The 53,067-nt window shown below is 48.1% G+C and overlaps 3 protein-coding genes across 7 annotated transcripts; 2 read left to right on the forward strand and 1 right to left on the reverse strand.

Annotated features, from left to right (window-relative positions):
* Positions 1-1,069: 1,069 nt before the first annotated feature.
* On the reverse strand, positions 1,070-32,204 carry SH3BGRL (SH3 domain binding glutamate rich protein like). The gene is made up of 4 exons (XM_051786720.1): positions 32,053-32,204; positions 8,927-9,112; positions 6,010-6,090; positions 1,070-3,144 (listed from the first exon to the last, which is right to left on the reverse strand). Exons 1-4 carry the CDS (start codon positions 32,095-32,097, stop codon positions 3,112-3,114), a joined length of 345 nt encoding a protein of 114 aa, XP_051642680.1. The 5' UTR covers positions 32,098-32,204; the 3' UTR covers positions 1,070-3,111.
* A 113-nt stretch (positions 32,205-32,317) lies between these two features.
* LOC127470787 (uncharacterized) lies at positions 32,318-39,968 on the forward strand. 2 transcript variants are annotated; one of them, XM_051786660.1, is made up of 4 exons: positions 32,318-32,684; positions 32,829-32,886; positions 34,434-34,594; positions 38,092-39,968. In XM_051786660.1, exons 1-4 carry the CDS (start codon positions 32,505-32,507, stop codon positions 38,230-38,232), a joined length of 540 nt encoding a protein of 179 aa, XP_051642620.1. In that variant the 5' UTR covers positions 32,318-32,504; the 3' UTR covers positions 38,233-39,968. The 2 variants fall into 2 exon arrangements, with proteins under 2 accessions (XP_051642620.1, XP_051642609.1); XM_051786649.1 differs by having other exon boundaries at positions 32,318-32,886.
* Positions 39,969-40,083: 115 nt separating this feature from the next.
* On the forward strand, positions 40,084-48,832 carry HMGN5 (high mobility group nucleosome binding domain 5). 4 transcript variants are annotated; one of them, XM_051786732.1, is made up of 7 exons: positions 40,084-40,232; positions 40,760-40,864; positions 42,070-42,099; positions 43,044-43,073; positions 43,511-43,561; positions 46,782-46,925; positions 48,119-48,832. In XM_051786732.1, exons 2-7 carry the CDS (start codon positions 40,850-40,852, stop codon positions 48,164-48,166), a joined length of 318 nt encoding a protein of 105 aa, XP_051642692.1. In that variant the 5' UTR covers positions 40,084-40,232; positions 40,760-40,849; the 3' UTR covers positions 48,167-48,832. The 4 variants fall into 4 exon arrangements, with proteins under 4 accessions (XP_051642692.1, XP_051642723.1, XP_051642702.1 ...); XM_051786763.1 differs by having other exon boundaries at positions 40,180-40,232; positions 40,821-40,864; XM_051786742.1 differs by lacking the exon at positions 40,084-40,232 and adding an exon at positions 40,486-40,573.
* Positions 48,833-53,067: the final 4,235 nt, after the last annotated feature.

Raw genomic sequence — 53,067 nt, forward strand, 5'->3', positions numbered from 1 at the left:
TTGCAGCACACCCCACTGGAACCTGAACAGCAAGTGAAGGGCACATTGTATGCACACACAGAGCTGGGTTTCCAAACAGATTCTGGAAAACTATTTGTATTGAGCTTTACATTACTGAGCAACAATTGGGTTTTTAAGATGTTTTATAAACAAAGAAGAACACCAGTTTTTTTCTTTTGGTGGGTTGTACAAGACAAGTGGATACACAGGGGAAGGAAATGGGATTCAATGCAATTTAGAAATGGCATCCAAAGCCCTTTTCCCATCTTATGGACCATTTTTAAGACACTAAAGAAGAGCAAGTGTGAGAGACAAGCAATAATCACCTTGAAAAGGCATCAGTGTTGACTGAGAGTTCCTGGTTGGGCTGCTGCTGTTCACACAGAAAGAAGCTGATCCTGTAAAAATCACAAAACTCCTTAAAAAATCAGGTTATTGGTTTCCTCCAGAGGATGTGAATTGAAGTCTGGGATTTGGGCAAATCCCAGGGCTGTTTAGAGCTGAGAGTGGGATTCCTGTAGCTCTGCAGATCTTCCAGGTGGTGCAAAGCCGAGGGGGTACCTGCTGATGTACCAGGCAAACAGGGAAGGTAAAAATAACAGTTTTAGTTTAAAATTCTTCCTGCACTGCTCCGTGGCAACACAAATATTAAATACCACAGTTCCCTGCTGTGAGCAGCATAAAGCTAATTAATTATGGTTTGTAAAAGAGCAGGGAGAGGGTTGGGAGAGCTCTCTGGGCTTGGGATGCAGCTGCTGCCTCGGCTGCTTCCAACTTGTGCCCGCCTTGGGGAACGAGCGGGAAATGAGTTAATAAGGGAAAAACCTCAAACCTTACAGACAGTTTTGGGGAGATGTATCTGAAATTAAATCCCACTTAGCAATTAAAACCCATTAGTGGCAACAGGTGAGAGATCCAAGCCAGCAGATTCACCCACAGCAGCAGTGGATTAGTGATGTTCACCTTGTATGAATCCTGAACTTTTAAAAAGCACGATTTTCACCTGAAAACTCTTCTTCTTCCAACCTAAAACTTCAAACCGTGAACAAAACATGCAAACAGGCCGATGGTGTGAGAAAGCTTTCTAAAACAATTTTATTGGAATGATACAGGAACGGTTAATATACAGCTTAAATCCTCAATGCCTGCCCTCTACAGAGGAAAAAATAAGAAAGAAAGGAACAAATTCAGTTCTTGCACCCATGGAAACAGAAATACAGCACAGAGGTAACAGATTCCTGGCACTCCTGAAGTCATGCAAGAGATCTGCATCAAAAAACTCAAGTTTTACACACACCACAAAGAGATTTTCGGTATTTTCAGTTTGTGTTGGTGCCTTGTTCCCCAGACAAAGGAATAATTCAGCCTGGCTCCCAGAGCTGGCTTAGGAATGCTGATACAGTTTGAACGCTCCCATATGGCAGGGGGGGGACAGAGGAGGGGAGTGACTTTGCTTTCTTAAACTTGGCGATTTTCTTGACCGTTGAGACAGAGATTGACCTCGTTTCTGAATGTTTTGGGTCGCTGAACTGACAGAATTTGGCAGCGAGTTTTAATTACAGCTTCTCCAAAATAATGGCTGTAATTCACCAAACTTGCACGGGAAAACACAGCAAGCTGGTGTGGGTACAGAGACCTGTGTGTCAAATCCCACTTACTTAGTACTCCATAGTTCCCAAAAACCTGACCAGGAGTTTAGTCACAGAGAAAGTTTAAGCCAATATTAAGAAAGAAAAATCACCTCATTCAGAAAGATGAAATCATAGTAAACAAGAAAAATCTGATGCTGGATTTAAAATGTAACCAAACTTTTATTTCCAAGAGATCTTAAATTTCACAGGATTTCAGTAATTCCTGATAAAGCCTGTTAATAAAAAAGGACAATTGTGTGTGTTTTCTTTAAGGTAAGGCAAAATCCATCCGTCCCTCTGCCTTGTGATACTGTGGTGCTTTTGTAAGCACAAGCTTCAAACTGCCTCCCAGGCTCCCCAAAACATAAATCAGGAATTAAAATATGGCCAGGAATAACAGGCTCCCTCCTGAGCACTGGGAGAACACACAGGTTAATATTGCACGTGGTGAATTCACCAGTACAAGACACTTTGACAGATCTGCAACTCCTGTATTAGCTTTGTGATATGGCAATAACAATGGAGAAAAGAAGTTTTTAAACCTTAAAAAAAGAAGAAGTCTTCCTTAGTTATAATAGTTTTTCCTATTCAAACATTTATTTCCTCGTTTGAAAAAATACTATATGAACCTAATGGCTACTTGAACATGCAGTGAGATGTTTAATGCTCTAAGCAGTGTGAACTGGTATTTTTGTAGAGAAATACATTAAAGGCTTTCACCCTTACACAGGTAAGGAAATGCCATTTCTGGCCATTTTGGCTTGTTTGCAACATTGAGTCTTGCCCCCAGATGTGTCATCACTCGTGCTTAGGCAGCTGTGAGGGACTTGTGTCCATGGCCCACATCCCTTTTTGTCAAAGGAGCCCACACGGATGGTTTCAATGACAAATACACGGGTTTGTTGGGTTCTTATCAACTGTACAGTGTGTAACAATACAAACCTTAAATATCCATTCTACAAAAGAACAAACACAACTTTCCAAAGCAACTACAATGGTTATACTACACAGTACCACCTACAATTCAATCTGAAACCAGGAAAGACACTGAAAAATTACTGTGTAATTCAGTAACGGTTTTGAGGCAACTCAGGCACTGAATTAATATCTGGCAAGGTTTTAGATGCTGTTTAAATAGTTGGATCTCTGGGTAAAACCCACCTGCATTTTTAGTACTAAAATAGTTTCTTTTTAAGTTTCCACAAAATGCACAAATTGCCAGGACAGTTTAAACTAAGTGAAATCATTCCTGTCTGATTGCTTGGGCTTCCTCAGCCTCCAACCCATCCCAACCCACTCCTGCTCCCCACCTCGAGTTCCCACCTCCACTTGTGTTCAGTTTGGGTTATGTACAGTGAATGCTGCAAGCACCAATCAATGTTAGAAATCACATCTACATTTCTTGAAGCAGAGACAGTTGGACTATTTTATAAAAAGCTGTGGAAATTCCCTTTACAGACAAATTTAAGGCAGTTGAAATTCACGCTTGCTGCTTGGCCAGTGCTTCAGCTTCCTGAAACAGCAAAAGAGAATTACATGGATTATTAGGACTTTCTCAGCATGTTCAGAAGGAACATTATAAAACAATAACCTGCATTTTTCAGGTGTCTCTCAGCCTTTTTAAAGTGATCACAAATGGGAACAGAACGACAACAGGAGAAATACAAAAGGAATTTCCTTCTGGGTGGTTTCTCCAAGTGTACTTTTGACTGCAGATTAATTTAATGACCTGTTAGCAGCAACACAGCCTACAAAGAGAATTCCAGTCCCGGTGCCCTCAGTGCAGCACATCACTGGGGACAGCCTGGTTTATTTGCAAGGACAAAGTTCAACATCTGCCAAACTCAACCTTTATGTAATGGAGCTGTTTGCTTTTGTGACTGCATTGAACTAACAGACTCAACAATACCATTGTCACCATGAGCCAGCACTGCTGAACAACTTCCAAGAAGTCTGTAAGATTTTCAAGAGAGGGGACCCAGTGGGTGAGCCCAGCCTGCAGGAAGCCCCACACAGCTCTCCCTTATCCTGGAGGTGGGGGATCACTGTGGTTTTCCTGGCTGTCTGCCCTCACCCTGCCTTTGAACTGGGGCCGTGGGAGCGCTCCAGGAGCGTGCTCTGCTCCGCTGGCCGTGCTGCGGGATGGCATCGGGCACCCCCTGCTCCTGCAGGGACACCCTGTGCCTCTGGGGCACAAAAGGCAGGTGAAGAATAGGGGGAAGATCAAACAGAACTACACAGCCTGGAAAAAAGCAGGGTGTTTGATACTTTCTGAAAGACAAGTGGTTCTTTGAATGGTAAGAAGGAGGATCAGTTCCCTTGGCTTTGTAACAACTCCATTACCCATCCTGGGCACTGCAGTAGTGACACCTCACTTTTTTTTTTTTTTTGCAAGACAAAGGACTTCTCTTCAGAACAGGCAGTGGAGAGCTGGAGAGGATTCCTGGAGAGGTATTTCCCTCATTCCCAGGAACTTGAGTACAATTAACTCGAAGAACCTGCTGACCTATTTTTCTTGAAGGTCAAACTCCATTTCCTTGGGTGTGGTCCTGCAAGTTACCCGGGAGAGGCTCAGCTTTCCAGCTTTGACACTCTCTCTCTCTCTTTTCCTTATTTCTCCCTCTAGGCCCCTCACTGAGCATCTTCTCAGTCCTTAAATCCTTAATAAAGAAATAATTAAACACAGCTTTTGATTCACAAATTCCTCTCCCTATAAAATCAAAAAAGGGATATTTATGATCAATTCAATGCCAGCCTTTCCCAGGATTTGTAGATCCAATTGGACTCTCAGTGCCCAAAGCACAAACCAAATCATCAGGGCTCAGAAAATAGTTACTTGGATTTTTCATGCTTACTTCTGAGCCATTCCTGTTTAGCATTTATATGAAACCTTTGCGTTCAGAGTCAACTAACTTCCAAAATATCTCACAATGGCATTGAATGGAGGTTTCCTGCCAAGACCCTCCTTCCAATCGCACACAGGCTGATCCCAGACTCCTTCCATTTTATGCACATGCAGAGCCATTCCCTACAGTGCTGTATCCAAGCTTCGCCCAGCTACACTGTAAGTTCCAATTTCAGCACTTACACATCCTTGTCTCCTCTTCAGCAGCAGGAAATCTGTTTGACTGTACATCCTAATTGTGGGAGGGATTCCCAAAGTCAGCCCAAGAACAGGATGCAGGGGGGTAAAGGTCACTTCTGCAAAGGTTATTTATCATTCCAACGCTACATGGGAATTCAGCAGAGCACAAGCGTGTTCTATTCCTCCTGTTTCAAATTCACCTTTTCCTTAGGTGAGGGCAGAACTGGAGCATCCCTTAGGACAGAGTCAGAGCACTGCCACCCTGCTGTGTGCTCTGCCAGCCAACAGGGCCGGGGAGCAGCGATGCTCAGGCACCTTACAGAGACAGGTGACCTGATTTGTTATGGCAGCAGCTGCTCTCCGGTACCACTGCGCTTCCCAGGGGTAGGGCACGAGCTTCCCTGCATCCCACAGTCTGCTTCCTCCCTCCTTGGCTCCATCCTGCACACTCTGCTGTGCAGCTGTTCCAAGGAACTTCCCTGAGATTCCCAGGACTGTGTGCAGCAGGCGGTGTGTGACACTGGGGCACAGATCCCAGGCTTTGCTCTCTGCACGAGGCAGCTTTTCCTCCTCGCACCATTCCCATCAGTGGAGCTATTGCTGGAAATTAGTTTGGCTCCCTAAACTGCTTCAGTCTGGCCCACAACCTGCAGGTCTCACTGCTGATGGGTCACCATCCACCCTTAAAATTAGGTCTCTTGGTGATGTGCACAGCACGACCTTCGACTCGTACTTGAGTAAAGCTGAAAGGAAGCGGCGTGTTTATCCATTGGAACAAGAACGCTGGAAGTGACCTGGAGGATCCTGCTGCTGTCAAGTGAAACGTATAAAGCAGGCTTGTCCTATCCTATCAAAATCAAAAGGAGAATTCCAGCCCATTGCATCTGCAAAGCAGCAGCCCAGTTTGTAATTGGCAAAGGAAAACAAGCCTTGGATAACAAGCTGGAGGAAAAAATAACTCTGAAGCAAGACCATGTTATTTCAGAAACGGTGACTCTGGTTTCAAGGGATTTTCTAGTACAAAAATCTCATCAAAATTTCACATGAATTAAATTTTTTCACTGAACTGAAAACATTCTTTGGTTTTGTGACAGTTTTTTTCATCCAGATTTCTTATGCATTCCTCAGTGCAAATATTAACTCGTCTTTTGAAGCTGAAGCCTGAAAGCCTCTGGAGACTGAGTATCTCACAGGTTGATTGGGGCAACCACAGCACAGGTAACACACCCTACTATGAGCAGAGAAGAACAAGATCTAAGACACAGACTGGGGTTCACTCTGAGGTTCACCTACCTTTGAACCAGGGGGTGCAGTCAAGCCTAAAAACGCGTAAACCGCGTTGTTCTCCCGCGCCTCGAAGAAAGCCTCGTAGTCCTGCACGGGGGGAGTCAGGGAGGGGGACAAAGACACAAGAATGAATTGTCAGAAATGATCTCAGATCAGCTTGGGGTGTCACCCAACTCTCACCAAAGCAAACTGCCTCACGTGGCCGAATGCCAAAGGCGGTGTCACCTCAGGTATGTGTCACTGGCACCGACACCACACCCACTGCTCCGGCGGAAAGGGACAAGCTGAGAATTTCCCTCTCTGTCCCCACAAGATGTGGCTGTGAGGTGCTCCAGCCTTTCCCAGAGGCACAGGCTCCATACCAAGGCAGTTGTGACTGGGTCTGGTGTGGATGTCCCTCCTGCAGGAGAGGCTGAGCCTGGACCTTGTCATCACAACCACTGCTGTCCCCAGATGTCATTGCTAATTCCTGCTTAGCGATGGCGACAGTGCAACTGGGAACTCCAGCTCTTAAACCTGTCAAAAGTTCAACTGAAACCTTTACACTAAGAGTACACCTTTCCCACCATGTTTTCCACTCAGGATTGGTCTGTGCAAGTGAAGGCAAAGGGGTGGCACTGTTCCTTGTGCTCACAGGGCACTACAGGTGCCCCAAACACACACACAGGGAAATTATGGTAAAAGCAATTAAATAAAAGAAGGAACACCAAACCCCAACCAAGGGAACCCAGGAGGTTTGTGCAAACCCACTGCTGTCTGAGTTACCACGGAATTCCCTCACTCTGACTCCTGCACTCAGCACACATCTGCCCTGTGACCTTCCTGCTCTCCCTTTTAACTGTGGCACAGCACCAGCCTCCTCCAGCTTTCCTGAGGAATGTTTGGATGCAGGAGTCCTGGCTGGGGAGCCCCAGCAGTCTCAGGCTGGAGTCTGGGAGAGCTGCAGTTTAGCACACACTGCTCTGGATTCCTGGCTGGCTGGTGGGGGGAATAGCCTAAGGAACAGCAACTGCTGTTTGCAGACTGCAGAGAGGGGCAGCTCCGAGGAGAGGCTGCTGCAGCTGGAACAGAACAAAGTACAGGGAGCAGAGAATTCCAGCTGCCTGGAGATCAGGGATGGCAAATTATTGCTGCATTTGCACACGCAGCATTTGGGTACCAGTTTGATAAAAATGTGGATGATTATGGTAAATCCTCCCTGAAGTCCTTCTGTTGACAGGACTGGGGCTGCTTGATAACAAAGGGCTTGTTTATCTTGCTGGTGCACAGTCCTTCAGCCTGTTCCACTGCATCTCCCAGGAAAGGAATTCCTGGGAGTGAGGAGCAGGGCTCCTGCCAACCTGCACAGCATCCCCAATTCCAGCCTCTCTGCTGTGCATGGGCCAGGAAAGTCAATTTGCTCTTTCCTCTGCCAGTTGTGCTGCATCAGATGGAACAAATAGGGAAGTTCATGCTTGAGAGGCATCAGATAAAGACAGAAAGAGGTTCAAATTCTGGGCACAGAATTAACTTTTACCTTCCTGGAAGCTGAACTGGAGCAACTTGAATCCAGCAGCACAGACTGACTGAACTTGAAACATTCAAAGTGACATCAAGCAAAATTTTGTGGATGAAATAAGAAGAACTGGAAGAACTGGTGTGAAGTACCTGTACCCCTCCCCAAAATTCCTGTATTCAGAACTCTCTTGGGGTGCAGTGGGGGTGCATGAGAAGCATCTGTGCTAACATTTGTCCTCACATTTGTCATTCCAAACCAACCTTTTTCCATGTCATAACCACAGTCAGTAAATTCTGAGAGCTGAGGGGTACAATAGCTCACTGTGAATATTGTTTCAAGTTCTATTTCTATTACAAGCAAGAAAAATTCCTGGCACAATTGTGAGTAATTGCTTTTAGTAGCCACAGAATCTCCTCACAAAGGTCCAGCACTGGCAGGTTCTGACTTCACAGACTTTGCAGGTCAGAACCAGACTTCAAAAGGACCAGAGGAATGCACACTGTAAGCTCTGTTCAGAGCATATTAAGTTTTAAAAATAAATCTAACAGTTAATCTAATAATCATTCAAGCATGGCCTGCTGAGTACAAGTACTGCAGGGCAACTTACTTTTGATCAAGCATTAAAATAATTACCAGTAGGATTTGTGTTTGCAACATGAGTTTTAATCTGTCCAAGGCACTGCAGTAAATGGACCACAGCAGCCTTCCTTTTGCCAGCAGCACACAAAGTTGATCCCAAGAAGAAAACTGATTTATTATCATGGCAGACATGACTTTATATGATCTGGAATCCACACCTGGCAGAACAGATCTCTGAACTTGCTACAGAACGCAAGGTTGGTGCAACAGGGCCTGCTTCTGTGAGGTGTTAGTTCACAATCATGAGAATTAAAAAAACCTCTGAACTTTCAGAGCTGTAGGAGGGGGAAAAAAAACACAAGGAAAAAAAATTATATATACACTGCAAGGTGGGATCTGAATAGGGGATCCAAATTTTAACCTCTCTTATAGTGGAACTGGAATATTCAAGAATCAATTATTATTAAAAGCCTGAGAGGAGGGGCAATGTCTGACACCTTCCACACCCTTCACAGGGGTACAGCTGGCCAAGCCCTGCCTTGCTGGTCACGGCAGCGAAGCACAGGCTGTGGCAGTGAGGAAGAGTGGGATGGGGCAGGGAGACAGTGAGGAAGAGGGGTGGGATGGGGCAGGGAGCCAGTGAGGAGGAGGGCTGGGATGGGGCAGGGAGACAGTGAGGAAGAGGGGTGGGATGGGGCAGGGAGGCAGTGAGGAGGAGGGGTGGGATGGGGCAGGGAGGCAGTGAGGAGGAGGGCTGGGATGGGGCAGGGAGGCAGTGAGGAGGAGGGGTGGGATGGGGCAGGGAGGCAGTGAGGAGGAGGGGTGGGATGGGGCAGGGAGCCTCACCCCGAGGTAGCGGCTGTCGTTGAAGAGCCGGGGGGGCAGGGGGTTCCCGCTCGCGGGCCGACTGTCCTCGGGGACGTTCTCGCGCATCCATTTCCGATTCTCCTCGTTGGCGGCGATATCCTTTTCCTCAAATTCGATTTTGTTGGCCTCCAAGAAGCCTAACACATCTTGCTGCTGCTTTTTGATCTGTCAGGAAAGAGGGAGGGGAGGAGAGAAGGCAAACAAAATCAGTCAAACCATCTTTCCTGCAGTTGCAGGGTTCGATACGGGAACCAGGGAGCGCGAAACAGGCTGAGAATGGAAGTGGTAAGAGAGTTCTTAGAATCAAAAAGTATCTCTTAAGAGTCAGATCTGAGCTTTGACTTGGCTCCTACACAACTGAACAGGCTGAAGCCTATGACACTGTCCCTTTGTGAACCTGGAAGGTGCCCCCTGAAAGCAGAGGGGTGAGCAGGGCCCTGCAGAGGCTGTGCTGGCCGGGCTTTACAGTTAACTCGGGGCAATGTTGTTCTTACAGATGCAGTGGAGTTTGCTGAGGCACATTTGAGGCATAACCTGTTTCCTTCAGCATAGGCCGAATCCCCCTTCTCAGAGTCCAAGTTTTTGTCCACCTTGGTGCCAGGACAGAGATCTCACACAGTCCATTAACTGTAAGATCCCAAAGCAACTTTGGCTCATGTTTCTTTGCAAAAAAAAATCCCTCTTCCGCTGTGTTCTGGGTGTCAGCAGAGGCAGGTACAGTCTCTGGACAGCTGTGATCCCTCATCCCCCATTCCCACTGGTGTCAGGGAGGCTGGCTGAGGCCCCACACCTGATGCTGCCTGTCCTTGTGCACTCACACAGAATCCAAAGGAAAAGCATGATCTGCGCAGCAAACACTGCGCTGGCTTTGCACAGGGAAGGTGGTTTTTGTTACTGTCATTCTGAATTACTGACTTCCCCGCTCAGAGATGTTCTGCTTATGCTCTACTTTCCCTCTGCATGACTTTACCACCATAAAGGAAATTATAACCACGCACATCCTGCCAAACAATAAAAAAACGGGATTTCACGGGAAATTCGTTCTCTTCAAATTACTCCCTTCACTCCAAAGCCAGTCCAAGGCCTGGCTTTAACCTAAGGAGCTCAGAGCCGCAAGAGCAGCCTTTCATACAGATGTTGCACTGGTGCTAATTCAGGTCAGCCCCTGCTCCCGGAGCAGCCGCTCCATATACGGCCACGGGAAAACACGGAGCAGCGCCGGGGTCGGGGCACAGCCAGCCCGGAGCCAAATATGGAGCCTGAGCCCCGGCTCCACAGCCCCGCACCCACGGCACCCATCCGGACCCAGGGCACCCATCCGGACCCAGGGCACCCATCCGGACCCAGGGCACCCATCCGGACCGGGAACAGGAGGCTGAGGTGGGAGAGGGGGGAAAGCGCTGCCCTGGAAGGGGGTGGGTTTGGGAGCAGCGCCCGGCAAATCCGAAGAGGGAATCTTCACGCACACCCTGAAGTCTTTCGCTGCTCTATCCATGGCCAGGCTCAACCAAACCTTGCTGTAGCACAAAGGGGCCGATCCTGCTCTCTCACGGAGGAAAACGTGCCCCCAGCTCCGGCAGGGAACTGCCTGCCCAGGGCTGCAAAGCCAACATCATTCCTCCTCCCGTGTCGGCACAGCAGCCGCTGGACTCCGTGTGCGAGCACCCTCAGACACGAGGATGTTGCTAATTTTCATCGTGGCTAAAAATAAATAAAGCTGGAAGAGTTAATACCGCCCTAGGAAATAATTCATGGAGAGGCTGCAGAGAAAAACGTTTCTGAGCAGACTCAGCCCGCAGGGTAAGAGGTTTCTCCCCCTGCCTTTATCGGCAGCAGGAAGGAGGAGCAGGGGAAGCTTTTCTCCCGCAGCTCGGAGGGAAAAAAAGAGTGAGCGGTTCCTTCAGGAACTGTTCTGTGGGGATAAAATAAGGGAAAGGTCTTTGGAATTGTAAACTCCTCTACCAGTGTGACTTGGCAGCAAATGGTATTTTTTTTTCCTTGAACCCATCAGATTTTAATTAAGCATTTCCTACAATGTCTAAATTACAAATCCAATTAATTTTCTAGAGTCTTCGGTCCCTTAACTTGTCCAAAATCTGATGTTTTAATGAGAACACATTTTGAGATGTCCCGAGATTATGAAGAAATAAAACAAAACCAACTTTTTACCTAATTTACCATTAAACTATACAATCTGCAACAAAAAAACAAGAGCTCTAAGTTGGACAGTAATCAGCATTTTGATCTCCTGAGAAGTGCCTTTATTTTTTTAATCATTTTGACTCTTGGATCGTCTCCCAGCCACCCACACCTCCTCACACAGCATCTCACACTGGGACAGTCTCTGCATTGTTTTTTCAGCTCCAAGAAGCAGCACCACATCCCAGATTCAGGACTGTGGCTCCGAAGGGCCACCACAACCCCTTCTGCTTGCTTTTGGAGAGCTGGCAAAGCTGGAAATGTATTTTTTTCTGCTAGAAGAGGCACCACTGGAAGGCAAACAGGAGGTAATTCCCCAAAGAGCTCTACAGGAAACCAAGGAGCTGGTGTTGATGCATGAGGGGTATTAGTCTGAATCTTAGTTTCTGGCCAGAGGGAAAAAAAAGCTGGGATATTAAGCAGCAATGTCCTCCCAGTTCCTCAGACAAGGTGACAAGCACTTACACAAGAGCTCCAGCTGCTCCAGAGAAACACAGCCCCAACCGCTGGGCAGAGCGGACACCGAGCTGCCAGATCGGGTTATTTTATGGGATTTTATTTAGACAACTTCCATTAATCCCAGGCAGTGGAATACCACGGGGAGGGAAAGGCTGAAAATAGAGCAAGAGACGTCTGCTGCTGCTTCAGGGTGTTTTGTCTTACTGGAAAGGGCACACGTTCTCCTCAGGACAGCCTGGAGGATGGTTCCTGCTGCCCATGTTTGGGAAGGAGCGAGGAGCCCTCCTTCAGGATGTGCCTGTCAACGCACAGCCCTCGCTTCCCAGAAATCCTCTCTCGGTTGCCTGACCAGGCCTGGACACGGGCCAGCGCCTCTCCAGATCCCACACCTCGTCCTACGTAAACAACTGTCATGTCTGAAGGGATGTTGGCCTTTCAACTGCAGCTCCCTGCAGTTGGCAAACACAAAAATCCTTGTTTATTCCGAGTGCTCCTGACACGTCGCGCGGGGCCCAGAGCACCAGAGGAGAGCTGGGAATGTGCACGGAGTCAGCCCAGGAACTGCAGAGCCCAGCAAGGTCTGGAGGGTCGGGACCAGCACTGAGGGGGGGCAGGAGGACTCTGGAGACACAAGAGCACCAGAACAGAGAAGACAAGGGTAGGGATGGGCACAGAGCTGTAAGGAAGGGAAGAGCCTGCAGGCAGGAGCGGATGAGAATGAGCAAAGTGGATGGATGGAGATGGGAGGAATCCCAGGGTGGAGCTGGGATGGAGACAGAGGGATGGAAGGAGAAGGGGTGGGAGAAGAAGTCAGTCCTGCTGTGCTGGATCTCCCCACTGCCCTGCCTGGGAAACAAGGATACCCTTGGGAAAGCCAGTTTTGCTCACAGGTGCCTTTACCCCCATCCCAGGAACAGAAACACACTCCTGGATTCTGGGCCTGAACACGCCTGGGAGAAAAACAGCTACAATGGCTCTGCCAATGGAAACCTTATACTTTTTGCTGCTGTTCCCAAGGTAATATTGAAAGAAGCATTTAACCAAATAAATCTATTTTCTCTTTCTTTGGGCTTTCATTGTCTATTCCAGAGACAGAAATAGTTTTATGATAAGTTACTGTGGTTAAGTGAAGTCTCAGCACCACACTGTGGTCTTCTGTACAAAACCCATTGGGTATCAAGATCCTCCTCCTTTCCAGTTAGAAGCCAAACAAGAAACATTAAGCTTTCAACAGAGCATGGGCACGAAGAACATTCTAAAAGTGAGTATAAAATTATGAACAAGTTCTGTTCCTCACTTGAATACACATCAAAAATGTAATTTATTGTTCTTAGATCTAAATCTCACCAGTGACAAGAGGAACTACGTCAGAGCTGCCAGGAGTACAAACAGGTGATATTTTCCAACAAATCAGTCCATCAAAGAGGGAGTTTTAACCCCAAAATGGGAATAAGATAACAAAAAAGGAGGCAGGGATGATGCTGCAGGACACTCCATCCTCAGCTCCAGCCAGGATTGTGCTGCCTGTCCAACAACCAACCTCTCCTACCACCAGCCAACTGCAGGGAAACACTTATTTTAAACACTTCACTGAACTGAACTTCACTTCTGTTTCCATCTCCTTGCTGTACACAGGCACACACACACAGAGCAGTCTTGTCTGCACAGCTGGCCAAGAAGGGGTTTGGGTTGTTTTTTTTAAAGTCTTGTTATTTTTTCAGTTTATAAATAAATCCCTTGTTGGACAATAGACATGTTTTGGAAATCTATTTAAGGACTACTGGAAGCCGAAGCGAGTTAACAGTCTGAGTGCTGCTGTTTTGGTCACAAAACAAATTTGCTGGCTGTGGCTCTGCTGTCCTGGCACCAGGGGAGGTTTAGATTGGATATTGGGAAAAATTTATGCATGGAAAGGGTTGGAACAGGCTGCCCAGGGAAGTGATGGAGTCACCATCCCTGGAAGCGTTCAAAAAATGTGTGGATGTGGCACTTGGGACATGGGTTAGTGGTGAACACGGTGGGGCTGGGCTGATGGTTGGACTTGATGATCCCAAAGGTCTTTTCCAACCTTAACAATTCCATGATTCTCTCCAGCTCCCACTGAACGTGTGTCCTGAGATGCCTCTCCCAACCTCACAGCTGGGATCCAGCACCGGCACAGCAGCAAAGCCACACCTTCCAGCAGATCTGCATCTCACACACTTCTCAATTCAGTTTCAAGACAAAAACAGCTTTAAAAGGGGTTTTTTTGCCATTTCCAATTCCAGCTTTTTGAGTTCTAGATTAGGAAAAGCAACTACAGCTTTAAAACAGTTTTATTTTATGCCACTGATGATTTTAAAGAAGCTGCTTCATCATTTGTGCAAGAGGTAAAGTCTGAACTTTGATGTTACTGTTTGTGGCCAGACTGGTGCTCATCCGTTCTTCAAACACTTCAGAGCCTTTGCAAGATTGATAAGGTGCAATTTAACAGCAAATGGAAGAAGTGCAGCATAAAAAATGTTCAGCCAACTCCATGGGCAGCCAGGAGCAAGGGGAGAACCCCCAGGAAGTGGTTTTCTTTGGAAGGATGGGGCAGGACGAGGAATGTGGAGCTGCTGCCAAGACAAGTAACTTGGGCTGAGCTCTGGCCTTGCCTTTGGGACTTGCCTGCCTGTGCTGCTGGGCCTGGCCAGCACTGCTGCCATCCACTGCCGCTGCCTGGAATGAGGAGGGAAAAATACTGTGGGTTTTCCTTTGGTTTTTACATTTTTTGTCTGATTTCTACAATGATCTTGCCTTCCCCACCCAGGTTGGTAATGCAGCAGCTCAGACTTGCAAATGAGCTGCAAAACGCTTAGAATTTCACCTCCCAGTACAACATAATTTGTAGGAGTTAGAGCCTGGCAGCTCAGCCATGGATTTAAATGTCAGGGAATCCTGACAGCCCCCTAAGCTTATTCTCCACCCCAGCACTGCAGGAGGCCCCCCCTTCCAAGTCAAAACACCCCTGAGCAGCCTCAGCCCTGGCTTCCATCAGAGGTTTCCCTGGTTTTTCAGAAGCTATTTTGTTGTCTAAGTGGTTTTGTTGGTTTTATTTGTATGAACAAGCCAGATTTCCCCCCCCTCCCATATTAGCTTAAAATTCCAATGTGCCAGTTCTGGTGGTGCCACTGTGAATGGTGATCAGAGGGTGGGAAACCCGGAGGTGCCTCCAGCAATGACCTGCCTGCTCAGAGCTTTGCCAGGTGTCTCCCAGCAATTCCTGTCTCACTATTACTTCCCTCTGCCTGGTAGAACATCTGCCTATTTTTAGGCCTGGGTAATTATCATCACAGAACTCAAAGCACTTCTTTGTTCTGGCTATTTTAAGCATAGCAGTGCCATCATTGTCTCTCTCGATGTTTGGCTTCTGGTCTGTAGGGAATGAGATTGAGGACAAACACAGCAAAACCACCACAAACTTCCCTGACCTAAATCACACACAGGAGGCTGCAAAAAGTTCACGCTGGACTTGTGCTGCTCTTTTTTTTTTATTATTCCAGAAATTAGGCAGTGTCCAGATGGGCTCCATATGTACTGACTCCCTGCCTCCCTTTGGGAAAGCCCATGGCATATCCACATGTATCCTGCAGAGCAGCCCTGGTTTGATGTGGTTACACCCCAACAGCTTAAAATTTGTTTATTTGGGAATGGGTTTTACCACTGACCCCAAGCTGCATCAGCATCACCAGCCCAAGAGCTAGGGCAGGAGGGAACAGGCTCCAGCTCACACTGAGAGCAACAACCACGTTCCTGTTGCTCACATGTGGTTCTGGGGACACTTTTTAAAAGCAGGAAAGAGTCTTGGTGTGAAAGGATGCAAAGGGACCACCACTCAAGGGAGAGGCTGGGGAAAATCCAGGCCACCAAAAGGGTTTTGCAATTTAACCCAGAGGTTGCATCACATCTGGAAGCACGTGGTCTGTCTGCAGTGGGGCTTTAGCCAGGCCCAAGGTACCACCCCACTGACCAGATTTTGGAGCACAAGCCAGGAATATAACTGGAACAAAGGACAAAGTCTGCACTTCCCAAAACAAGACCACGACTTGCTCCAGAAAGCATAGAAAGTTACATAAATGAAAAAGCTGATTCATGAGAACAAAAAGAAAAGCTTCTCTCATGGATTACAATGCCATTGTAAGTGCACTCATTCAATAACCCAAGGCCTGAAAACTTGCTAAATCCCACACCAACAAAACCCAAGTCTGAAGATCCTTGTGCATTCAACAAGTTTTTTCCTACCAGAAGAACCAAACAGGAAAGTTTATGTCACCTCCATGCATTAAAGTCCTGGGGGATCAGGATTCTCAATGCAGCCAAGGGTCCTTCCAGAGATGTGTGTCCAGGGAAGGGAACGGAGCTGGGGAAGGGGCTGGAGCAGCAGGAGCAGCTGAGGGAGCTGGGGGGGCTCAGCCTGGAGAAAAGGAGGCTCAGGGGGGACCTTCTGGCTCTGCAACTCCCTGACAGGAGGGGGGAGCCAGGAGGGGTTGGGCTCTGCTCCCAGGGAACAAGGGACAGGATGAGAGGAAACGGCCTCAAACTGTGCCAGGGGAGGGTCAGGTTGGACATCAGGAGGAATTTCTTCCTGGAAAAGGTTGCCCAGCCCTGGTACAGCTGCCCAGGGAGGTGGTGGAGTCCCCATCCCTGGAGGTGTCCAAGGAAAAACTGGACGTGGCACTCAGTGCTCTGGGCTGGGTGACAAGGTGGGGATTGGGAACACGTTGGACTGGATGACCCTGGAGGTCTTTTCCAACCTCAGTGATCCTGTGACTCTGTGATTTCCACCCAGGTGAGCACTGTCACATCCCTGCAGGCAGAGGTCTGTATGGGCAGAGTCCGTCAGGAGAGCGGTGAGGAGGGAAAGCAACTGCTCAGGAACAGGATTCCAAAGGCTCTTTGCAGTTACACCACACAAAGGTTTGGGATATATGTCATTTGGACCTACAAAAGCAGACAGACATCTGCTGCCAAAGCTCAAGGCTTTAATGATGTTGTGGGCATGGTCACAGGAGAAGCTGACAAAAGCAAATCGCCTCTGTTAGTGCTAAATGATTTGAATATTCAGACTCAAATGGTATTGATTTTTTCATTTAAATGTACACAGGGTCTGAGTTAATGTTGGAGCTGGGGTTTTGAGTGTCACTAATTTGGTGCCAGACACACAGTACAGCCAATTCCACCACAGCTCCACTACTGTCAAATTCTAACAAGATACTAAAAGGCCATAAATAGGTCAGAACTGACTTGCTGCATCCTCTTGAGTGTCTGTTTAGCTACTTTCCTCCCACAGTGGCCAAAAGCAGATTCCTTTACCCATTAGTCAAGTAGGAGGACAAGTAACATTTCCTTATTTATATCTCCCCAGCTTCTGGCAAACAGCAGCAGCAGCACTGCCTAACAAAGCCCTGATGACTTTTTAATGTGTTTTAGGTTTACTTTCTATGAAGGCACCTTAAGAATCAACATATTATCACAGCTTCAGTCAAATTCTGCTCTTAACAAACAATACCCAAGTGCTGGGGGAGTGTGTGGGGGTGAATCCATTCATCCTTTAACACCTGCTTGTCAAGGACTGTTGTGGTGCCACCAGGATTCTAGCACAGAACATCTTATCATCGGCAACACCTGAAGACTGGGTGTGAAAGTACCATTTAATAAACTTCACATTTTGTTCCAGTACATGAAAATGGTTCTGTGTCAGCTGAAACCACACCTCTTTTCCTACTGAAGCACCAAATTCAGAAGGAAATCTTTCTCTCTTTTGGCTGCAGGGAAGAGGTGGTTGGGCACTGAACAGGCTCCCCAGGGCAGTGGTCATGGCCCCACGGCTGCCGGAGCTCAAGGAGCATTTGGACAAGGTGGGATTGTTGGGGTGTCCTGGGCAGGACCAGGAGTTGGACTGGATGATCCTTGTGGGTCCCTCCCAACTCAGAATATTCCATGATTCTATGAGAAGGAGGGTGACACAGAGCATTCCCCTTTAACTCTCCTCCTTCCTGGCTGCTCCCCAACGCTTTTTCAGTTGCTCACTCCCCATTCCCTGGCCTGCCCAGGCTCCTGGACCACACTGGCAGCATCCAGTTGCTTTGCCCAAGAGCCCAGCTCAGCCTCAAGCACAAACTCCCCAGAGCTCTGGGGGGCTGTGCAGATCAGATGCCCCCTGCCTTCAGTCAGGACATGTGTCCTCAGCCCAACCAGAGCTGAACCATCCCTCCACTCTGCTGAAGATGCTTCTGTCAAGTGCTTCAGGAGGGTCACCACTGCCCAGTCAACGTTCTTCCCCACAGTCATGGCCTATTCAAAGGCCACTTCCCCAAAAACAGACTCTCTGCACATCCAGAGACTGTTTTTTTTCTTTCTTTGGGATCTTCTCTTCCTTTTTTCCTTTTTTTTTAAAGTTCTGTGAAAAGTGACAGCAATGCCCAGTGGGATTATTTGCCTGGATTTCAAATGAAACAATCCCCACACAGCCAAAACTTCCATCTGCAGGGATTTTAATGCAAGATTTTAACATCTAAAATTTCATTCCATCATCAGCCAAAAAAACAGAGATGTTTGCTTATGGGTTGGCTGTGAGCCTTTTTTACACTGCACTTCCATGCACATGGAACACAAGATTCCCAGCAGGAAAAGGAGTTAAAACCCAAAAGCCCCAGGAAGGGGCTGGCAGAACCGGAGCTGTCACTGGCAGAGGCACCAGATCTCCCTACCTACTTTTTGTGGATAACCCAAGAGCCTGAACACAATAAAAAAGTGAATGAACATGAAGCTTCCAAGTGCTGAACACTGGGAGAAGTATTCCAGACCTGGAGAGGTGTCAGGCTGACACACCTGTCCCCTCGCCCAAGGAAGGCTTGATTGGAAACACGGGGGATGTCCTGATTCCTGCTTCACTCTGTTCCCACTGGGCTCCAGGTCCTGCAGCTCCAAGAGCAAGGACAGCAGCCCTAGGAGCAGAGACAGCAGCCCTGGGAGCAGGGACAGCAGCAGGAGTCTCCCTTCCCTCCATGTGATCCCTGCAAACAGCCCCACCAGGAGCTGTGTTTGATTAAGGATGAACTTTGCACTGGAAGCAGCCTGAGTCTCCAGGGAGTCTCTGGGCACTGTCTGGCAGCAGCTCCAAACTGCTCCACCCAGAGCTCTCCAGCATCCAGAGCAGCCCATCCTCCTGTAAGGGCTCTGCCCAGGCTTCAGGAGAGGCCGTGGGGGAAGCACAGCTCGGCACTGGGACCGTACACATTCAACCTGCATAAATCAGGGTTATGGAAGAGACCTTTTCCATCAACTCCAAAGGCCTGTCCCTGAGCATGGATTCACCTCTTCTTAGAATCACAGAAGCACAGAATCTCCTGAGCTGGAAGGGACTCACAAGGATCATCCAGTCCAACTCCTGGCCCTGCCCAGGACACCCCAACAATCCCCCCCTGTCCCTGAGAGCGTTGTCCAAACCCTCCTGGAGCTCTGGCAGCCTTGGGGCCGTGGTCACTGCCCTGGGGAGCCTGGTCAGTGCCCAACCACCCTCTGGGGGAAGAACCTTTTCCTGAGATCCAAACTAACCCTGCCCTGACACAACTTGAGGCCATTCCCTGGGTCCTGTCCCTGGTCACAGAGAGCAGAGATCGGTGCCAGCCCTGGCAGGGCTCTGTGGAGGTCAGAGCTGGGGAAGCTCTCCCAGTCACACAGCAGTGCTGTTCTGGGGGTCCCAACCCCCTCACTGTGCTGACACAAGGATTCTTGTCCCATCTCAAGGAGAGGGAACAAAGAGCCAGAAGAGTCATTGCCTCTCCCAGCAGCAATAAGGACTGAAATCATGGATCAAACCATGGCCTCAGGCCATTCCTGCCTCAGGCCTTTGCTTCACTCAGCAGCAGGAAGGACCTGTGTGCAAATATTCCCAGATCCAGATTATTTTTAGGGTTTTTTGGGACTACTGAAGTTATCCAGAATAAGTGTATCTTGCAAAATGAAGCCTCCAGACCTAAGCTTCCCCTCCTATTCCTTTAGATGAGGATGTAAAGAAACAACCGATGTATAGCAAACCACAGCTTTAACCACGTGCATTGACACCGTCCTCAAACCATCACGGCACCCAGAACTGGCACCATCCAAAGCAAAACACCACCATTACAACACTAAATAAATTGACCCTTGGCAGTTTTCTGAGTCAATCCTGTGGCATTTGCCTTTCACAAGCCTGAAAACTGCTTGTCTGCTCCAAAACCAACACAGAGCGAGCTTCCTCCTGCGGAATACAGGCCCCATTATCCCGGTTATCCGCTAACAAAGCGCAGGCAGCAGCAGAGTAGCAGCTCTTCATTTATTACACACAGTTGTTTTCTGCAGCAGACGTGGAGCTTGGCAGGCTGAGTTTCCCTGGAAGTCTCACAGCATCCAAACTCTGTGCTTGGTTAAATAAAAACAAACAGATCTGCTCCTCCCAAAGCCCAGTATTGAACTAACAACTCCTGATCAGTACAGAGGTGAGAGTGGCAGGACCTGGGAGCATTCCCACCCTTCAGCCTGCAACTTGGGCTCTCCTGGACCACTCTGTGTCCCCTTTTCCAGGCAGTGCTGACCAGGATAGCCATGATGGAAGGGGAAGTTGTGCTCACCTTCTCCTTCAGGCCTGGGATGCTCAGTGGGCACCTCTGAGAGGAGCTGAGCAGAGGGAGCTCCAGCAACAGCCCCTTCTCCTGGCACAACTGTTCAGTGCATTCCTGGGGGCTCCACAGCCTCAGCATCTCCCTGTACTCTCTTACCTGAGACACAAGTCAGGGAAAGAGGAGCTTTTGCTATGTGGAAATAAAGAAAAAAAGTCCTTAAGTCCAAGCTAATTCTGTCACAGACTCCTTGAACAATCTTCCCTTCACCTCTCAGAGCTTCCTTTCTTAGGCTGTTAGTCAGCAGGAATAACTATTTTTTCAAATCATTGCTTGTTTACTTTCAGGGATCATTTCAGGCTGTTTCTACAAACCCCACAGCCCAGCCCCACAGCCAGGCTTTACACACCAACTATAAAGTAATTCACCCCACAGAAGACTGATCTCCAGCAAGATAATCAGGCTCAGTATCATGAGTACAGAAAACTCTGGAACATGACATATTCCTAAATACTCGGAAGTTTTCAATGTGGCTGAGAAAAACAGGGGGAAAGACACCGAGGGTGCCACTGACCACCTGACTGCTTGTTCTAGAAGCTTTGAAAACTGAAAGTCTGGATCTCATCCCTGTTGTCAGGTTGTGAATCTGTTTTTTTCAGGCAGTCTCTCTCTGAGAGCCAGAAGAATTATTCCTCCTTTATCTTCAGCCTCATGGAAACTCCAGGACAGGTCCACACAACTCCACCCTGTGAAAACTGGCACAAACTGCACAGGTCACACCTTGGTGCCCCCTCAGACTTCACCCTCCACATCTGCCCAGCACTGGGATAATATTTCCTGGAGAAACCAGCCTGAGATAACACCCCCAGGGCCGCAGTTCAGGCTGTTTATTGAAACAGCTGCTCCTGTAATTATTTTCCAGAGCCTGTGGATTTCTGCTGGCCCTGCACAGCACAGAGAGAGCAGAGGGAAAACAGGTTTGGTTTTGTTTGTGTGATGAGGTGAACTCTGGGTAGAAAAGGAGTTAAAAGCACAGACAGTGTTGCAGGAGGCCCCTGTGGTTTGCAATAAAAGGAAGGTTTATTTCCTGTATGGTTTAGCACACAGAGCTAAATTAACCAACAAGACTAAAAGTTTACAGCATTAATTGCTGTTTCACTGCCTTTATACTGCCAGGCATTTATTCTTTAAATAAAAAACTACTTTAAAAATAAATATAACATGACCTCAGGGATCCAGGTGCTTCTGATGCGTGTTGCTTTTTATCTTTGAGGAACTCCTGTACCACAGGTATTACTTAACAAAGGAGTCTTTTTGCTGACTGCTATTCTAAAACTAAACCAATGAATTTTTTGAAGAGAACAAAGCTTTTTTCCTGAACATGTCGTAATACAAAGGAAGAGAAAAAGCTATGGATTTAATACAAGTTTTCCTGCTCTTTCCAGGAAAAGTCAGGCTGTATTGAAATAGCACCAAAATCATCCTGGAGAGTAGAGAGGAAAGGTTCAGCAGAGCACAGTGTGTATGGGTAGCAGGTTTCTGACCAGCCAGGTAACATTTCAAGTGCAAATCACCCTGGAGGCCCCAGATCCTTCTTTATTTTACTTGGACAAAATATTGTAACTCCAGAAACTGTGTCTTCAGGAGGAGGAGACAAATTCTTCTCACAAGAGCTGGCCACACTGCACTTTCTGATCCTCTGGGCAGCTGAAGCAATACAGGAGTTGGCCAATCTTTTGTTGTAGCCAGGAAGGCCAGTGCCTGGGGGTTTGCTCTCAGGACTTCTCAGGAGGCACCTTAAAGTCACTCTTTATAGGAATTAACAAAATGGAGCATTTTCCAACTCATTAAGGTCATTCCCATCAACCAGCTGTGCTCACCCACTGCATCCCAAAGGGAAGTGCCACCTTCACCCCAGCCCACGAGCACTGTTCCAGATGCTGCCCATGCCTTGGAGCCACGACCTCGAGCCACTCTGCAACTTCCCCCCCCATCTTTTCTAACTTTTATAGATCCCTCCTGTCACCATGGTATCTGCCTGGGGTTTTTGTCTAAACCACAAGCTTCCTTCTGCCTCAGTGCAAGCCAGTATCTGCACACCCCAATCACAAACTAAGAGAAATATCCTCTGAACTGCAGTTCAGTTTTTAAAAGTTTAAGTCCCCCAGCTGTTTATCTGCTGTAGGATGGGTTCTCCAGGCCTGGGCAGGCAGCCAAAGTAGCTTCATTCCCCTGATGTTCTTCATTCTCAGCCTAATGCTCAATGGCTGGCACTGTGAGGTGATGGGTCTCCTAACACCTTCCAAGCCTAATTTTGGTCCCAGATCATTCTGTGGAAGATGCAGATGTCTGTCCAGTTTCTCCTCAGTTTATGCACGTATAAATTCCTGGGCAGAACATTCCCCAAGTCAGCTTTATGGATTTCCTTTGATCTTTCCACAGCATGCACAGCAAACCTCAGCCCTCTGTGGGTGCAGGGAGGCTCTCCCAGTGACCTCCTGGTACACTTTAATGTGATGGAAGGGAACAGAAATTCAGAGCAAGAGTGCTCAAGCACAAAGTTCCACAGACTGAGCCACCAGAACCGTGGGACTTGTTTCTCTGCATCACAGGGTGGAATTTCCAGTTCCTAATCAGGATTATCAGGTCACTAACAAGGGAATTTGCAAACCTGACCCTCTGTATTTCTATTCACATATATTGTATTTCCTGCCTAGGGAAAAACCCCAAACATCTATTGTCCATAAATCAGCTCCACTCGAACTACATTTCTATCCACGTCCAGTGAGAATGTTTTGGGATGTATTTTTAATCCATTCACGGGGTTATTCTGCTCCTCTCCCACTCTGCCAGTTGTTCTGCAGCTGCTGCTCTGGCCAAATACATTTGCAACATGTGCACAGGAATGTCTTGGATAAGCAGCATTAAGGAATAAAGTCTTGTCCTGCTGTAGTCCGTGGCAAAACTCCCAGTGACATAAGCACAGCCAGAGATTGATCCCATGAGGTGGATACAGATGTGCTGCTTAAACCTGCCTGGAAACCACTATTCTCAAAAAACGTGGCTTTATGTGAAAACTATGATTATTTTTCCCAGAGCTCACTTTTGCTGTTTCCAGCAGGCTTTTCCAGTTGATTCTGACTTATGCCTGAGGCAGGAGGGGTGTCTGATACACCTCCCTGAACATTTAGGGAGATACCTCCAAAATGTGATGTTTGCCAGCATCTGCAAAATCCTGTTGGTCTTGGAATCACCTGCTGTTTCTCTCACCAAATGCTTGTTTTGTAGGTGAGAACTGCTGAGACACACGAAGAACAGCCATGTTTGCTCCTGTGTGCTCTCATTCCGATCTCCCTGTCTGCCCAGGAGCCCAGGAAAACAGTGACATTTCAGCTTTGATTAATGGAAACCTTTTCCCAGTCACACCCAACCCAAACAAGATGCTGGCTGTGACCTGGCAGAGCCTGTTCCATGCCCACTGTCCCAGTCACTAATATCCCAATCCCGAGCTAGATCCCACAGTGCACTTCATTCCATGTAAAACAGAGGAGCTAATGGCAAGGTTTCCCTGTGCAAAGTCTTACTCAGTCTCCAAACCTTGAGATTTCACTGTTTATCTGCCAACAGAAAGTTCTGAGCAGCTACTGAATGACAAATGGCTTCACACAACATTTCTCCCAGCCACATCCTCAGCTCCTGCAGTGGTTCACAGGAAACCAAGAGAACTGGCATTAACTCCTGCTTTCCCCCAGGCTCTGGTTTTATTAGGAAAAGGTTCTTCCCCCAGAGGGTGGTTGGCACTGCCCAGGCTCCCCAGGGCAGTGGCCACGGCCCCAAGGCTGCCAGAGCTCCAGGAGGGTTTGGACAACGCTCTCAGGGACAGGGGGGGATTGTTGGGGTGTCCTAGGCAGGGCCAGGGGTTGGACTGGTGATCCTTGGGGGTCCCTCCCAGCTCAGGATAAGAAAGAGGACCACAGCCAAAAGTTCCTCTCATATCTACAGTCTCTCACAGCCCCTCACAGTTTGCAAAGCAGAGAGGGAAGATTTCAGTCACATTGAATATAAACCAGAGACAGAACCTGTTTGCATTTCAGAAGAACTTTCCGGTTACACCAAAATGTCCAGAGCCTTCTAATACCTCTACAATTGCAGGTATCTATAATCACCCCCAAATTAAAACCAAACCAGCACATCCCAAACACACACATACATTCCTTTACACCAAACATTTTTCCTGGACAACATGGAATTAATTTTTTAAATGTAAACTGTTAACATAATTTTGGGAGCAGAGCCAATTTCATCCAAGAACAGAAGAAAGCTCTGCTGGGCTGGATCCAACTCTTGTATCCTGTCTCCCCTGGTCACAGATCCCAAGGAAGAGCACACCAACAGACTGAGCACAGAGAGCTACACCACATCATGCTTTCTTCCCAGACTCCAATAATACACACTTTTGAGTCAGAGGTGTAGTAATTATGTTTAATAGCCCTTAATAGACTTTCCTCTTAATTTGTCTCACTGCTTCTCCAGCCTGTGCACAGTCTGCTCCACACCACGTCCTCGGGCAGGGAGTTTCTCCATTAACTCCCTGTTGGCAAACAAAGTATTTCATTTATTCTGAACCTGCCACCTGCCACTCTCACTTCTTCTACCCCAGTTGTTCCACTGGGGAAATTTATGAATAATCCCTCCCTGTTTGTTCTCCCATGCTTCATTTGCTGTTATCACGTTTCAGACTTTTTCAGTTCTCTCTTTATCAACTGCAGAATTAACAGAATCATGGACTAGTTGGAAGGGACCTTAACACTCATCTGGTTCCACCCCCTGCCATGGGCAGGGGCACCTTCCACTCTCCCAGGTTACTCCAAGCCCTATCCAGCCTGGCCTTGAACACTTCCAGGGATGGGGCAGCCACAGCTTCTAATTATCATCCACAAATTCTACCTTATTGGGTTGTTCCTCCCACAGTGATCACCTCACCCTGCTTTCTTCCCTTTTCTCACTTTTATAGATCATTTAAAAGCAAAAACTCCAGCCTTCTAAAGATACAGACTCACCACACTTTTATACAGTGGTTTGTTTGTTTGTTTTTTCTTTTGTCCTTTCCAATCCTAAGAGTTCCTGACATTTGGTTTGCTTTTTATGGCCACAAATATGGTATTTTTGTAGAATTACCCCGTGCAGCTCCAAGACCTCTCTGCTAAACAGTATTTTAGCAGTTTAAACCTGATTACACAGGACAATGACTGTTTCTTACTAGTTTCCCAACCTTGAACAGCTACAGCAGGCTCTTCTGGCACTGAGATTGCTTAAGAGTTCTGTGGGAACCTCCTTGTAACTTCTGCATATTGCAAAAGCAGCTGATACATTCCCAAATCTTGACTGCTATTTGTTTTATGCAACTGATGTGTAATTAATTATATAAGTCAAAAAGAAAATAAATAATCCTTTCCTCTTATCCCACAGCAGTTTTGTTATGAAAAAAGATTTTTAACCTGGCCAAAGCTTGTCTGAAACTTTCTAGAAGTCCAGGGATTCACTCTTAAGGGATCACCCTCATTCCTATGCTCCAGGCAGCTCAGGTGTGAGGCTCAGCTTTCTCCTCTGACAGTGCATTGATTCTCCTCCCTGCTCTGTCTCTGTCCAAGCATCCGCTGGGAAAAAGCTTAGCAAAGAATAACATCCATTTGTCCTGGAAGGCAGCTCACAGCTCCCACATTTCCCTGAGATCCTTGGTTAAGCACAGCTGCCTCTGGCTCCTCTCCTCACTCCAACCCCCCAGCAATCAAACAACAGGTACCAGTTACCATTTCACACCCCAGCACCTTTAGAACTTCCAGAGAGGCTGATTCGTGCACAGCAACAGCCCCAGTAAAGCTGCACTTCAGTTAATTAAAGAAATAAATCATCCCATCCACGTCTCACAGGGGAAATAAGTCCAGGAAGGAGCTCTGAGTCAGGATGTAAAGACAACCTGAGCTGTTGGGACAGCACTAACTCAGTCAGGCCAGTTGGATGCTGACCCTTCACATTGTCTTCTGGTGCCTTAAAGCTCACCCTCCTGCCTCCTGAATGTCAGAAAACAGGGAGCTGGAGGTGCTGTCCTGGGAAGGACATGCTCCTGGACTGAGGCTTTTCTTCTGGGACAAATAACAGTAGATAAACATTACAATTAAAACTCTTTCAGGCTTGATTAAATATCTGACCAAACAAAAGCACTTTAAATTTAATCATAAACCAAAAGGTCTCCCCTGAATACAGCTGAGGTTAAACAAATGGCATTAACACCACATGTTCACGTTTGAGCAGAAACATTCCTGAATAGCAGAATATTGATATGAGTTGGGGATTTGGTTCAGGTTTCCAGCCCTGTGATCAGTGCCAGGAACTGAGATCAGCAGTTCCAGGGCTGGGGAGCACAAAGCCCAGGGACATAAGGCAGAGCTCACCTCCCTTGGCTACAGCAACAACACATCCTTAGTCCTTCTTTTTGAACATACAGGGGGAAATTTTAGTTCTGTTTTGAGCTTGAACAGCTGAATTCTATCAATGTTTGTGTAGCTCCATTTGTCTCCTGTCTCCCCAGTTCTTTCTTTTCTGGGAGGAGTAAGAATAACCTTGTAGAGACTCTTGGTTTTGGCACCCTCTGCTCGTTACACACATGCCAATTCACTGACTTCTGTAGGAATTTTCTGAGTGTAACTTTATTGCCTCAGGACAAGCAAAGTTCCTTGCTCAACTTTATAAATATTTATTTCAAGCCCCCGAGTGCTCAGCCCTGACATGACACTTTGTGGATGATATCTCAGAACGTGCTGCACATCAGAGTTCAAGGAAAGCCAGCCCAGGCTGACAACATCCACCTTCTTCCCAAAATCTGCCTTTTCTCCTCATGCAGAGACATAATCCTGATGCACCACCTCAGAATAAACACTGCCCAACCTGCATATACAATGTATAGAAATTTTCAGCCAAAAGCTTTTCCCAGCCTTAACTGTGGAAGTGTAATTTTCCATCTTTCTCCTGCTGTCAGAAAACTGGTTTTATTTAAACACAGTAGAGCGTTTTCTATTTTGATATATTGAAACTATTGCAACAACTGCAGCCAATTTAATCTCTGGCTCCATTAAAAATTTGAATGCAATATTTCAAGAAAAATATTTGACTTATCTAGAGTTTGGAACAACGATTTTAGCAAAAAACAACCCAGGAGGCAGACGGAACACATCCGAGCTCAACCCGTGTTATGAATTTTGTCTTCCACCCCGAGAGCTCTAACTGAGAACAATTCCTACCGTTTGATTGAGAGAAATCCAGTTTGGTGAACACTGGGCGTCCAAAAAAGTCCTTCTCACATATTATGTTTCCACAACAGAGGGGCTTAAAATCAATACCAAGTCAAGCCTTCACCCCCGGTTTATTACCGGCATGAGCTGAGTATCACCAAAAGAAACAGGGAGAGACTGTTTTTAGAACTACAGATGCAGCTTATTTTCCCCACAATATGTGGGTTTACCTAAACCTGCATCCCATTACAAGACTGTTTACCAAAGATTCCTCTGGGTGTTCTCTTCCCACAGGAGCTGCCCTGCCAGGCAGCCGAAGGAAGTTCAGGAGCTGTGACCGCTGTGAGCACACACATCCGGCCGGGACAGCCACGGGAACGCTGCACGTGGCAGCAGAGCAGAGACACTTGTGGTGCACACTGGGCACAGCTGCGAGCACAGAGACACCCTGAGATGCCCTCAGAGCCACCTCCTGCACGGCCCAGCACCTTCGAGGTCTATTCCCACCTGAGCGCTTCTCTGACTCCGTGAAACCTCACGGCAGACAAGCAACAGAAACACGAACCACACAGACTCTGCTCATTCTACCTTAGGGTGGCAAGATGTGCATTTATGGTGATAGGCTGAGGGAAATGGCCCTTGAAGGATTTCAATGCAAGCTAGAATTTTTTTCATACACTCTCCATCTCTCCATGTATTACTTCCCTGGGATTCACACTTCAGCAGGACGAAGCGGCTTCGCCAGCCCTCCCAAAGCCCTGAGTCGCTGAGCAGGGACAAGAGCTGGTGGTTACATACTGCTTGTTTCCAGCTGCTCTTCTCCAGAGCTGTTCTCCCCTGGAATGCCATAGGAAGCTCTTGCCACTGGCTGTATATCCCCAGCAGCACCAGCAAGTCCACCAGTGTCTTACTGGGTTATGAGGGAAAAGAGGAGAGTAATTGTGAGCAAATGTTCACTCCCCTGACCACAGGCCACTTTCCTCTTCACTTCCTGGTGGGTGGGGAGAAGACCTAAACCCTTTCCCAAGCAAGAAAACAATAAAAGAAAAACATGAACCCCCCACATCTTTAACTGTGTGAATGAAAACATAAACCAAAATTTCCTTTCCTCTCTAAAACCAGCCCTAAAGAGCAGCAAGTCTGTGTAACAAGGCACTCTGGAGATCATCTCTTCTCCTTGCCTTGTCTGCAGCCGCAGCAGGAGGCGAGGAAGGAAAACCACCCACGCAGCCATCAAAACAAGGGAGGGGGGAGAGCCTGGAGACATGGAAACATCACAAAATCACCAAGATGAAGTGCCTGGCTCTGAGGAGTGTCTGGACACCAGAGGTTTGATGTGGCATTTTCCACAGCCCACAGCACTGGCAGTGGCACAGGGGAGAGCTCAGCCCACCATCTGTAGTGCTGGCACTTTGCTTCCAGCCTCCAGTTTCCTCATCCACACTCCTGGAGCTTGCAAGGGGATGGGGGATGAACAAACACAATTCTCTTGGACAAAGTCCGTAGTCAAGACCCGGTGCAGTTGCTGGCAACAAATGCACACTCGTAAAACTGAGAAGAATTCAAACAGCTGGCTCCCTTCCACGGGAGATCAATAAACCTGGCAGTCCAGCTGCCTCCAGGAAGAAAGGGATTCTGGTGCTGCAGGAAGGCTGGGCAATGTCTTACCCAAAAACCAGCAAAATACCGAAATCCTATGGAGAAAATCACAGACTGGACTTGCACCATTCAGCTTCTTCCCTCCTTGTATCCTTTTCTTCCTGAAGCAAGAGTCTAATGACTCTTAGGCCTCTCCTCCTTTTGCCTCTTGAAGGATTTGAATAGCCTGGACAGTCCCTGCTCCTGCAACACTTGGGGCATTTGCTTCTGTCATTTATGTCCAGAGCCTCCAACACTGTCTAAGGAACACTGTAGGTCCCCCAGGAAGACACCTGGACAGGAGCTCCACGTGCATATTCCCACACTGGGTGTCCTCACCTCATCTTCAATGCCCAGGTGCCACTGCCCAGCCCACAACTCACCAGTGCAACACCCACACTGAGAAAGATTAAAGAGAAGGGGCAACTTCCCACGTAAGACTTCCAAACAGCAGGAAACTGGTGTTGTAACCATCATACTGTGGGCTGAAATTCAAATGGAAGGCCAGACAACACACACTTCACCAGAAATCCCTTGAAACACACTCATAAAATGCCTTTGCTTAGACATGAGCTTCACACAGTATTTTTTCCTCAGTGATACACCCTACTGAACATAAACATTATGGAGAACAGTTCCTTGGGGCAACATTTTATATACTGTGGCAGATTATACCACATAACAAAGCAGGACTTTGCCAATAACAGACCACAAAATTTGGGCACCTTCCAAGACTCACAGCCCCAGGGTCTGAGGTGTGAAGCAGTCCCAACCCTTCTCCCTTCAGTGGGAGACGATGCTTTCCACTCTCACAAAAGCTTGTCCAGCTTGCAGAAACAGGGTAGGAAGGAGGAGATTTGATACTTATTTCTGGTTTGCTTCTACTCAGCCAAATTAGCCTTTTAAACCCCAAATTAACACTTTGCCGGGCTTCACTGACAGTACAAAGCTGACTTAGCAGGAGAGAGAGCCCTTCCAGGGTTGATGTTACCCAGTTCAGTCCCTTTGCTGCAAACAGCCTTGTCTCTGTTCCATCTCTCAGTAGCAGCCTCCTCTGATGTGGATTTTCCATTCCTGGAGTGAGTTATTTCAAATTCAGCACAGGAAAGGCTCCTCTGGCCCTCCAAGCAAAGCCGGTCTCACCAACAGTTTAAGACCCAGAAAACCAACTCATTCCCATGGAGCACATTTCCCTTCAAAGAGGTGCCTCTCTGTCTTACTTTAGGTTGAAACATCGATTAAAATTCTTATACTGGAAAGAAAACATCAGCCTGTGAGGTGCTGGCTGGTCCCTGCCAACAGAAACACCCTCAGTGCACAGAGGAAACCAAGAAATGTGCAAGTCCTGCTCATTACCACAACATCACTTGAGCTGTTCCAGCTTCAGACACGGGCATGAGTATATAAAAAAATATATATACACGTCATAAAACTGGCAACTATGTGCACGTTACACTCAAATTCCCCCAAAACAGACTACACCAACGCTACATTCAAATTCCACAGTCAGGGATGCACAAAGGAGCCTAAAAAGCAGCAGTTAGTCAGACTGGAGCCTTGTGACATGTACAACCCACACAAGGACAACGAAGCAGCACAGAAATCGCTCAGCTAATAATTAAAAACTTCATTTAAAACCGTGAAAACACAGTCAGGATTGAGATCAGTGAGTGCACCCCACAGCTCAGTATCACCACACAGACAAGAAATCAATAGGTGCCATGAAGAGAGCACCGATAAAAATCTCTAGCAACTGAAGCAGTCAACTTGAAACCTATTAACAGCTGCATTAGAAAGAAAGAATTACTTTTTCAATCTGCTAATGACTGCTTCTTTTCTTCCAGATGATCATTCTGTATGAATCCCGCAGAAATCCCTCTGGATCCCTTTTATGAATGAACTACTCGGGATTTCAAGACCCTCTCCAGAGCAGCATCAGACAGGTATCTGCTTTTCAACAGCAGCACCAGCACGGCACTGACATCAAGATTAACACGGATGACCCGGGAAGGGAGGGACAGCAGGGACACTTGAGGCACAGCCTCCTTTGCCATCTGTGCCCCATGGCCACAAGCTACCAACTGGTATTTGATCCGCTGAACACCATTGATCAGTGGCTGTGCTCAGGTAGAGAAGGAGAATTCAGTGACAGTTTGTTTCTATCTTCTGCACATCACAATCCCAAAGTTTGGGGACCTGCACCTGAAGCAGAGAGTCTAACTGTGACAGGGAACGGTCATCACACAGACACAGCTCGGTCTCTCTATCTCCTCCCAGTAAAAGTCACTGATCATTAACTGCAATAGCTGGCATTTCCCGAGTCTCTGGCATTTCGTAGTGCTCCAGCACATCCATACCAAGCGTGACCAAATCCCCTGGATTTCAGCCTTGGAGCATCTCTCACAGATCAAAACGACCTCACAGAAACCAGATGATCCTGAGGACACTGAGCTACACCTGAACGTAGGCAACTCCCCCAATATTTCTGTCTATTTGCTTATTTTTCTTTTGAAAAACACAGTCCGAGGTCTGCCTACAAGACACTGGAGGCAGGAGAAGCGAAACCCGGTGTTCCCACACGGCAAGAACCGGCAGCTCCCGGGACAGCGGCCACACGCCCGCCACCACCCACGAGGAATAAACTCATCCAAACCCAACGATGGGCGACACATTTAGAATCGAACTTTAAGAACAACAACAGCAAAAAAAACCCAAATACTGGAGGCTCTGCCTTCCCAGCGCAGGGCGAGGGGTGCGAATCGCGGAGGAAACGCCGCTTTCCCTCAGCGGCAGCCGCAGCTCCGCCCGCGCCGCGCCGGGAGCCGTGAGGGGACCGCGGCTGCCCCGGCCTCCCCCAGCGCCCCCCGCCCGGCACCGGCTCCCCGGGGGCGCCGCTTACCGCCGTGGAGCCGGAGGAGGAGGCGATGTAGACCTTGATGACCATGCTGGGAGCGGCGGGATGCGGAGCCGGGCGGGCGGTGGGTGTGTGCGGGCGGCTCGGGCGCGGGCTGGGGCTGAGGCGGGAGGGCGGGCGCGGGGAGGCGGCGGGAGCGCTCGCCCCGCCTCGCCCCGCGGCCGCCGCCGCCGCCGCCCGAGCCCGGAAGGGCGGAAAATGTTTTTTTTAAAAATAAATAAATAAATAAGGTGGAGGGGGGGGGAGAAAAAGAAAGAGAGGGGAGACGAGGCGCGTTCTCGACGAGCCGCGCGAGACGTGCGGGGGAGGGGGCGGGGGAGCCATGGCGGCGGAGCCGCGCTGAGGGGACGGGGGGGACCGGGCGGGGCGGCGGGAGAACCGGAGCGAACTAGAGACAACCGGGGCGGGAGAGAGGGAGCCAGCGGAGCGGGGCCGCCATGGCAGCGGCCGCTCCTCTCAGGTCCCCGTCCCCTCACGGCCGCTCCCCTCATGGTTGCCCCTCTCAGGTCCCGGTCCCCTCATGGCTGCTCCCCTCACGATCCCCTCATGGCTGCTCCTCTCCCGGTCCCCTCATGGCCAGTTCCCCGGGACCGACCGACCCGTCCTGGGCTCCGCCGGTACCTCTCCCCCTCCACCCCGTTCCCCCGCCATGGCCGTGCCCGCGGTGTGAGGGCACAGGCGGCAAGAGGAGTCAGGGATGGGGAGATATTTCTGGGAAGTTATATTTTGAATTAAGAATTTCCTTTAAAAATTCATTCCAGTGTGGAGAGAACTGCCCGAGTGATGTGCCGGCCCCTGTCGAAAGACACACGGCATCCAGTGAGTTCTTCGCATTCTCATCATTATTGTAAAGTATCGTCCCCACAAAGCATCAACCCCCCCACATTTTTAATAATTATGGTCATGGTGACACGTTATTTAGGGAAATTATTATCCAGCACCTATCTCCCATTTGCCTCTGGTATTCCAAGTATTACCTCATATATATTGTATTATATATTCTGCTAACAGCTTCGCAGAAAATGGAAAATACTTAGGTTGATAAGCACAAGAAGCTGCAATTTTACCACCTACAAGCTAAGATGAAAGAAAGATATTTGTTCTGCTCTTGGCAAAAAATAAGGAGCTATTTCTGAAATGAGTTTTCCAAACAAGGACAAGCCTTCCTCTGTCAAATTATAAGGTGGTTTTCCTAACCAAAGAAATTATTTCCTAACTAAAGAAATGATTTTTTAAAAAAAAACCATCGAATTAAAAAGTACTGAATTGTCACCCATATTTGTTTTATTAATTTGCCAACAGTAAAAAGAAAAAACAGAAAAAGCACTATTTTGAGAATAACATGCCTCAATTTGATATTAATTATGATACTTATATAGTCTTCGAGACTGTAATGAGTTTTGTGTTTGAGAAAGCAATAAGCCAACATTTATTTAGGATGATGGTACACAATAAGGAATTTCAAAATGTTGTAAAATAAATAGTGTAGTTTTTAATCTCTTTAAAACAAACTGAGTTAAGTCCAGGAGATTAAAATTCTTTGAGGAATGTTTCTTCAGATGTGTTTGTGAACCCCTTCCCAGCTGTTTGAGAAACACACTGGGAATTCCTGTTGCCTCCAGTGTGTAACCTGATTCATGGCAAGGAATGAGGGAGGGAGAAACCACAGCTTATCAGAAAGATGGAAAAAATGCAGGTGGAGAACGGGAAAGGGAGGATCACTTGGACTTTGGGCTCCCCTGTCACACTGGCAGCTCTCCTTTCCTTGGAGAGTTGCAATCAGGAGGTGAGATTCACCTGGAGCGAGCTGCACCTCATCTTTCAGCCTCCTAAAAACCCTGGTACAATCATTACTCTCAAACGTGCACTTTAGGAGGCATTTTGTCTTCATGAAATGAGAGTTATTAAGTTAAAAGCAATATACACATCAGGTGTCATTGAAACAACTTGGTTTTCTTGACTCATAAGAGTAAATTTTCTACTTTATTGGTGGAAGAGCACAATGTTTTCTATTCCCAGGCTACTCCTGTAAAATCTATGGTGTTGTTTTGTTTTCACTGTTAAACACTTGTGAAGTTGTGCATTATCCTTCTCAAGGCAGAGCAAAACCTCAAACGAAATGAATAAATTTTAGGTGCTCCCCAAAGCGGAGCCCAAGGGATTGGCCACCCTGGAATCATCCAGGGATTTCAGGTAAAATTGTTGCCACTAATGGCAAAGATCCACTCACTTTTCTTTAGAGCACAGGCAAGGACGGAGCCTTCCAAGTGCGGGCAAATTAAGCTGCTTTAGAAAAAGAAATGTGGGGGAAACTCACAGTGAAAGATATTCCAGTAATCAACTGCAAAATCCCACTTGTCCAAAAGGTCAGGAAGCACGTGCTCCACATGCTCCAGGGCTGCTTTGTAACCACGGAGAGAAATACACCCAGAATCCACCTGCAAGTAACATGAGGCTGTGCCAGGGGCAGCTCTTGGATCCTGCCTGTGCCAGAGCAGATCATCTGGATCTGTATGACATGGAGAAGGTGTGATGGGTAAGGGAAGTCAGCTCAGCACTCTCAGTAAGAAATAAGGAATCCATCCTTCATTCCCAATCCCAGCCTGGCAGTAATTGGAGCCAGAAGGCAAATCCTGACTCAGAGCGTGTCTCCTGGCTTTGCCATGCTCTGAGAGCTGTGTCCTGCTGCATCCAGGGGGGTGGAAACTCTGCTCCCCTGCTCCAAAGGCTTTGTGGACAGGGGTTGGGAAGCTTAAGAGATCTGCTGCTTCTCATCTGGAACCTGAGCAAGCCGGGTTTCCTTGATTTATGTGTGACTGTGAAAGGCACAGGGCACTGGGTGGCACGAGGAGGTCACTGACAGGGCACACAGCAGGGACTGTGACTGCTGTTCCTGACCTGTGCGATGGAACTGCTGAGGGATGGTGCAGGGCAGAGGGCCCGGCTCAGCACTCCTGGACCTGCTGGTCCTGGCTCAACTGCCCCAAACCCGGCTCAGCTGCCTCATACTGGGCTCAGCTACCCCAGGCCCAGCTCAGCCCCCCCAGGCCCAGCTCATCTCCCCCAGTCCCGGCTCAGCCCCTCCAGTCCCAGCTCATCTCCTCCAGTCCCAGCTCATCTCCCCCAGTCCCGGCTCAGCCCCCCCAGTCCCAGCTCAGCCCCCCCATTCCCAGCTCCTCTCCCCATTCCCAGCTCATCTCCCCATTCCCAGTCCCTCTCCCCATTCCCAGCTCATCTCCCCATTCCCAGCTCCTCTCCCCATTCCCAGCTCCCTCATTCCCAGCTCCCCCATTCCCATCTCCCCCATTCCCAGCTCCCCCATTCCCAGCTCATCTCCCCATTCCCAGCTCCCCCATTCCCAGCTCCCCCATTCCCAGTCCCTCTCCCCATTCCCAGTCCCTCTCCCCATTCCCAGCTCCCCCATTCCCAGCTCCCCCATTCCCAGCTCCCCCATTCCCAGCTCCTCTCCCCATTCCCAGCCCATCTCCCCATTCCCATTCCCAGCTCCCCCATTCCCAGCCCATCTCCCCATTCCCATTCCCAGCTCCCCCATTCCCAGCCCATCTCCCCCCGGCCCCGCCGCCCCAGCCCCGCGTTGTTGCCTGAGGGCGCCCCCTGCTGGCTCTCGGCGGGACCGCGGGCAGGGCCCGGCCCGGGGGGAGGAGGAGGAAAAGGGGGGGACAAGGAACTTTCCTGGGGCTCTGGGACACCTTGGGGCACAGGTTGCCCAGAGCAGCTGTGGCTGCCCCATCCCAGGAAGTGTCCAAGGCCAGGCTGGACAGGGCTTGGAGCAAGCTGGTCCCGTGGAAGGTGTCCCTGCCCATGGCAGGGGGGGATTGAGATGAGCTTTAAGGTCCTTTCCAACCCAAACCTTCCTGGAACTCTATGAGATACCAGGATTTCAGCCCAAATAGTAGGAATAGTCATTCTGTTAATGCTGTTTTAGGTCACTTACTTCAACTGGGCCTTCACTGAGGGCCGCTGCCCTGAAAGGCAGAAGGCACAATCCCAAAATCTGACAACACCCTTACCTGGTCTCTGGCTCCCTGTGACTCAAGACCTGGGCTGGACAGAACACATTTTGTGCTCTGAACACTAAATCCAGCCTTCCCCGAGCCCATCCAGTGAGAAACCTGCAGTTCCTGCTGGCTGTGAGCTCAGAGCAAGCTGGAAGGAGGGAAGTGGAGCTGCAAAGCAGGATGTGCTGCCTGCCATGAAAGTATTGGAAGTTTTAACATACATGGAGATGGCTTGTGCATTCAGCTTTGAGCTTGTAGAGGCCTTGGGGTCTCCTAGGACCAAGTCAGTGTTGGTCAAAGGGTCTGCTTGTAGGTTTCTGTCCCCAGATTCTCTGGGAATCTTCAAATAGCTGTTGGAAAGACTTGCAATCAAATAAGTTTAAAATAAGTGCTAAAGGCAGTGTGATCTGTAAAACTTTCCTGTGCTTTCTTAGTCACAATCATCCCAGTTGCCAAGTCTCCTTGGGAATGGATTTGAAAAGCTGGGAGCACCAGCCACCTCCTGAGGCTGTGTGTGGAAGCAGTTCTGCCCCCCCATCTCCTGAGCCTGTGTGTGGAAGCAGTTCTGCCCCCCATCTCCTGAGCCTGTGTGTGGAAGCAGTTCTGCCCCCCATCTCCTGAGCCTGTGTGTGGAAGCAGTTCTGCCCCCCATCTCCTGAGCCTGTGTGTGGAAGCAGTTCTGCCCCCCATCTCCTGAGCCTGTGTGTGGAAGCAGTTCTGCCCCCCATCTCCTGAGGCTGTGTGTGGAAGCAGTTCTGCCCCCCTGGGGGTGCAGAGAGGACCACCTGGCAGTGGTCAGGTTGTTACAGTTTGCTGTGTCCATCCGTTCTAACCCAGCCCAGTGCTTTGCAATGGGACAGATCCTCGGGTGAGCTCCTGAGTTCCTGTCTGGGAACTTCCCAGCCTCCTCACTTAAACTCACTTGGGTTTTCTGCCCTGATTTTGTCTTTTCTGCATGTCCCTTACCCCTCCATAGCAGACTGGTTCTAGAGATCATCTCTCAGGCCTCCTGCTCCTGCCGAGACAGAAAAATGACTTACTATGGTTTTAAATTGTTGTGTCAAGCTCTGCTTTTACCCAACTATTTTTATGTTTCATTTCATAGAATCACAGAGTGATTTGGGTGGGAAGGGACCTTAAAGCTCTTCCAGTTCCAGCCCCTGCCATGGGCAGGGACAGCTTCCAGTAGCCCAGGTTGCTCCAAGCCCCACCCAGCCTGGCCTTGGACACTCCCAGGGATCCAGGGACAGCTACAGCTTCTCTGGGCGACCTGTACCAGTGTGTTGTAAGCAAAAATAGACATTTCCACTTATTTTTTATGTTGAGAATTCACAAAACCAGTGAATAATCTCAATAATACAAGCCTGGTGTGTGCAGTCACCCCCTTCACTATCAGGGACTGGGTAGAAAACTGGAGCTAAGTCAAAGGTTTGACTAAAGTGAGGATGAACAGACTCAATGAGAATCCTTAATTCCTCATCCTCATATTCCCAAATTAATAAGCTCTAAACGTTCTATCGCAATCAATACTGAATTTGACACATAAATCAATTTTTATCCAGGACAAAGCACAAAATCACACAGAACAAAGTATAAAATTAGCAAGCACAAACATCTCCTATAGATCAATAATCTGCTCATCCCAAAAGTTCTATAAAATAAGGCTGAAGGACACTTTGTACACCAGGTACAGAACACAAAAATGTGTTTTGTGGTATTTTGTCCCAAAAATATATATTAATGTTACTTGTTATATGTGCCATGACTATGAGCACACACAGAATCCTAATTTCCCTTGCCTCTGAACTCTGACTGTGAGGCTGTTGCACATCTAGATGAACTAGGCTGAGAGTGGAATGCGTGGAAAAGAATCTCCTAATGTTCCACCCTCCTATGGATTTTAGCACAAAGGAATGGGAAAGCAACATATATCTGAGTGCCTGTTTAGGGAAGGTGAGAAGCCAGTCACCCAAGAGTGACTTTGATGTGGTTTACCTTTATTCAGGAGGGTCTTGATCTGCTTCAGTTCAAAAATGGGGTCCAGGAAAACATTCCTCAAGAACTACAGATCTCTGACATCAGGAACAGGCTCTCCTCCCCTGCAGGACATTCCTGCCTTGGACATCAGCAGAAATTTAAATTTTAGCACGAAATTTTCTCATGGAAACAGTGGCACAATCAAAAGATTAACTCTTGTTTTGTTGCTCTGATCTATTCCCAAGGTAATCTGGTGAGGCGGTATCATAAATTCAGTTTTAGGTGGTTTTGTACTGAATAAAAAATGCCAGTTGTGGCAAAAGCACCAAAAAAGTAACATGGTATAAAATAATGCTCCAGAATAAACTTATTCTCCTGGCTTCAGCCAGGTCTGTAATTTCCTGCATAGTTACAGCCATTTTCCCTTGCAGCACAACAGCATCTCACAGCAGCTTATCCCATTTCTTCAGAGGGAAACAATCTTCTTACTAATGGTTGTTTAGGCCAGTTTGTGGTTTAATGATGACATTTTAAGAAAAAGTCAAAGTGTTTGAGATAACATAAAGATAAAAGAGAAGGCAGAGCAAATATAACGCAGAAATTAGTTGTGAATTTTCAATCTGTGCTTCACTTGCACGTTTTGATCCAAATTGTTGGTTGTGCAAATTGTTCAGGAGAAGGTGTTGATAGACCCTCCAACAAATTACTGTTTCTCCCCCACAAAGACTTCTCACAGAACATAGAAAGGATAAAGCAATAACTGTGGGGAGAGGGGAGAAACTTCTCGAGGCCACTGGAGCACAAACCTTTTGGTGATGGAGAACTTGGAGACCAAGCGCTCTTGAAATGTGTTTCAGGCCGTTTATAGTTTGGAAGATGGAGAAAACTATTGGAAAGACTATTTAAAATCCTGGTTACCACAGGAGAACTTGAAGGAGGAGCGATTGTGTTTGGTTATGTGGTTACAGTGGGGCCGGCAGTGCCTGGAAAATGCAGTCCTCAGGATGCAGGAGGCCAGTCAGGGACACCCTTAAATAATTGGTGTGTTTTAACAAAATAATCATGGCATTTGATGGATCAACATTGACTGGAGGAAGGGGGAGAAAGGTGGATCCGTGGACGGAAAATTGCTGAGCTTAACTGGCAAAGTGCAGGAAGATAATAAAGTATTGACATCCCGGCCCTTGGAGAGGGGGGTGACGTAAGGAGTGACAAATCAAAAAGTCACCATGAATTTGTCAAGAACGGGGGAACAGCTGTTCAGGGAGCAGCACTGAAAGGGATCCAGGGATTACAGGGGATCAGGAAGAGTCTGAACCAACGTGGTGATGCTGTTGCTGAGTCTGCAAATACCACGCTGAGAGCCGTTACCTAATTAACCTGATTATTGGACACAGACCTGAGCAAGAATGCAAAGTTGAGAGGAGTCTAGAGCAGCCCAGCAATGGCAAAAGGCTTACAAAATATGGCCTATGAGATCATGAGGCCTCTGAGAATTTGTTTAGTCTAGAAAAATAAAGTTTTAGGGAGAAAATGATAATATTATGTGAAATGACACAGTATCTAAAATGTTAGTGGAACTTGATGCTTGTTAATCGTTCTTTGTATCTGCTGGGCACTGCACAAAGAAACGGAAGTTCACAGCCAAAGCACAGTCTAGATGCTGGGGGAAACTTTGAGGTTTTTAAGGGCAGTTGGGTGCTGGAATAGGCTGCCTAGGAAGATTGCAGAATCCACTTTATTGTAGGTTTTAGAAAGGGTTGGACTGGCTTTGGGCAGGAACAGTCACACCTCCTGCTTCACCTCTCAGTGGCAAAGTGCTTTGGCCCTGAAAGTGGGATTAACACACCTTGTGCTTTCCCTACGGAAATACACAAGATACACGGTGGGAAGGCTGTCAGACATTGCCGTTATGATGGAGACAAAGCTCATCTCCCTTAATCCGTGCCCGAGTCCGAGCCTTCACCTCCTGAACCACCTCAGGCTCGCAGGCCCTGCTCCGGGGACACCCTCACAGGCTGCAACCCTGCACCACCCCAGCGGCCGGGGGAGCCCGCGCCGCTCCAACAGCCGCGGGGGCGGTTACACCGCCGCTCCCCGCGCGGGGCCGGGCCGCACAAAGGCCGCAGCCCCCGCGCTCCGCGGCCGCGCAACGGCACTTCCCGGCAGGTACGGCCGGGCCGGGCGGCCGCGCTCCCGCAGGCCGCGAGTACCGGGGGCGGCCATGTTTGTGTCCCCGCGGCCTGCGGGAACTTTCGGGGGAAGTTTGCGGGGCGGCGGGCGGGGGTCGGGGCGGGCGGCGCGGGGGTCGGGGCGGGGGGCGCGCGGGGGGGGGCGGCGGGGCCGCGCTCCGGGCCGCGCACACGCGGAAAGCGCGCGGCGCTCGCGCTCCGGCGGCCCCGCCCCCCGCGCCGCCCCCGCGCCGCTCCCCGCGCGCCCATTGGCCCGCGCGGCCGTCAGTCAGCGGCCGGGCCCATCTCGCGCTCCCCATTCATGCAGTTTGGTTGCGTGTTGGTGTATTTTACTGTTTGCAATAAAGAGGGGGGGATTTTTTTTTTTTTGTTCAGTTTCTGCCGCAATTAACTCTTGGTCCCTTAAACATCTTCCTTTTTTAATTTTTTGAGGGGGGGTTCGGTGCTTTTTCGTTTTTCGTTTTTTTTTTCCTGTCAATTTTTTTTTTTTTTTTTTTTTTGCAGGACGGTCGGAACAGTTTTTTTTCGCCGCTTCCATTTATTTTCGATATCTTATCTCTATTAGGTTTTGCAATCAACTATTAAGGTGCAACTATGCCCAAAAGAAAGGTAAGTACGGGGGAAAAAAAACAATTAAAAAACGAGGGAAGGCAGATGGGGAGCGAAGGGGGAAGAAATTAAAGCGGCAATCGCGGAAATTTAGCTTAAAAAAAAAAAATTTTTAGCGCGCGCGCGCCTATGTGTGTGTGTGTGGAGTTTTTTGGGTTGGTGTGTGCTGTGTGTGTGTGTGGTTTTTTTTTTTTCCTCCCCTTTGCATTTTTAATTTTTTGGTGGATGTCCTAGAGCGGAGCGCGGAGCGGAAGGGGGGAAGAGGAGGGCTCGGGCGGCGCGGCGAGTTCACTTTTTGGGCTGTTTTGTTTGGGAAAGGAGGAGGAGGAGGAGGAGGAGAAGGCTGGAGCAGCAGTGTCTCCATGCTGGATTACAAACAGCCATAGCGCTTGTGCTGCCCCTGTGGAGAAACGCGGGGCAGCCAAAAAAAAAAAAACCCCAAAAACCCCGCGCCGCGACCCTCACACACACCCCCAGCCACCTCCACCAGCCTTTTAATCCCCATCGCGCCATCCCCGCCACGATCCGCCTTTAAACGTCGCCTCTTTCTCCTGCGTTTTGCCTTTGTTCTCCTTTTTTTTTTTTTTTTTTTTTTTTTTTTTTTTTTTTTTTGCCTCCCACTTCTTGTCATACCAGATGGTTGTGCAATGGTAATTTGGGGCCATTAGGCGGCGCAGAATTTGAAATACTGGCCTTTAAGGAGAGACAAAAAAAAAAAAAAAAGGGGGGGGATTTATCGCCGTAATCGGGAACTTTGGGGGCAGCGGGAAGACGAGGCGGCGGCCCCCCCCTCACTTCCCCTCACAACGCGGGCTGAGCGGGGGGGCTGGAGGGGACGCGGTCGCCCCTCACTGAGGCGCCCGCCCGAGAGGTTTCAGGGACGGGGCCGTGGGGCGCCGTGACCGAGCCGAAACCCCTCGGGCGGGCGCGATCGCCGCGCTCCCGGTTGTCCCTCATTGTCCTTGCGGGGCCCTCGGCGACCTTGTTGTGTGGAGGGGGGGGGGGAAATTGGCGGGAACTTTTCGAACCCGGCGCGGTGACGGCGGCCGCGGGGCATTGTGGGAGTTGTAGTCCGTGAGGCGGCGGGGAAGGGGGGGCCGCCATTGCTGTATTGGGGAGGGGAGGGGGGGTGTTATTGTGACACCCCCTCAGGGCTCTGGTGGGGGTTGAATGTTGCTTTCTCTCACGTGTCGTTTTCCTTGCAGGCTCCAGCTGAAGGCGAGGTAAAGGAGGAGGTAGGAGCTGATTGTGGTCGCCACTTCAAAGGGCTCCACAAAAATTAGGGAGCCCGCGCAGCTCGTGAGGGGGGGGGGCCGTTCAGATCGAGGGAGTGGCCTTGCCTCTGGTTTTGGGGTGTTCAGGGCCGTCTCTGTCACCTGAGGTGATGGGTGACCCGCCTGAGGTGGGTGCTGGGGGGTCCAGCAGCTCCACAAGGCTGAGGTCAGGGATCATCAGTTCCAGTGGGAATGTGGCTGGAGCCAGGGACAGTCAGTTCCAATGGGAACGTGGCAGAAGCCAGAGGCCACTGGGAATATGTCCCCTTCCAATGGGAACAGGTTGTTTTCCTGTAGGAACACATCCATTTCCAATGGGAACATGTCCCTTTCCAATGGGAACATGTCCCTTTCCAATGGGAACATGTCCCTTTCCAATGGGAACATTTCCCCTTCCAATGGGAACATGTCCCTTTCCAATGGGAACACTTCCTCTTTCCAATAGGAACATGTCCCTTTCCAATGGGATTATGTCCCTTTTCAGCTCCTGGAAGAACAGAAACTTTATCCTTCCCACCTCAGTGGGGTGAAGTGGCAGCAGCAGAGGAAAAGCTGAGCTGAGCAAAGCTGCACTTCTAGGGAGTCATAGAATATCCTGGGCTGGACCCACAGGGATCATGGGATCCCAGGATGGTTTGGGTTGAAAGGGACCTTAAACATCATCTCATTCCACCCCCCAGGGGACACCTTCCACTATCCCACGTTGCTCCAAGCCCCGTCCAAGCTGGCCTTGGACGTTCCCAGGGATGGGGACTCATCAAATCCACCACCATAATGCCCATACTTTCATAAAACCTGGGGTTTCTGTGAGGCTTCACGACAGCATGTTATTTTGGGTGGCAGTTCTGAGAAAGCTGTGCTTAATGTGCTCTCTGAATTTTAGTGACACATCTTTCTTTGTACAGCCAAAGAGAAGGTCAGCCAGACTATCCGCTGTGAGTATCCTTATTTATTCCTTTGATATCACATCCCATGGGATGGGGGCAGTTCAAGACGAACTGTTGGGGTTTTCCCACCAGAACTGAGTATTCAGTATTTAAAATTCCCACTCCATGTTTCCATGTATTCACACGTCACAGGCTTCTCACATGAGGTACATCTGTGTTAGTGAACAGTCAGTCTGGACATAGGAGTATCCAGAGTCAAGGAATATTGATCTGAGGATGGATTTGTTCATACAAATGCTCCTGGCTCTATAAATTACCTGCTCTCTCCTTAGCCTGATAATTTGCCCATTGGTTTTTACAGGGCCAACTGTTGGGTAAATAGTTTTCGAAAGTTACCAACACTAAAACACAAATATTTATTTTAACTATAAATATTTATTTCTGGCTTTCACCTGACTCTGTTTCCTTGTGTGTGTTTTGTACAGAAACCTGCTCCTCCCAAACCGGAGCCAAAGCCCAAAAAGGCAGCACCTAAGGTAAGTCTTGGAGATCTCTTGGAGTTATATTTTCCTTCTCAAGGCATTCATAGGGGTAAAAAAACACCACAGCTAACCACTTTGGTTTTTTTTCATAATTATCTTTAAAGGTTTAAGGTGGAATTATGTGAATTAAAAGATAGAATTTTATCCAATTCCTGGCCAAGGAATGTGGTAAACTGAGCAGATTTTAAATCCCTTGTGGTGAAGCTTTGCAAGGCCATTCTGAAGTTTCATATAGTGCATTGTTGGGAAAATGATGCTTGGAATAGAGATCAGAGACTCAATTAGAGAAGGCATTGAAAATCATGCTTTTAATTACAGTTCCTTACTATATTTCCATTCCAAGGCCCTCTCTGCAGTTAGTTATCAATTTATCACTTTTTAATCACTGAAAGCTCTGCAGACCCCTTTCCTTAAGCTGGATGTTTTTTGGAAATGTCAAAAATAGTGGCATGTCTGACAGTATAGTTAAAAAAAACCCCCTATTTATAGCTCCTTTTTGCTTTGGAGCAACAGTTTGAATTTCAAGGGGGACAGTTCTGCAATCCATGAGGGATTCTTTGCATCCCCTTTCCTGTCACAGCCTTCCCAGCAGTCAGTTTGCAGTGCTTTTTTTTTTTTTTTTAGATTTTTCTGTAAATATTTAGGATTTTGCAGCTCAAAAAAAAGAAAAAAAAAAAACAAACACCCCAGCAACAAAACTTTAGTGATTGTTTTTAACCTGTTTTTAGTGATTTCTTTTTAACCTGTTCCCATCACACGTTTTCCCTGTGGTTCTGGATGATGAGGTGGGCAAAGCACAGGAGTGAGAGATGCTTTGGCTGCAGAAGGGGAGGGTTAGTGGGAACCAGGAGCTCTTTCCTTTTCCATTTAAAATGCCTTGCAATTCCCTGTGGCACAGCAGACTTCCAGGTGAGGGAGAGATGGAGAAGAGGGAGGACCCCACGTGTCATTTTGGGGATCCCTCAGCTCTGTAACCTCAGTGCTGCGCAGAGCAGGATGTTCACATTCCATCCTGCTGGTGCAGCTGGAATTCTAGGTCCATTCCAGAGCATGGGGAACTCCACAGCTCCACATTCCTGGGTGGATGGAGCACTGGACACTCTGGATTGCACTCCCCTCTAGTGGCTGGTGCCCCAGGAATAGCTCTGCCAGCACAGAGCTGGCCTGGGCTGTGACAGCCCCTGCTCAGGGTCACACACAGGGCAGGGCAGTTGTGTATTGTCCACATGGTTGGTGTTTGCTTCTTTTTTCAAGTTTGCTTCATGGAAATATTTGGGGTTTAAACACAGAAGCTGCTGTAACTGATTTGAAAAGTTGTAGGAATATGGATGCTGGAGTTTAGGGCTGTAAGGGGCTGTCAAAGCCTGGTTTGGGCCCTCACTGCACAACTGTATAGTGTGGTATCCCTTTGGGATAACTCCTGGGAGCAGTGCCTTGGGAATTGCCCCCAGCTTGACTTGGAAGCATTGGTCCTATTGCTCCTAAGGTGCTGTTTGAAGCCAGAATACCAGAGCTGCATTTTTGGCTCTCTACAGCTCCTCATACTGCACCAATACCTCTGAAAAACGGGACTGTGGAGGCATTTTTAATTCCCATCTCCCCCAAATGCTTGTCAACCTTCAGGTTCTTGGAGTGGCTTTGTGTGTGTCAGAACAGATTTCACCTGTTAAACTTTGAAAACCAGAGCTGGGAAAGGAGTTTTCTCACTTTTAAAACACGTGACCTTAGTGCAGAATTGTTGTTACCATCTCTCCTCTATAGCAGAATTATTGAGGAACATGGATACAATGCTGTGTCCTGGGAGACACTTTCTCTCCAGCCATGGAACCCAGTTTCCCTGGATTCTCCTCAAATGCTTTCTGAGGAGGGGCTTTACCAGCACAGGGGGGAGGCTACAGGGAATTAATTTTAGCTCTGTAAATACTTTGTTGTCTCTTTTTAATGGGGTGAAGGAAAAGGTAACCACTGCCATAGTAGAACTGTAATTCTAAATCTTGCTGCCAAACAGCACCAGAACACTTGGGTATTCCCAGTACAGGGAGTTCCTGACACCACATTGTAGTAGAGTTTCCCAGGTGGGCTGAAATCCCTGAGACTGGAATGTGGGAAGTTAGAGAGGAAAGAGACCTTCACCCATTTGGGTGCTGCTGACTCACTGTCTTAAATGTTCTGCACCATTGTAGGATTTGCTGTTAATTTTGGTGAATTTTTAATCATCAGTGTCATTGAAGGATCAGGTGCCTTCACCCTTTATTTCATGAGTTTGCCCTTAACCAGCAGCTCGTTTTTAAGGTGAATTAGTTTTGTGCACTAATCAGCGAGGGGTTGGAATAATAAAGTAAACTTTTTGTAACCTTTTAGTAACTTCTAGTGGCTGAGACAAATCTTTTGAGTATATGTGTATATTTCAGTAATTTTCTGGTTTTCTTCACTTCCCTGTGAATAGATTCTGCAGGTTTCATGGTTCCTTTGTTGGAAGTAGGTTAATCAAGCAGGAGCTGAGCTAGTTCAGTTACTTACTGGCAGCAAGAGGCAGATCCTTGGAAGTGAAACTAATGAGAGACATTTATTTGGGTCGGGATCTGACCTTGCCTGTGGAAAATTATTACTACAGAAGCATCAAGTTTTGGTGTTTGTTTTGATTTAGCCTGATCCACGTATAAGAAACTGCACTTAAATAATAAATGCAAAGCTCTCGTTGTTATCAGAGTGATGCTGTTGAGCCCCCAGTTTTTCTGTCACACATATGGTTTATTATAATAAGGAACATTTTTGGCAGGGAAGAGGGAAAGTCCTTGGACTGCAGCTTTGTTACAGTTTTACAGTTTTCTAAATAGGCATTAACAGCACATCTGAAGGATTCTGGTATTTCCACTAGCTGTACATGTTGGTTTTGTTCTGTGTCTGCCTTTCAGCAGCAGGGTACAAATAAAGGCCAGTGCAACATTTTTTAACTAATTTAATTGAATGCCTATTTAAAATAGGAATTCTTTTAACCCCAGCCATGGCTGCTTTTTTATTTTGCATTTCCCAGTAGCATGTTCAGGAGAGCATAGAAGGAAAACACTCCTTCAAAACTTTGATCTCATCTTTGTCAGTGGGAAGTTTGGGGTGTGGAAGGGGGTTGTGTGGAGGGCTTGGGAGTTTATAAACATGCAGATGTACAAGGTGGGAAATAAGGATTTAATATACCTTGGGTCTGTTTTCTTAACAGAAAGAAAAAGCAGCAAATGATAAAAAGGAGGACAAAAAGGCAGCAACAAAAGGGAAGAAAGGAGCCAAAGGCAAAGAGGAAACTAAACAGGAGGATGCTAAAGAAGAAAACCACTCTGAAAACGGAGATACCAAAACTAACGAGGTACTTTAGCTGCACTAACCATGGGAGTACAGCCTGGTGTGCTGGGAGTCCAGCTGCAGGAGCTCCCCTCGGCTCCTCACGGGGTGGGGGGTCTCACTGCCACCCTGGAAGGACAGCCCAGCTGGGGATCTGCACTGGGAGAGCCTGGAGGAACAGCATTGTCCTTCCAGCTCCTTCCTGCCCTGTGCTGGAGCCCTTCCACAGGTGGGCTGTGCTGTGCCGGGTCCCTCCAGGGCTGGCTCAGGCACTGAGAGTGTTTGGGAACAATGGAGCTCAGGGAGAGCTCTCCAGCCCTGAGCTGACTCTGCACAGCCTCTCTGGGCTGCTGGCTTCCCTCTGCTGCTCAGCACGGGCTGGTGCTGGGCCAGAAATCTGGTTTTCAGTTTTACACAATTCCTTCAAACAATCCTTTCCCTCAGAACAATTCAAGAGATCTGCAGAGTCAGCTCGGTCCTGTCTCTTCATCTGCAGCCTCTTCTCACAGGTCCTTGCTGTGGCAGCTCCTGCCTCAGAGCTGCCTCTTGCTGGGACCAGCTGCAGGCTCCATCCTGGTAGGATTTTCCCAGCAGATCCCTTGCTGACAGTAGGAACACAGAGTTTTCCAAGGGCTCTCTTTGCCCTTGTGTTCTGTGACTGACACTGGTCTCTCCTCACGGGTTCAGTGTCACCATCAGTCAACCAGTTGTTTATTCTTTCATTTCTAAAATGAGATCAGGAGCTGCTGTGCTAGAGCAATACGTGGCTGATGTGCCTCAGAGGGTCTTTGAGAGGAGCTTTGCAGGTTTGATGTGTTACCTTCAATAGTAAAAGCACGTTTTTGTAGAGAACAGGTGGGAACTCATTCCCCAAAGCCTGGACAACAGACCAGTACCACAGGCTGATGTGTAACTCTTGACACTTCCTTGTACAATGAGGGCTTGAACTTCCCCTGGCTTATCATTGGTCCTAAGCTAAAATAATTTCCCAACTTCTGCCTCTCTGTAGGCACTTATTCCAAAATTACCTCCAGTGGTTTGAATTTTTACAATTATCAGCCTTGTTGCTGTGTCCGTACTTTCTGTGCCTTCCTGCCTATCCACACACAGTGTCCATGTTTCTGCTAACAAAACTGCTCTCTCTCTTTGATGCTTGTTAGATTGGAATCCAGTTAGCATTTCCAATAATATTTCTATTCTTCCCAAACACTTTTATAGGCACCAGCTGCTGAAGCATCTGATGATAAGGAAGCCAAGTCCGAGTAATGTTAACCCTGCCCTATATCTCCATCATTTGGTCTCCGTACCTCCATGCTGTATTGTTAACAGAGAGGAATATTTTTATCAACTATTTTATAAATGCAGGTTTTTTTAGCATGAATTTAATTATGGAACATCTTCATCTCGGTTACTTGGGAATTAAATCCCTAACAAACAAAACAAAAACAAAACAAAAAAAAAAAAGTCATTGTTTTTAAATTTTGTGATTGTAATAGTTTGTATGGTACATGGAAAGAATAAGTGGTGGTAGCTTTTGACTTCTGTCAGTGTGTCCCTTTTTGTGTAAGTCATGCTTACAGACTTCAGATTTTAATTTTTCCCTTGTATGTGTTGTATGGTTTCTTAAAGTGGGGAGGTCTCAAAACAAATAACTGTGTGAAACATTCCAGTGGTTCTGTGGGTTGCTTTTATAAAGAAGGTGAGCTATTTTCATGAAAAAAAAAAAAGAGCTGGAAATCTGTTGTTTCCCAAATGTAATTTTATTTTGTCAGTTTTGAAAAAAAAAAAAAAAAAGAAAAATAAATAAATAAAAGTGTAATCCTGTTTTTAAATGAAATACAAACATTTCTTTTCAAAAAGGGCAGGTTGGTTGTATGTACCCACTGTTAGGAATTTTGCTGGATTTATCTTAATAAAAAAGACTCCTCAAAAGCTGATTGTGGTTTGTTGCTTGTGCTGCTGGAAAGCTCCCAAATTCCAGGAGAGCTGCAGTGGGACAGGGAGAGAGCGAAGAGCTTTGGGGCTTGAACCCCTCTCTGCTTCAGTTGTGTGATTTCCCATTAATCCAAACTTCCTTATTCTGGGAATAACAGCTGGACCAGAGCAGTGGACTGGGGGTTTAGTCTCAGTTTTGTTGCTACAGCTTTTCTGTGCAGCTTTGTCAAGGACACTTCCAGTTCTCCTGCTCAACCCTCCTTTTATAGGAAGTCTCGTCCCATCAGTGACCAACTACACGATGTATTTAATAAGAAGAAAAATGTCTGCAATGCAGAAACTTTATCTCTGCCTTTAAACTGTTCTGCAGCCCAGCCTGGAAATTCCAGGGGCTTGAATATTTTATCTCATATCCAAACCCCAGCTCAGCATCTCAGGGCAGAGTGTCTTGGATTAAATGTGGGATTCAGGATCAGTCCCCCAGGGCACGGGCTACTAGAGGATGTTTAATGTGGATTTAATTTTCCAGGCCTGAAGTGCTGGGAGTTCTTATTCCTGCTGCTTTTGTTCTGTAGAACTGCTCAGGGGTAACTGGGCTCCAGCTTCCTCAGCAGCAAAGGTGAGAGTTCTGAGGGGCCTTTTCCTTAGCAGTGTATTCCCTTAATCCAGCAGACATTTTGGGATGTGCTCTGGTCTCTAGTCCAGTTAAAACTGGACATAAATAAGTGGATTCCCTTTGCTTGGTTGGAAGAGTGGTGAGATGTGGGTAAAACCAGGGGAATTCTGACTGTTCCAGTTTGAAAACGATCCAACAATAGTTCAAATCTCATCCCGAACCTTCTACATCTGAAAATGATTCGCTGAATTTCCTCCTCTACAGAGGACAGGCTGGGAGAGCTGTGGCTGCTCCTGGATCCCTGCAAGTGTCCAAGGCCAGGTTGGATGAGGCTTGGAGCAACCTGGGCTAGTGGAAGCTGTCCCTGCCCATGGCAGGGGGTGGCACTGGATGGGCTTTAAGGTCCCTTGCCACCCAAACCATTCCATGATTCCATGAGTTTAGCCTGCAGTTGATGAGAAATCCCAACAGGCCTGAACTCCAGGGAGAAAACATTGGAATGAAATGTCTTATACATTTCCCTCAGCCTGTTGTTTCTCTAAAAGGGCTTCAAATAGAAACCCAGTTCTGCAGGAAGGGGAGTTCCTTCTCCAGCTCCTGATGCTGTTGAACCTCCTCTCTTCTCCTTCAGCCTCCCTGAGTGTCTCAAGCATTGTTATTTAAGCAGCAGACACTGAATATAGTCGATATTTCCTTCCTAGCACAGGCCCATCCCTCTGCCACGGTACAACCAGCCCATCCCACACTAACTGAGGTCACTGGTGCTGAGCTGTGTCCCTCAAACATTGGAGTCCCGAAGCTGTTACCCAGGACATACAACTGAGTGTTTGGTTCTGGTTATTTCTTCCTCCTCTGGTGCCAGGGTGGGAGTTGTTCTTAATTCTATAACTATTGTTATGATCAAATTCCTCTTTTCAAATAAGTACAGAAAATTGCCCAAGAACTTTCCAGACAAACTTCCTCGCTCACATTCAGAACTTTTCGCAGCCATGGGGGATCGAGGGAGTTGCACAACTCAGTGGATTGTGTGGCTTCTGCCAAACCCTCCTCGTGGGCTGGTCTTGGTGTGTAGACACCGAACCAAAGCCCAGCTCCATGGTGCATCCCAAGCTTGGCTTAGTTTGTCTGAAAAGTAGAGGGTTTGAAGGAAAAAAAAAAAACCTGTCGAGTCAACCTACTTTCAGGTTTATTTGGAAATTTGTGGAGAAACCACCTTCCCTGAGGTCCTTGGCTGGCTCTGGGTGCAGGCAGCGTGTGTTACCTGTTCTGATACTGGCTATGAAAGATCCATGGAATTGCTGTGAATCTGATTGTCATTATTAATCAGAACAATTAGAGACCTTGATGCCACGAGGTGAAGAGATTAATGGTTCTGGGGTGGAATGAGATGAGCTCCTTCCAACCCAAACCATCCTGTGAGTCTATGAAAATCCAACAGGTGTGATTTTCAGATCCTGAGCATCTCCCTGGCAGTTAATGGAGTTACATTGGCGTTAATCTGATGAAGGAGAAAGCAAATTGAATCCCTGGAATGGCAAGGATGGCTCCTCCCTCTGCCTGTCCCCGCTGCTGTTCCTTCCCCTGCAGCTGCCAGAGCCCCCCCTCCACTCTGAAACCTGATGCCCTGGATGGGCTCCAGAGAGCCCAGAACACCCCCAGGCCCTGCTGGGGCTGTCAAGGAGCCTCCCTGGTTTGGAGGGAACAATGTCAACGTGGTTTCCAGCCAGAGCCTGTCCCATGCCTGGAGGAGCTGGAGCTGGTCACCAGTGAGGGTGGAGGTGGGGATGGAATCACAGGTGACTCGAGGGCACCGTGCCCGGCTTTGGGAGGAGCGTGATTAGGCTGGGATTGGGTGAGCCCAGGAGAGGATGGGGAGAGCATTGGAATGTTGCTCCCACCCCCTTCATCCCACACCTTTCAACTGCTCCCAGAGAAGCTGTGGCTGCCCCATCCCTGGAAGTGTTCGAGGCCAGCTTGGACGGGGCTTGGAGCAACCTGGGCTAGTGGAAGGTGTCCCTGCCTGTGGAATGAGATGATCTTTAAGGTCCCTCCCAACCCCAACCATCCTGTGATTCCATGATTCTGTGATCTGCTCTGATTTATCCACCTCTGCTGGAAGAGGACAGAGGGACCAGTGGGAGAGGATCCCCCAGGAATGACTCCCTGCCTTCCTCCTGCAGCACCATCCAGGGAGTCACTGGAAATGTGTCAAATGGGAATGTGTATGTGATGTCCAAGGATTAGGGTGAGCTTCAGGCTGAGGTAACACCTGAAAGGACTTGAAGGAAGTTGGTGCTTATGTGATAGAAAAGGGAAAAAACGGCAAATTAGAAAACTCCTTTCCTAAGAGTTGGAATCCAATTGACACCATAAAGCTCTCAAAAGAATCTTAATACAATTGGACACATCTTAAACAATTCCAGACGTTCTCAAAAAGGGGGGAAGGGAGGAAGCATGAATAACACAGGGAAAAATGCTGGATTGAAACCTAAACACAGAGTGGTCAAGACCACTACCCCCTCCCAGCCTCGGCATTCCTGGCATGGGGGGTCCCAGGACCCCCTTTGGAAGTGCCTCCCTCCCAGGAGCTAGATGAGCTGCTCCCGTTAGGAATGAAAGAAGCACAAGCCTGGAACTCACAGTCAAAGCTGCTCCAAAGTTACCCCAGAGCCAAAACCTCGCAAACTCGCCGGGGTTTTATTTGTTTAACAGGAACAATTCGGGGAGGGGGTGGAAGTGCATTTCTTGGAGCTCAAACCAGATGTGCGACATCCCGGCCACAAAGCCTCGGCTCCTGCGCTGTTTGTTTTCCCCCCAGGAAGATAAAAGGAGCTGTGGGGAAGGTTTGGATTGGGGCTGCTCTCGGGTTTCACCCTGGCTCCGAGGGCGCTGGCAGGGGCTGCTCCACAGACCACAAACAGCTTTTTTGTTTGACGGGGCCGGGGCCGCTCCCTCGGAACACGGCCGGGATAGAGGTGGGCTGTGCCTGAGCCTCGGCTTTCCAGCGGGCTGGAAGTTTGCTTGGCTTGATTCCTTCCCTCATATAAACCCACCGTCCCAGAGGTGCTGCCCAGAACTGCCTGGCCAAGTCGTGGTTCCATTTTGGAGTCGCCTCTCCAAGCCCCGAGTGCCCCATCCGAGGGAAATCCTGCAGGATCTGCCTTCTCCTCCTATAAATCTTTCCTCGCTGCAAACAGACAGTTCCAAATCCAGGCCAAGCCTTCCCTGCTCTGTTTCACCCATGTGGTTACAGACCTGTTACCAATGGAAATCTTGGAGCAAACTCTGACTTCCCTGCTCCGTGTTTATTCCCACGTGTGCAGCCCAGTGGGCTCCTCTACACCTACAGCGTCACCCTGGGAATAATTAAAATAATTAACAAGTGTAATTAACTGTTGGAGGGGAAAGGAGGGTTTTAGCACATTGTATCAGCAACAATTAAATAATCACCCTTTTTGTCTCGCAAAGAATTGACAGACAGGAGGAACAAGGAGGTGGGAGTTGTATTCCCTGAGTTGTATTCCCTGCTGCAGCGGCACCAGGACAGTGAATAGGGGCCGGTGGCTCTTGTGTGGGGACACAAAGCAAACAAAGAGGCCCCAAGTGGAATTACTGA

Source organism: Manacus candei, unplaced genomic scaffold, assembly GCF_025592945.1.
Source record: "Manacus candei isolate 608988 ecotype Guabito, Panama unplaced genomic scaffold, ASM2559294v1 h1tg000003l, whole genome shotgun sequence".
Taxonomy (NCBI): domain Eukaryota; kingdom Metazoa; phylum Chordata; class Aves; order Passeriformes; family Pipridae; genus Manacus; species Manacus candei.

Excerpts from the sequence above, each read along its gene's own strand:
- SH3BGRL (XM_051786720.1), bottom strand. The coding sequence starts at position 32,097 with ATGGTCATCAAGGTCTACATCGCCTCCTCCTCCGGCTCCACGGCG. Across the intron at positions 9,113-32,052 it reads CCTCCTCCGGCTCCACGGCG|ATCAAAAAGCAGCAGCAAGA; the intron begins GTAAGCGGCGCC and ends CTTTCCTGACAG. Across the intron at positions 3,145-6,009 it reads CTGCACCCCCTGGTTCAAAG|GAAGCTGAAGCACTGGCCAA; the intron begins GTAGGTGAACCT and ends TTGCTGTTTCAG.
- LOC127470787 (XM_051786649.1), top strand. The coding sequence starts at position 32,505 with ATGGCAGCGGCCGCTCCTCTCAGGTCCCCGTCCCCTCACGGCCGCTCC. Across the intron at positions 32,887-34,433 it reads CGAAAGACACACGGCATCCA|GTCAGGAAGCACGTGCTCCA; the intron begins GTGAGTTCTTCG and ends CTTGTCCAAAAG. Across the intron at positions 34,595-38,091 it reads ATCTGTATGACATGGAGAAG|GAGGGTCTTGATCTGCTTCA; the intron begins GTGTGATGGGTA and ends ACCTTTATTCAG.
- HMGN5 (XM_051786732.1), top strand. Across the intron at positions 43,074-43,510 it reads GGTCAGCCAGACTATCCGCT|AAACCTGCTCCTCCCAAACC; the intron begins GTGAGTATCCTT and ends TGTTTTGTACAG. Across the intron at positions 46,926-48,118 it reads GAGATACCAAAACTAACGAG|GCACCAGCTGCTGAAGCATC; the intron begins GTACTTTAGCTG and ends ACACTTTTATAG.